At 33.1% G+C, this 72089-nt stretch overlaps 2 protein-coding genes across 2 annotated transcripts; both read right to left on the bottom strand.

Moving 5' to 3' along the window:
• Positions 1-46252: 46252 nt before the first annotated feature.
• Positions 46253-48572, bottom strand: LOC139870203 (GDSL esterase/lipase At4g26790-like). Its single transcript, XM_071858041.1, has 3 exons — positions 48350-48572; positions 46911-47555; positions 46253-46482 (listed from the first exon to the last, which is right to left on the bottom strand). The coding sequence occupies exons 1-3, from the start codon at positions 48570-48572 to the stop codon at positions 46253-46255; spliced, it is 1098 nt and encodes a 365-aa protein (XP_071714142.1).
• A 2019-nt stretch (positions 48573-50591) lies between these two features.
• Positions 50592-53831, bottom strand: LOC139873152 (probable serine/threonine-protein kinase PBL5). The gene is made up of 5 exons (XM_071861082.1): positions 53668-53831; positions 52575-52825; positions 52284-52473; positions 51247-51638; positions 50592-51011 (listed from the first exon to the last, which is right to left on the bottom strand). Exons 1-5 carry the CDS (start codon positions 53753-53755, stop codon positions 50820-50822), a joined length of 1113 nt encoding a protein of 370 aa, XP_071717183.1. The 5' UTR covers positions 53756-53831; the 3' UTR covers positions 50592-50819.
• Positions 53832-72089: the final 18258 nt, after the last annotated feature.

Genomic DNA, 72089 nt, shown 5'->3' with positions numbered 1-72089 from the left:
ACCTTGGTTCATCATCCATCTAAGACTCTTAAATGAGTTGTGTTCTTACTTGGTCTTAACATATTGTGTGTTGATGGTAGAATCTTGGTCAAAGTGATGCTAACCCATCAACGAGTTGTACACTTGAAGCTACAAGCATCAAGGATGAGAACCGTGATGAGCATCAAGCACTAAGAACCCCACCGGAGCACCTTGCTTACTGTTTTAGGGATCTGATCAGACCACCTGGGCTACTGGAAAGTTTATTTTTAGTTATTTCGGTTCGAGTAGATGATTTTCCATTTAGACCTCGTCTTAATCCGAGTTACGGTTTAGGATTTATGGCCTTTCGAAAGTCACTACACCCTATCAACGTTGTGCTGAAATTTCTAACCTACTCGCACTTAAACCGTCGCCACGGTTAAACGAAGACGATTTAGGTTCTGAAAATTGGTCAGCGGTTATGGGACTCATATACGGAGCCATAGCCACTGACTACGCATCTTTTTAATTTACGTAGAGGTCGTAGCAGCTGACCGAAGTCAGCCTATTGTTTCGATCTCTATTCTTATCAAACTTACTTAGCTTTTATGATGATGAACGATGATGATGATGACACTTAAACTTATTTTATGTACTATTCGAACTTATTGGGATAACATACTGACCTAGTAACCTTTGACTTAGGTTGACGACCTTTTGGACCGACTTACTACTTGCATACTTTCATTATCGACTTTATCGCTCTTATCACTGTGAGTTATAGCATCCCTTTTTACTTTAATTATTTTGAGACTGAGAATACATGCGCTTTTTACATTTTACATACTAGGCACGAGTACTTAAACTTTATATATGTGTGGGTTATACAACGGCATAAACTTTCCCCTTAGCTCGGTAACGTTTAGTCATTAGTTTTTGAACCGGTGAACACGAATCTTAGATATGGATCCATAGGGTTTGACATTCCCACTCGGGCTAGTCGCGCTAGCATTTAACGAGTGTTTAATACTTCGTAAACATACGCACTCGCAAAGTGTACTTTTAGGGGGTTTGATGTGGTAGCGTGGGGGTACGTGATAGTACTATATTTTACTACGAAATACGTTACAAATTACACAAGTTTTAATTATTTATTTACAAATGGGATATACCTAAACCTTGCTACAGCACTATAGGCAGTGTACCTAATCGTAGAGTAGTATAGTTTTTAGTAAGTCCGGTTTGTTCCACAGGGAGCTGGCTTATTTCACACTATATTTTAAACAATTATATTCGTACAAAATATATTATATTAATAATATATAAAAGGGGTTTTACCGTTTAATGACTGGTTTGTCGATTTTATATTTTAAGCAAAGCGTAAAGTAAATGACGATATTTAACTAACAATATAAAATAAATAACAATAATTAAAATGACAATAAATAAAAGTACGAGGAAAATGAAATAAAATATATTATGCTTATTTAAACTTCCCTAATCATGATGTTTGACGTGTTGATTTTAGTTTTATGCCCATGGGCTAATTGTCCTTTGTCCTGGATTATTTAATATGTCCGTCTGGTTTTTGTCCATAACAGTCCATCGGTCATAAATTTAAAGTGCGAGTGTCCTCGTCAAATTATCCTAATACCCGAAGTTAAATATTCCAACTAATTGGGGACTTAAACTGTAACAAGATTTTAATACTTTGTTTAATAATTACACCAGGATGTCGACTGAGTGTAACTCAAGGTTTTAATACTTTGTTAACAATTATGCCAAGTGTCCTTGTACATAATTTCACCCCTGTTTTAATAATTCTAGTGGCTATTAATCCATTCCCGTGTCCGGTTAAATGAACGATTATTCGTACATATAAATATCCCGCCCATCGTGTCCGATCGAGTGTATATGGTTATTTATAGGGACGTCCAATTGTAAATCTTTATATTAAAATTAACAAACTATCATTTAGTTAAACAAATATAAAGCCCATTAATAGCCCATAGTCTAATTTCTACAAGTGTCGTTCTTTTGTCCAAACCCCAATTATAGTACAAAGCCCAATTACCCAATTTTAGTAATTAGCCCAACATCATGATTACTTCGTTTTAAATAAGCATAATAATAACTTAGCTACGAGACATTAAATTAAAAAGGTTGAACATAACTTACAATGATTAAAAATAGCGTAGCGTTACACGGACAGAATTTTGACTTACACCCTTACAACATTCGCTAACATACCCTTATTATTAGGATTTAAAATTAAAATTAAAATTAAAATATAAATATAAATATAAATATTACGTATAGATATAGAGAGATTGATATATTGGATGATAAAAATGATCAGAATTCGTTGGGTTTTATAGGGATTTTCGTATTTGGCTGCTCCGCGAGTCGCGGTATTTTTGGCCTCCATACTCCGCAACTCGCGGAGTTCGTAATTCCAGCTCACAAAGGTTTGTCGTTTAATTTGCCGACGTTTTATAAATATATTATAATATATATATTAATTTTAAGAATTAATTATATATTATATTATATTTATATACATAGTTAACTTGTAATTTTTAGTCCGTTGCGTCGAGCGTTGAGAGTTGACTCTGGTCCCAGTCCCGGATTTTTGAATGTCCTTGCGTACAATTTAATATCTTGTACTTTGCGATTTGAATCTTGTACTCTTGTAATTTCGAGACGTTTCTTATCAATAATTGGAACCTCTTTGATTGTATTTTGTACTTTTGAGCTTTTTGGTTGTTTGCGTCTTCAATTCGTCGAATCTGTCTTTTGTCTTCACCTTTTATTATTTAAACGAATATCACTTGTAAATAGAACAATTGCAACTAAAAGCTTGTCTTTCTTGAGGAATAATGCTAAGAAATATATGTTCGTTTTTAGCATTATCAAATATTCCCACACTTGAGCGTTGCTTGTCCTCAAGCAATATAGTCTTGAAATACTAGAATCACTTCTTTATTCTTCACACTTTGTACATCAGTGATTTCTATACGGCGGTATAAACAATGGTAGTAACGATATGGTTTACAGTCCCACGTGACTATAAAATTTAGATCCATTAAGGAAATTGGATCTTTATGAAAACATTTGATCTTTTGAAAATTAAATCTAGTTTTTACCCTAGATAAGTTTTCCGGAATAACCCTTCACCGGTGTTTGCAAATTGTTTTTGTGGGTTTGGTGGGTTTTAGATTTGAAAATTTTGGCTCAAAACTTATGGTTTTGTGTCACCCACTTGCTAACCTTGTATTAGGAAAGCAACACGTCCAGTATACTTGCTCCGTATATTACCTTTCGGTAAACTACCGTCCGGTTGTAAAGGAAAGCGTTGAACAAGCAACTGTTAAGGCAATGTCCCCTGACATGCTTTTAATTATGGTCTATAACGTGTCGGACGCAATTACTATCCTTGGTAGGAGCAATAGTAAAGCTCACCCTTATGATTTTTCGGTCTGGCACAAGGTCCTGTCTTTGACCATGCTATGCAACCACCGTTCTTACGGTTGACACCCGATTTAGTTCAGGTGACCTAATGAATTCCAGGTGAATTCCTAGGATTTTACGTTCAATGGTAATGAACGCATTGAAAATGGGTTTTCAGAAAACAAATCGGTTTGTAATTTTGATCAAAATATTTTCTCGTTCAAGCTCGAGTTTAGATATCATTGAATTCCATGAGTTTGTAATTCTCAATCTTTAAGGTCAATCTCTAGGATTGAGTAATATCAGTCTTAAAAGCTGATTTTTAATCTTTAAGTAGATTATCCTTTCTGGGGATCTGATTCATTAGTCTTATCCAGCTAATTTGCACGGTGCCCCCCCATTTTACGAGATAAATCCTTCTCATGATTAGGATAAATCTGACCACTTGGCGACCCTGTTTTATGCTGAGGTCCGTGGATTTTCTGCTGATTTTAGTGATGACTTTTCTAGATTTTTCGTCAACCTACAGCTGGTCTGGACGACAACTTCTTGACCTAAATCAAGAAGCGCGTTTCTTTTTCGGAAGACTTTACTTCCTTTTAATGATGGAATTGATTCATCGTGTAGATCCATCTCTTCTTTTCTTTTATCGGGTAAAACAGTTTAGTTTAGTCCAAAGCAAAAGTATTTTCAGTTATTTGTTACAGAAATATGTGACATATGTTTAAGATAACTTGGTAATTTTTCCCACACTTGGCTTTTATTTTCCTTTTTATTGTCCTCTATTCCATTTTAAATGAATTCTAATATTTTGATTTGTTTCTCAATTTATGTCCTTTCCGAAGTAACAATAATTTCGGTGTTAAAACCTAGTTTTATCGTTCATAAATATGTATAAACATGATTTTGAGTTCATTTAATTGAAAATTTTGAAAAATTTTACTAGAATTGGGTAGTCAGTATATAAGACTAGGGCTGTTCTTTATTATCAGAGAGCACTAGATTCTAATACAACTACTGCTTTACTAGTATTTTTAATGGTAACCAAGTGTTTAAGATAAAAATTTTAAAAATCCGAAAGAATTTAACCCCTTCCCACACTTAAGATCTTGCATTGCCCTCATTTGCAAGAAATCAGTAACAATTTAAATTATTGAGGGTGATTTGTGTGAAAATGATTAAATTTTACCAAAGTTTCCAAATATATTGGCGTTTGTTTGCTGAATGATAAATGGTGCATATCATTTGTTCATTCCGTCTTGTTGTTATATCACATTTATTTTGCATCTTGTCGTCAAAATTAGTTGCTTTTGCTGAACTTAATGCCAGTCTTTGAAAATGTGTTGTTTTACCCTGTTGTGTACATAAAATAAACTGCAAACATATATACATATTTTTGAAGTTTGGTATATTACCCCACATTCAAAAATTATTAAAATCTAATAATAAAATTTAGAAAATTATAAAAACTAATACAAATCCAACATAAGTATTAAATGTATCAACATTACAAATTATAAAATAAATAAAACTAAGTAGACTAGGGATGATACTGATACTAGTAGGGGTTCCATGCATAACCATATGTGTTATAAAATGCTTCGGCTGGGTTATATGTAGGATACGGTGGTTGGATCTCTATAGACCAGGGAGGGAATATGGGCGATGGAGTAGGAATATAGTTTCTACCTATATGTTGGCAATAAGCTATGATTTGGTTTTAATGAACTTGCCAATCTTCAAATGCTCTATGTCTAGCATTTTCATACTCTTGTGAAGAAATAAACCTTTGCATTTCTGCCATTTCATTTCCCCCTCCTACATTACCTTGTTGTTGGTTTCTCTCAACCTGTGGAAGTCTACCATTATATCGTGCTGCGGAGTTATTTCGCCTCTTCAAAACCTTCGCACCATGGTATACATTTAAACCTATTGTATCTCGGGGTTCTGGTTCTTCGACTAATAATCCCCCCCGACTTATATCCACACCGAGATATTCAGCAATCAAAGTAATAAATATACCACCTCCTATTATGCTATGCGGTCTCATCCCCCTAACCATAGCTGATAAATAATAACCCACACAATAAGGTATACTTACAGCGCTTTGTGGGTCTCGAATACACATGTGGTAAAACAAATCCTGTTCATTTACCTTTTCCTTGTTTTTACCTTGTTGTGTAATCGAATTGGCTAAAAACCTATGAATTACTCTTAATTCAGCTCTATCTATATCCAAATAAGAGTAATTTCCCCCTTTAAATCGGTGATGGCTAGTCATTTGACTCCATACACCATGCATATCAAAATTTTCGTCTATCTTCCTACCGTTCAATATCAACCCTCTACAATCGGCAGATGCTAACTCCTCAGGCGTATATATACGTAAAGCTCGAGCCATGTCTAGTAAAGACATGTGGCGCATCGAACCTCCTAACAAAAATCTAATAAAAGATCGATCGGTTAAACTAGCTACCCGATCATTTAATTCTATACTACACAACAATTCTTCACACCATACTTTATATACAGGTCTACGCATGTTGAATAACCGTACCCAATCGTTAAAAGTAGAATTACCATACCTCTGTGCAAGTAATTCCCTAATTGGCCCGGCCAATTCTACAGCTTCTAATGGTCCCCATTCTATGACCCTAGGTACTTCAACAGCTTTAGAATGAAGAGTATGCAAACCCCTTTGGTATTTTGGATAATCTATCCAAAGTCTGTCAAATCTCAGGTTCGGGTGCAAATCTTCCAAGTGCATATCAGAAAATGTCATGACTGGATGAGGTATATCTTGTTTGTAGTAGTTATCCACCTCCTGTTGTTCCGCATTCTCAGCAGGAGCATTGCGAGCTTGGGATGAAGATTCACCCCTTTCAGTCTGCAAAACACATCAAACACAATTTTTGTGCATCCAAATATGCATTAGTGTCAGCAAAATTATCAATCAAAATAATTACAATGACATGTTTAATTTATATCAAACTTAAGCTCATTTTCATATTTTCATCAAATATACACTTTTTCAAATAAGCATATACGAAAATGTTCGTCAAGTTCATAAGCATTCAACTCAAATAACATGTCAAAATAATCATCACTAGCAATTAAACAAGTTTCAAATGGCATTATCTCTCAAAAATCAAGTTCATGAATTTTAGACTTGAAAAAGTCCACTTTAATTCTCAAAATCATGTTTAGGCTCAAAGTTTGGATTATTTAACTACCTAAACATGTTACACTACTTAATTTAGCAACAATTCATGACAAAAATCGGCCATAACCTGTTTATATCAAAAAGCCCCAAATTGCTCAAGAACACAAACCCTAGATTACTCAAAATTTGAAGTTTAAGGCTCCTAATCATGTTAAATAGCATCAATCTAGGTTATACAAGCATAATACATAAGCAATTTAAACATAATTACACTAAAAAGCATCAAAATCAAATTGGGTATAAAATTGCTCAAGAACACTAATTTTCGGATTAAATGGTGTTTAGGTGTAGAAATTTACCGTTTTTCTTGAGTAATTCCTTGATAGCATCCTTCTCAACATGATTTTAGTAAAAGATTTGATGATTAACGGTCAAAAATTGCGATTTTGGTGTGTATTTTTCGGGTTTTTTCGGGTTATTTTCGCATTTTTTGTGGTGTGGGGATGTTCAACTGATCAGTTTTGGCGTTTTATTTTTTTTCTGTATTTTGGTCCCTCCGCGAGTCGCGGTGTTTGACCCTTCAAACTCCGCGAGTCGCGGAGTTTGTATATATATATATATATATATATTTTTTTAAACATCTTATACTAATTAAAACAATTAAGTAATTAATTTTAAAATTTTGTTTCCCTTGTTATTTAGGATGAGGTCGTTTTGGATCGATGTCCTAGTCCGTCCTTTGACAAAATTTTAAAATTTGTCTTTTTGTAGCGATTGTTTTAAAAGCTAAGATTTTTTTGTTTTTTTTAATGTTTTTGCCATACTTTAATTCAATAAGATTAAAAATAATGATAATAAAAGTTCTCGTCCCTCCCTCGGGTAAAGCAATTTCGGTTCAATGACCTAGTCTTCAACTTACGACGAATTTTAAAAATCATATTTTTAACTTAATGAGATAAAGTAAATTTTTTTTTTTTAAATTCACACCAAACTTAAAATAAAAATACATAAAATTCAAAATTAATATTAAAAATTCACACCAAACTTAAAATTTGAAATGCATAAAATTAAAAATTCTTATTTTAAAAATTAAAAATTCACACCAAACTTAATTTAAAAATTCATATTATAAAATCACACCAAACTTATATTATATTTTTCAAATATTTACAATTTTAAATATATTATTTTTACAAAGTTTACAATATTAATTTAAGATTTATATATTAATTTTAAAAAAAATGGTAAAAATAAAATTAAAAATCTTTTTGGCTTTTTATCCCACTTTAATCAATCAAATATTATCAAAAATATGCGCCCCTCTTTTCGGTAAAGTAATTTCGGTTCCAAAACCTAATTTAACTCATGACGAATTTTTGAAATATTTTGGGTTGATTGATTAAAGATATTTATACCTTAAGAATAAACGTTAAATTTCGCAGTGATGTAATAAATTTTTGAATGATATTAATAATTTCGGTCGCCAAACCTAATTTTATTCAATACCAATTTAATACTTTATAGCGAACAAATTAGTGTTTATTATCAAAAGGTTAAAAATAAAAAAATAAAAAAAAATAAAAAATAAAATAATATAAAAACTGTACAGACTTACCTGTGAGATAGTATTCTTTAGTTATATGATCTATCCCATTCATAAGATAGTCGGTTTAATTGGTTTTCCATGGCTACATAGGCGTAACCTCGAGCATTCAGTGTTTTTTCTTCTAAACATATGAACGGTCCGTCTCTGCATAAAGTAACAAATTCGGTATTTGAATAGGTTTGATTATTTGAACATTTACCTCCATGTGACCATTTTCCGCATTTGTGACATCTTTCAAGGTGTCGTGCTCTTCTTTTCGCTGCGGATTTTGATTTTCCTTTACCAAATTGTAACTTATTATCTTCGCATCTGGATTGTTTTCTTACTCCGTCCAATCTTTCTCTGATTACTGATACTATTTCACTCGGAAGTGTGTCATTATTACATTTAGTGATCAAAGCGTGTAGCATTAGACCATGGTTTAGTTTACAGGCAGTCTTCATTTCCTAAAAAAATAAAAATTCAGAATGGGGGGAGAAGACTAGTTCTTTAGGGTCTGCTAGGGAAAGACCATTCGGGTTCCATTTTCGAGAACTACACGAAAACAGACAATCTAACTCTAACAGAAATACATATTATCCTTTAAAGACTTGATTCTCCCCACACTTAGTTAGCTGTGGTATCGAAATTGTGATTAACTTCATTGTCGAATTCCATCGGACTATCTATGTAGTGTTTAACTCTGTGACCATTAACTTTAAATTCAATCCCATTTGAATTTATTAATTCTATCGTTCCGTATGGGAAAAATCTTTTGACTATGAATGGTCCAGACCATCTTGATTTCAATTTTCCAGGAAATAGCTTGAATCGTGAATTGAAAAGAAGAACTCTGTCTCCTTCTTTAAATTCTTTTAAACTTCTGATTCTTTTATCATGCCATTTCTTCGTTCTTTCTTTATAGATTAACGAATTTTCGTATGCTTCATGTCTTAATTCTTCTAATTCGTTTAGTTGACTTATTCGTAGACGTCCAGCTTCATGTATATCAAGATTACATGTCTTCAAAGCCCAAAATGCTTTGTGTTCAATTTCTACTGGAAGATGACATGCTTTTCCATAAACAAGTCTAAAAGGTGTGGTTCCAATTGGAGTTTTGTAGGCTGTTCTAAAAGCCCAGAGTGCATCCTCCAATTTAATGGACCATTCCTTCGGATTTGATCCTACGGTTTTCTCTAGAATACGTTTTAAAGCTCGGTTGGTATTTTCAACTTGTCCACTTGTTTGTGGATGATATGCGGTGGAGATTTTATGAGTTACTCCATATCTTTTAAGAACTTTCTCAAGTTGATTATTACAGAAATGAGTTCCCCGATCACTTATTAAAGCTTTCGGTGTTCCAAACCTTGCAAAAAGACATTTTAAAAAGTTGACTACAACTCGTGCATCGTTAGTTGGGAGAGCTTGTGCTTCCGCCCATTTAGATACATAATCAATGGCTACGAGAATATAGAGATTATTATGAGATTTTGGAAATGGACCCATAAAGTCAATACCCCAAATGTCAAATACTTCACACTCTTGTATGACATTTTGTGGCATTTCATCACGTTAACTTATTTTTTCGGCCCTTTGACATGCATCACAGGATTTGCAAAGAAGGTGTGCGTCTTTGTAAATTGTAGGCCAATAGAATCCAGCATCGTAAACTTTTCTTGCTGTTAGTTGAGGCCCATAATGCCCTCCTGTTGGTCCTGTGTGACAATGGTTTAAAATTTTACTAGCTTCATCTCCGAATACACATCGGCGTATTATTCCATCTGGACAACTTTTAAACAGATGTGGATCTTCCCAGAAATAGTGTTTTATATCACTGAAGAATTTCTTTCGTTTTTGGTACGATAATCCTTTTTCAAGGAATCCACATACTAAGTAGTTTGCATAGTCTGCAAACCATGGTATTTCATTATAATCTATCTTCAATAGATATTCATCAGGTAAGTTGTCTTGTATGGACGATTCATTTAGAACTTCTAATTCAGGAATTTCAAGACGAAAAAGATGATCAGGGGTGAGATTTTCTGCTCCTCTTTTATCTCGGATTTCAATATCGAATTCTTGTAAGAGTAAGATCCAACGGATTAATCTTGGTTTGGCATCTTGTTTCGAAAATAGGTATCTGAGAGCAGAATGGTCGGTATAGACCACCGTTTTTGCTAGAACGAGATATGAACCAAATTTGTCAAAAGCAAAGACAATAGCAAGGAGTTCTTTTTCAGTAGTTGTATAATTTGTTTGTGCTCCTTATAATGTCTTACTAGCATAATATATAGGTTGAAATCATTTTTTAATCCTTTGTCCTAAAACGGCTCCCATTGCAAAATCACTTGCATCGCACATTAATTCAAACGGTAGATTCCAATTTGGTGTTATCATGATCGGCGCATTAGTGAGTTTCTCTTTAAGAATATTAAAAGATTTGATACATTCATCTGAAAAGATGAATGGACCATCCTTTTCTAGGAGTTTATTCATAGGAGTGGCAATTTTAGAAAAATCTTTTATGAAACGTCGGTAAAAACCGGCATGCCCTAGAAAACTCATAACTCCTCTAACATTGGTGGGATGTGGAAGTTTAGCAATTACATCTACTTTAGCTCTATCCACTTCAATTCCTTCTTTTGAAATTTTATGACCAAGAACGATGCCTTCTTTAACCATAAAATGGCATTTCTCCCAATTAAGAACTAGATTTGATTGTTCGCATCTAATAAGCATTCGTTCAAGATTAGCTAGACATGTTTCAAATGTATCACCGAAGACTGAAAAATTATCCATGAAAAATTCCATGCATTCTTCTATCATGTCGTGAAAAATCGCCATCATACACCTTTGAAAGGTTGCAGGGGCGTTGCAAAGTCCAAATGGCATGCGTTTGTAAGCAAAAGTACCATAAGGGCACGTGAATGTGGTTTTCTCTTGATCTTCGGGTGCTATTGGAATTTAAAAATATCCGGAAAATCCATCTAGAAAACAATAGTAACTATTTCCGGCTAATCTTTCCAACATTTGATCAATGAAAGGTAAGGGAAAGTGATCTTTTCTGGTGGCGTCATTTAATTTTCTATAATCAATACATACACGCCATCCTGTTACAGTCCTAGTAGGAATAAGCTCATTTTTTTCATTTGTAATGACAGTCATGCCACCCTTCTTAGGCACGCATTGAACTGGGCTTACCCATGGACTATCAGAAATTGGATATATTAAACCTGCATCTAGCAGTTTAATAATCTCTTTCTTAACTACATCTTGCATATTAGGATTTAGTCTTCGTTGGCGTTGCACATACGTTTTATGACCTTCTTCCATAAGGATTTTATGTGTGCAATACGAAGGACTTATTCCTTTAATATCATGAATCTTCCATGCAATGGCTGGTTTATGAGCTTTCAACACAGAAATGAGTTGTGATTTCTCATTTTCAGTAAGAGAAGACGATATTATTACAGGTAATTCAGATTCACCATGTAAATAAGCGTATTCCAAATGGTTTGGAAGTGGCTTTAACTCTAATTTCGGAGGTTCTTCTATCGATGATTTATATCGATATCTTTCTTCTTCTTTTAGCATTTGAATTTCTTCTGTTGTTGGTTCATATCCATTAGCCATAAGTATAGCTAACATTTCAGCTTCATCAATTGGTTCAGTTCCTTCTCCTAAAGAACATTCTCCTGTTCCTTGTAATTCTGGAAATTCTTCTAACAATTCTGCATGTGAGTCTATAGTTTGAATATAATAACATGTATCATCTGCAGATTGCGGTTGTTGCATTGCTCTATCAACTGAAAAGGTAACACTCTCATCCTCTATACTTAGGGTCAATTTCTTACCAAACACGTCTATCATTGCTTTAGCCTTGTTTAAGAATGGTCTTCCTAATATGAGAGGAACTTGAGAATCTTTTTCCATGTCCAGAACCACAAAATCTACTGGAAATACTAAAGTACCAACTTTAACTAGCATGTTCTCCATTATCCCTCTAGGATATTTTATTGATCGATCGGCTAGTTGTATGCTTATTCTTGTTGGTTTCAATTCTCCAAGGTCTAGTTTAGCGTATAGTGAATACGGCATTAGATTTATACTAGCACCTAAGTCTGCTAATGCTTCTATTGAACTAAGACTACCCAGAAAACATGGAATTGTGAAACTTCCTGGATCAGATAATTTTTCTGGTATCTTATTCAACAGCACTGCTGAACAATTAGCATTCATAGTAACAGCCGAGAGTTCTTCCATTTTCATTTATTTGAGATTAGATCTTTCAAGAATTTAGCATATCTAGGCATTCCTGAAATCACATCAATGAAAGGAAGATTTACATTTATCTGTTTAAACATATCCAAGAATTTGGATTGCTCGGCTTCAAGTTTCTCTTTCTTCATTTTACTCGGGTAAGGAAGTGGTGGTTGGTATGGTTTAACATAAGGTTTATCCTTAGCTGTGTTATCTTCATTAACCTTCTCAACTACCGGTTCTGTTTCCTTATCTTGTTCAGGTTGTGGTTCTTGTGGAGTAGGAATAGCTTCATCAGAAGTTACAGGTATTTCAGGTGGTTTAAGTGTTGTACTACTTCTTGTGGTAATAGCTTTAGCTGTTTCATTCCGGGGGTTAGCATTTGTATCACTAGGTAAACTTCCCGGTTTTCTTTCACCTATTAACCTTGCTAGGTTACTTACTTCTTGTTCCAAATTTTGAATAGAAGCTTGTTGATTTCTAAATGCTTGAGCATTTTGTTCATTTGTTTGTTTTTGAGATGTGAAAAACTGCGTTTGAGTTTCAACTAGCTTCGTCATCATATCTTCTAAATTCGGCTTTTTATCATCGGTTTGTGGTGGTTTGTTTTGAAAATTAGGTCTTTGCTGATTGTAAGTATTGTTGGATACTTGTTGATTGCTAGGACCTTGTTGGTTGTTGTATGGAATATTTCGATTATAATTCTGGTTTTGATTGTAGATTGGTCTTGGCGGTTGATAATTATTCTGATAATTATTTCCAGGCCTTTGGTTTATGTATGAAATATTCTCTCTTTGTTCCATTGTTAATTCAATAATGAGACAATCTTTTGTCAAATGTGGTCCTCCACACTGCTCACAACTAATTCGTATTGAGTGAATATCCTTAGTCATCTTTTCCGTTCGTCTCTCGACAGCATCTATCTTTGCGGAAATGGAATCTAAGTCATGGCTAGAATCGGCTCTAGCTGCTTTAGATGATCTAACGATATCTTTTTCTTGGTGCCACTCATGTGAGTGGGAAGCAGTGTTATCAATAATTTTATAAGCATCAGTTTCGGTTTTCTTCATAATGGAACCACCAGCTGCTATATCGATGTCTTTTCTTGTAGTGATGTCGCATCCTTGGTAGAATATTTGTACTATTTGACAGGTGTCTAAACCATGTTGCGGACATCCTCTTAATAACTTTCCAAATCTAGTCCACGCCTCATATAGAGTTTCATTTGGCTTCTGTGTGAACGTAACAATTTCTCCTTGAAGTCTTAAGGCTTTAGATGCCGAAAAGAATTGTTTAAGAAATTTTTCAACTAAAACGTCCCATGTATCAATCGCCCCTTCAGGTAACGATTCCAACCAATCTTTGGCTTCTCCCTTTAAAGTCCAGGGAAATAACATGAGATATATCTGTTCATCCTCCACTTCTCGGATTTTAAATAGAGTGCAGATCCTATTAAAGGTACGAAGATGTTCATTTAGATCTTCCTTCGGCGCACCACTAAATTGGCATTGATTAGTCACTATGTGTAGAATTTGTCCTTTGATTTCATAATCTGGCGCATTAATGTCAGGATGAGTAATTGCGTGACCTTGACCAGTGCGTTTAGCTCTCATTCGGTCTTCCATACTTAAAGGTTCCAGATTCTCCATAATTGAATTTGTTGAATCGGAATCACTAGAGGATTCTGATTTAATGGTTCGTTCCTCAACAATCTCTGTTTGAATGATTGGTGGTTCCGGAGGAAAGTTTAGTGGTTCAGGATCTATGAATCGTCCCTGAATATTCTCCGGATTCTCAATTGTGAGGTCGGGTTCAAAAAATGGATTATCGGAAATTTGATTTGGAGTACTTGGTCGACTGGATGACGATTCTAAAGAAAAATCAACGGCGGTAATATTTGCTAAATGTCTTGATCTAGTTACAGGTGGTGAACGTACAAAAGGTGGTGAACGTCTTGCTCGGTGCATTCACTGAATATCCTATTAGTTTTTAAAAAGAAAGAAAAATTATATAAGTTATCCAATTAATAGACTTTTATGATTTTGCCCACGTTTCGAATAGCCAAAAGATGCAGCAGAGGGGCAGGATTCGTTTGGTCTCAATATAATTGAGGACTGTTTGGCTGCAATAACCCGGTCCACGTACAAATCCAACTATTACTACGAACCAGAAAATTTGATGTCTATCAATTTAACCACTTAAAATAAATTTTCGTAATTTTAAGAAATTTAGATAAGAAGTAGAATAAAAATCTATGTCCTAAAACTAGAATAGCGAGAAATAAGAAAGAAAAAGAGCGTGTCGGAAAAGGTCGAAAAATAAAAATAAGAAAGAAAAAGAGTGACTTATAGAACTTAAAAACACTCGACTAACCCAACCTTATTACTATCACTAACTAAAAATTATAATCGCAAATTGAGATTACTAATTGGAATGGTAATTGATACATAGGTAAAAGGTGTCTAAAAATATTAAAGGTTACAAGAAAAACTATATCCCAAATGGCAATAACTTAAAAAAGTACTAAAACTTAAAAAGGCGTCGCAAAATTCTAAAGCACCTAAATCTTAGTCTAAAGAAAAAGCACTTAAGGAATTTTACGGCAAAGTCTAAAAATCTAGAAGTAAAAAAAATAACTATGGCAAAAACTATATCTTAAAACTAAATACGAGCGAAAAATACAATATTACGCTAAAATAATTAAAAAGGGACAAAATATAAAAATATACAAAAAGTTGTAAAAAGTACAATTTTTATAAAAATATTATTTTTATATTATTTATTTTATTAAACTATTAATTTTATATTTTAATTAAACTAATTTAACTAAATATATAAATTAAATAAAAAGAAACTTAAAACTAATTATAATAATAATAAGTAATTAGCGTTAATAATAATAATAATTAATAATTACCCAGTATTTAAAGCCTGATTAGGGTTTCTGTCGGCGTGTCAGATGAAATGTCCCGTTCTTATTGATTAAAAACGTTACATATTAATTGATTTCGTTGCGAGGTTTTGACCTCTATATGAGACGTTTTTCAAAGACTGCATTCATTTTAAAACAAACCATAACCTTTATTTCATCAATAAAGGTTTAAAAAGCTTTACGTAGATTATCAAATAATGATAATCTAAAATATCCTGTTTACACACGACCATTACATAATGGTTTACAATACAAATATGTTACAACAAAATAAGTTTCTTGAATGCAGTTTTTACACAATATCATACAAGCATGGACTCCAAATCTCGTCCTTATTTAAGTATGCGACAGCGGAAGCTCTTAATAATCACCTGAGAATAAACATGCTTAAAATGTCAACAAAAATGTTGGTGAGTTATAGGTTTAACCTATATATATCAAATCATAATAATAGATCACAAGATTTCATATTTCAATACACATCCCATACATAGAGATAAAAGTCATTCATATGGTGAACACCTGTTAACCGACATTAACAAGATGCATATATAAGAATATCCCCATCATTCCGGGACACCCTTCGGATATGATATAAATTTCGAAGTACTAAAGCATCCGGTACTTTGGATGGGGTTTGTTAGGCCCAATAGATCTATCTTTAGGATTCGCGTCAATTAGGGTGTCTGTTCCCTAATTCTTAGATTACCAGACTTAATAAAAAGGGGCATATTCGATTTTGATAATTCAACCATAGAATGTAGTTTCACGTACTTGTGTCTATTTTGTAAATCATTTATAAAACCTGCATGTATTCTCATCCCAAAATATTAGATTTTAAAAGTGGGACTATAACTCACTTTCACAGATTTTTACTTCGTCGAGAAGTAAGACTTGGCCACTGTTGATTCACGAACCTATAACAATATATACATATATATTAAAGTATGTTCAAAATATATTTACAACACTTTTAATATATTTTGATGTTTTAAGTTTATTAAGTCAGCTGTCCTCGTTAGTAACCTACAACTAGTTGTCCACAGTTAGATGTACAGAAATAAATCGATAAATATTATCTTGAATCAATCCACAACCCAGTGTATACGTATCTCAGTATTGATCACAACTCAAACTATATATATTTTGGAATCAACCTCAACCCTGTATAGCTAACTCCAACATTCACATATAGAGTGTCTATGGTTGTTCAGAAATATATATAGATGTGTCGACATGATAGGTCGAAACATTGTATATGTGTCTATGGTATCTCAAGATTACATAATATACAATACAAGTTGATTAAGTTATGGTTGGAATAGATTTGTTACCAATTTTCACGTAGCTAAAATGAGAAAAATTATCCAATCTTGTTTTACCCATAACTTCTTCATTTTAAATCCGTTTTGAGTGAATCAAATTGATATGGTTTCATATTGAACTCTATTTTATGAATCTAAACAGAAAAGGTATAGGTTTATAGTTGGAAAAATAAGTTACAAGTCATTTTTGTAAAGGTAGTCATTTCAGTCGAAAGAACGACGTCTAGATGACCATTTTAGAAAACATACTTCCACTTTGAGTTTAACCATAATTTTTGGATATAGTTTCATGTTCATAATAAAAATCATTTTCTCAGAATAAAAATTTTTAATCAAAGTTTATCATAGTTTTTAATTAACTAACCCAAAACAACCCGCGGTGTTACTACGACGGCGTAAATCCGGTTTTACGGTGTTTTTCGTGTTTCCAGGTTTTAAATCATTAAGTTAGCATATCATATAGATATAGAACATGTGCTTAGTTGATTTTAAAAGTCAAGTTAGAAGGATTAACTTCTGTTTGCGAACAAGTTTAGAATTAACTAAACTATGTTCTAGTGATTACAAGTTTAAACCTTCGAATAAGATAGCTTTATATGTATGAATCGAATGATGTTATGAACATCATTACTACCTTAAGTTCCTTGGATAAACCTACTGGAAAAGAGAAAAATGGATCTAGCTTCAACGGATCCTTGGATGGCTCGAAGTTCTTGAAGCAGAATCATGACACGAAAACAAGTTCAAGTAAGATCATCACTTGAAATAAGATTGTTATAGTTATTGAAATTGAACCAAAGTTTGAATATGATTATTACCTTGTATTAGAATGATAACCTACTGTAAGAAACAAAGATTTCTTGAGGTTGGATGATCACCTTACAAGATTGGAAGTGAGCTAGCAAACTTGAAAGTATTCTTGATTTTATGAAACTAGAACTTTTGGAATTTATGAAGAACACTTAGAACTTGAAGATAGAACTTGAGAGAGATCAATTAGATGAAGAAAATTGAAGAATGAAAGTGTTTTTAGGTGTTTTTGGTCGTTGGTGTATGGATTAGATATAAAGGATATGTAATTTTGTTTTCATGTAAATAAGTCATGAATGATTACTCATATTTTTTGTAATTTTATGAGATATTTCATGCTAGTTGTCAAATGATGGATCCTATATGTGTTAGGTGACTCAAATGGGCTGCTAAGAGCTGATCATTGGAGTGTATATACCAATAGTACATACATCTAAAAGCTGTGTATTGTACGAGTACGAATACGGGTGCATACGAGTAGAATTGTTGATGAAACTGAACGAGGATGTAATTGTAAGCATTTTTGTTAAGTAGAAGTATTTTGATAAGTGTATTGAAGTCTTTCAAAAGTGTATAAATACATATTAAAACACTACATGTATATACATTTTAACTGAGTCGTTAAGTCATCGTTAGTCGTTACATGTAAGTGTTGTTTTGAAACCTTTAGGTTAACGATCTTGTTAAATGTTGTTAACCCAATGTTTATAATATCAAATGAGATTTTAAATTATTATATTATCATGATATTATCATGTATGAATATCTCTTAATATGATATATATACATTTAAATGTCGTTACAATGATAATCGTTACATATATGTCTCGTTTCAAAATCCTTAAGTTAGTAGTCTTGTTTATATGTATATAACTCATTGTTAATATACTTATGGAGATACTTACTTATCATAATCTCATTTTAACCATATGTATATCCATATATATATCGTCATGTGAGACGACCCGACCCAATCCATAGGGACGAATACAATAACATATGATAACATTGCGAGGTACTTGACCTCTATATGATACATTTTACAAACGTTGCATTTATTCTTAAAAGGCAAACTATCATTACATCAATATTTGACATTTTCGTCTAACATTTCATAATATCCAAATGACATAATCTGTCATTTACTTATTAATATTCTCTATTGAACTCCAATGACTCGAATGCAACGTCTTTGTATCATGGCTTAAAAGGTTCCAAGTAGTATCCTTAACATGAGCTAATGCACAGTGGAAGACTTAATTCATACCTGAGAATAACATGCATTAAAACGTCAACATAAAGTTGGTGAGATATATAGGTTTGATGCTAGCAGCGTTATAACAATGGAACACAAGATTTCATTTATAAACATTTTAATAAAAATATTCTAAGTGGTTGAGCACTTGGTAACCATACTTAACATTTAATCACGTCGCATATTCCCTTTATTATGAAATCTTACTACACCGTACCAAGTGTAGTCACGAAACGAAGTACTGTGCAACCGTTGAATACTGGTCGTCCAGTCCGGTTGGGGTTGTCAGGACCGATAGATCTATCAACAGGATTCGCGTTTACAATACCGCTGTAAATAATAGTTACCAAGCTACAGGGAAGTATGCCAGTGGTACAACTCAACGTAGAATATATTTTTCAGTTACTTGTGTCCATAACGTAAAACATAAAATACATGTATTCTCATCCCGAAATACTTAGAGTTTAAAAGTGGGACTATATACTCACTTTTGTCTTGAAGATATGTAATTTCGACTTGGTCTCCGATTGATATCACGAACCTATCCATATATAATATATCAATACCTTTTCTTTTTAAACAATCGTCACATATATATATACTTGTTATACTTTTAATAATTCCTTAGTCCGTAGTTAGCAGTCCGTTGTTAGTAATTCAATTTTAATGGTTCATATTTAGATGTTTAATAAACCCCCAATGAAATAAATAAAACCCCCATCGTATATGTATTGGTCGAGATTAATCTTGACCCACGGTACCGGTGTTGTCAAATGACGTGTTGCGTACATAAAGTACCGGTGTTGTCAAATGACGTGTTGCGTACAATCATGGAATCTTATGATTAATCTTCTCGTATTGTTTACGGGTGATCCTGAACCATATAAAATTAAATTATGAGTACATATATATAAAATATCATGTTATTTTAGAAAGATGTGATTTATTTAATTTTTCTCCAATTATTTTCGTGGCTAAACAAGTTTTGGATATCCGATTTTGTTTCGGTCATAGTTTCTTCGTTACAACTCCGTTTTCGTTGGTTCAACTTGCCACTTCCTTGGATCGAGTCCCTCTTTAAGAATATGAACTGTAAATACCTTAGTTTGTATTCGAAATCACAGGTCATAGGTCAAACTTTGGTGAAACTTATGAAGTTAATCATTTTCCCTTTTGTAAACAACATTAAATAATTATTTTTCTAAAAATACTTATACCTTGAGTTAAATCATGAAATTTTTATGTGTTATCATATTCATAAGAAATATCATTTTTCCAGAATATAAACCTCCAATTCAAAGTTCAAGATGGTTTTTAATTATCCAACCCAAAACAGCCCCCGGTTGCACTCCGACGTCGTAAAAACAGTTTTTAAGGTGTTCTTTGAAAAACCAAGTTATACCTTGTTAAATTAGCATATAGTTATGATATATTACAGGTCTTGAAGTATTTTAAAAGTTAAGTTAGAAGGATCTATTTAGTTTGCAAACAAGTTTGAAAACATTCAAACTATGTTCTTGTTGTTAAAATTTTATACCATAAAATAAGATAGCTATATAAATATGAATCGGATAAAATTATGAACAAGGTTACTACCTCAAGTTACTTGGACAAGGCTACTGGAAAAGATGAGAAATAATCTTAGGATCAAAGAGTGGTGGAGTGGGATTGAAAGGTTGGAAGTAAACTTGTAAGTTTGGAAGGATTTTTGAAGTGTTTTTGAAAAGGTTTTCTTATGAGGTTTAAGTGTTGTTTTTGAAGCTAAATGATGGGGAAAATGCTTGGAGATGATCAAGTATGAAGTTAAGAGTATTTTGAGAGAGAAATGGGAGTGTAAGTATGAGAAAATGGGGTGAAGAAATGGTGTGCATGCATAAAAACGTTTTTAGTATATAAAGAAAAAAAATGATACCTAACTTTGTTTTCTTGCTAAATAATTCATGCTACTTGACAAATGGTTGGTTCCACATGTTTCTTAATCATTTAAGGCTGCTAAGGAGTAGATTTTTATTGGTATATACCAATAGTAAATACATCTAGAAGCTGCGTATGATACGGGTACATATACCCTAAATATACGTGTAGAAATCTTTGAGAAAACGGAACGAGGATTCAAATATAGCTATCTTTTGTAAATATACTTATATTGTTTTATGTATGTAAGCCCTTTAAAAGTGATAAAATATATATCTATACGATGCATGTATAAGTATTATAGGTTATAAGTATTTACGTCGAAAAACATTACGTAGTTATCGTTTTGAAAACTTAAGTTAGTAGTTTCAAAATATACTTATAACTTATTGTTATTAGTACACAATGAGATGTTAAACATCCTTAGATCATGTTAAATATAAATAAATACATATATATATACAAACGTATAATTATCGTATGTTATATAGTTCGTGATATCATCGGTCAAATTGGACGGTCAAACGTTATGTAAAACTCTTTTCAAAATCATAAATCTCAACAATTTAGATTGCTTATCATGTTGGTAAGGTTTAATTTATGTACATATTAATCTTATAAGTGTAAAATTATCGGAAAAATCTGGGTCGTTACAGTACCCACCCGTTAAAGAAATTTCGTCCCGAAATTTGGTAGAGGTTGTCATAAATAACAATAGGAATGTTTTCATGACGAATATGAGGTATTAATAGAGTTTTATCATTATTGGAAGATATGGATAAAACGATTCGATCATGTGAAGCGCACGAGTGAAGCTATCACAAAAGAATGAAATGAGTGAATATGAAATTGTTTTAACCGATGTCAAGATTAGGATTGATTTCCAGAATTTAAGGGATTTAAAGAAAATCTTATGTAATAAGATTTGGTTCTTCGATGATTTAGAAAACAGAATCTCCTTTGATTTAATGCGATAATCTATTTCGATTTCTTTGTCGGATATTTCACTATAAATCCATCTCCTTCCCTTTCTTACTTCCATACCTCACATCTCTTACTCTTCCTCCTCTAATTCATACCTTAAGGTATCCTTTAAAATGCTTCATCCCGTTCTGATTTTTGTTATACTTCTAACTTTCATATCTTTCATTCTTCTCTTTCATCTACCGCTAGAAGAATCTATTCACTTTTATGATTTTCTTAGAATTATAATGTTTCTAATTCTCCCGTGTCTTTACGTCGCCATACGTATTGATATACACGGTTTGTAGTTTCTGGGTGGTTATTGGGTTTGATATCTTTCCTTATATTTCGATGCTCCTGCTTCTGTTTTCCATAATCATTGTCATCCATAGTTAATACTCTCTCCTATTTGCTGTGATCTATACCCCAATTTCTATTTTGGGACTTTGACCCTTCGTTTCTTCTTCCCGTCCTTGAGTCAAGCGATCAATAGTTCGGAATTCGTAGATATAAAATTCGGAATGAACATAGCTAATGCTCTAAGAAAGGAATGGTAATAGCACGATTTTGATTTGTCAAATTACCAGAATATCCAGGAAAATAGAAATATCAAGATGATTTGTTCTTAATACGTTTCGGAATTGGATAGAATGTAAAAGCCGTGTAACATGGCACATGATGACGGTACTGTGAATCATCACATTCCATTAGAAACTTAACATGACTTACTGTAATATAATGAAGTTGATCAAGTTTCATTATATTATACTAATTCATGCATCAGTTCCCAACACTGCTTCAGAACATTCCTATTTTAAACTTGAAAGATTTAGAGACTAACACAGTTTCCTTTATATTGTAACGCAGATATTACAGAGAGATAAATGATTTCAGATAAGGATAGTGGTGAAAATATCTTCAGAAATATTGAGGATATTTATAATGAAAGATATGATAATATCTTGGAATTTCTAATGTCGAAGGATGATGATGAAGATTGACCCGTAAGGGTTTAGATTCAGAAGCAAGGTGTTTGCTACAGAATCGTCATAATTATTTATGTACAAGTTTAGTCCTTGTAACTTGTTCAGAGTCTCCTTCATGGTTTGCTCAATCCGGTTTTCAGTACCAATTTTCTATCGAGCGTTCCTAACACTTCCTTCTTTTATCATCAACTTTTGGTCATTAAGACCTTCTACAACATGCTGCTTCGTCAGTATTTTCAAAGTTATCGGATCTGGGTCATTGGTTATCAAACCAAGATGGTTTAAGGAGAATTGTATTTTTAGATGATTAAACGCTGATGGTAATATGAAGGAATATAAAAGGTTCTCCGGTAACGATGGCGAAAGAACAACATATATATATATCGAGATTGTAATAAGAGTAGTCTTACTGAGATATCGAAGTGGAGCTGTGACAAAATTAGTTAATTGAAAAGGAATCACGTGATTGTTTTTGCTAATGGATGATAAGGAATTCGATGCGGATATGTTTTAACTATAACTTCGAGTTCGAAAATTTTCAGGTGCATAACTGTATGCATAAATCTTTCTTCCGTAGACGAGGTGCAGCTGGTTCAACTTCTCGATCGAGATGTTTTCAAGAATCATGAAAAGTTGTGAATGCGAATTGTAATCGTCAAGATACAAATGAGGTTTAAAATAGAATCAAGTGGCAAACTTGAAGGATTGTTTAGTTTCATATGTAATAATCATCATTTTAACTCATTTTTAATTGTCCAAAGTTAGCAGTCCAATAGTCCGATTGTCCAATGGTTCAATAAATTCATACATGAACTAAATATATAATATTCGAATTACTTAATACGTATCGTGACCCGTGTACCGGTCTCGGTGTCGATCACAACTCAAAGTATATATATATTTTGGAATCAACTCCGACCCTGTATAGCCAACTCCCACCTTCACATATAGAGTGTCTATGGTTTTTCCGAAATATATATATAGATGGGTCAATATGATAAGTCGAAACCTTGTATACGTGTCCCGTTATTTAAAATGCGTAAAATAAATAAATATATATCATGACCCATTATACAACGTGTTGTCTCAGAATTAATCCGACGTGTTGTTGTACATGTGTTCCGATGGTATGTAAAGTACAGAAATTAAAATTGCAAGAATGTAAATTGCGATAAATTAAATATTAATCAGTTAGCTGGGAACAGTTAGCCGGAACAGTTAGCGTGTAATCCTATCACAATTTCAATTAATTAATTCATCTGTTTCTAACAATTTTTATTTTGCCAATGTTTCTTCATTATGCCACTTGTTGGATTCGGATATGTAAAAATCCAAATATGAAATTTAAATGGAAATAGTTAATCTGGGGTGAACGGATAAATATATCGGTAATTGTAAGTAGGATAATAAATGATCGTTGAATCAGATTCGAAGAATGTACAGTGTAACTTGTTAATGTGAATTCTAAATATTCCTTGGGTACTACCCACCCGTTAAAATATTTTCATCATTAACAGTTTGTACGAAAGAAATTTTTAATTACAATCTTTATGAAAATATATTTGCATATATATTTTCTTCGGATGTAACTATGAATTTAATGAGTCAATAAAATATTCAACTCATTTGATTTATCGTTATTACTAGATTACATAATCTCCAAAACATTAGAGATTACATAATCGTCATGTCGAACGAAGAACGATACGTAAAGAAGAGGTAATCGGTGTAGAATGATATGTAGAACAAAGATCATATTCGAAGTTCAGATGATGATGTTGAGGTACGTGGTGCGGATGTGATTGTTGGTCGTGGTAATGATACGGTTGGTGTTGATGCTGATGATGCTGTTGACGTCGATGATGCTACTGGTACTGAAGATTGCGAGGTTGATGTTTTTAACGGTACTGGTTATGCTGCTGGTGCTGCTGCTGGTGTTTGTAACCCTCACACCGTGTTCTCCAAAGCCATCACACGAGCGCGAAGTTCGTTAATTTCTGCTAGTACACCAGGATGATTGGCGGTTGAAGTGAGCGAATGAACAAGATCCGAAATATGGGATAGGATATAATCGTGACGAGATACTCGAGAAATGAGAGAGAAAATGGTTTCTCGAACAGGTTCGCCGGTAAGTGCTTCAGGTTCGTCACCAATGGGGCAATTCGGTGGGTGAAAGGGATCACCTTCTTCCTGTCTCCAATAATTTAGTATACTACGAACCCATCCCCAATTCATCCAGAATAGATGATGAGAAATTGGTTGATCCATTCCAGTGACGCTGCCTTCGGAGCCCGAATGAAAATCCATATCAGCGTAGCTGTCGGAGTCGGAGGAATTCGAACTGGACGCGGAGTTCATCTTGTATAGTCGAGGAAATGAATTTTTGGTTTGGAATAGATTATAGGAGTTGGGTTTGGTATTCTTCAATACATAATTTACATATGTATTTATAATACTCAAAATCCCGTGAATTACGGAGAATCTTTGAAATTCGTCAGGCAATGTCTATAGCAACAGATACGCTAGGATACGAATTTTGTCTATACACTATCGATGCACTAAATGCAGTAAGACGTGTCTAGACTTAAGAATACTAAGCAGGAAATTCCTAAGGATGATAAGCAGATGATTTTCGTCTAGATATGATAAGCAAAACTTTTGACATGTAGACACGGTCAAAGTCCAGACTCACTAATGCATCCTAACAACTACCAGTTAGACACACTAATGCAAGGCCTGGTTCGCTAAGACCAACGCTCTGATACCACATGAGACGACCCGACCCAATCCATAGGGACGAATACAATAACATATGATAACATTGCGAGGTACTTGACCTCTATATGATACATTTTACAAACGTTGCATTTATTCTTAAAAGGCAAACTATCATTACATCAATATTTGACATTTTCGTCTAACATTTCATAATATCCAAATGACATAATCTGTCATTTACTTATTAATATTCTCTATTGAACTCCAATGACTCGAATGCAACGTCTTTGTATCATGGCTTAAAAGGTTCCAAGTAGTATCCTTAACATGAGCTAATGCACAGCGGAAGACTTAATTCATACCTGAGAATAACATGCTTTAAAACGTCAACATAAAGTTGGTGAGATATATAGGTTTGATGCTAGCAACGTTATAACAATGGAACACAAGATTTCATTTATAAACATTTTAATAAAAATATTCTAAGTGGTTGAGCACTTGGTAACCATACTTAACATTTAATCACGTCGCATATTCCCTTTATTATGAAATCTTACTACACCGTACCAAGTGTAGTCACGAAACGAAGTACTGTGCAACCGTTGAATACTGGTCGTCCAGTCCGGTTGGGGTTGTCAGGCCCGATAGATCTATCAACAGGATTCGCGTTTACAATACCGCTGTAAATAATAGTTACCAAGCTACAGGGAAGTATGCCAGTGGTACAACTCAACGTAGAATATATTTTTCAGTTACTTGTGTCCATAACGTAAAACATAAAATACATGTATTCTCATCCCGAAATACTTAGAGTTTAAAAGTGGGACTATATACTCACTTTTGTCTTGAAGATATGTAATTTCGACTTAGTCTCCGATTGATATCACGAACCTATCCATATATAATATATCAATACCTTTTCTTTTTAAACAATCGTCACATATATATACTTGTTATACTTTTAATACTTTTAATAATTCCTTAGTCCGTAGTTAGCAGTCCGTTGTTAGTAATTCAATTTTAATGGTTCATATTTAGATGTTTAATAAACCCCCAATGAAATAAATAAAACCCCCATCGTATATGTATTGGTCGAGATTAATCTTGACCCACGGTACCGGTGTTGTCAAATGACGTGTTGCGTACATAAAGTACCGGTGTTGTCAAATGACGTGTTGCGTACAATCATGGAATCTTATGATTAATCTTCTCGTATTGTTTACGGGTGATCCTGAACCATATAAAATTAAATTATGAGTACATATATATAAAATATCATGTTATTTTAGAAAGATGTGATTTATTTAATTTTTCTCCAATTATTTTCGTGGCTAAACTAGTTTTGGATATCCGATTTTGTTTCGGTCATAGTTTCTTCGTTACAACTCCGTTTTCGTTGGTTCAACTTGCCACTTCCTTGGATCGAGTCCCTCTTTAAGAATATGAACTGTAAATACCTTAGTTTGTATTCGAAATCACAGGTCATAGGTCAAACTTTGGTGAAACTTATGAAGTTAATCATTTTCCCTTTTGTAAACAACATTAAATAATTATTTTTCTAAAAATACTTATACCTTGAGTTAAATCATGAAATTTTTATGTGTTATCATATTCATAATAAATATCATTTTTCTAGAATATAAACCTCCAATTCAAAGTTCAAGATGGTTTTTAATTATCCAACCCAAAACAGCCCCCGGTTGCACTCCGACGTCGTAAAAACAGTTTTTAAGGTGTTCTTTGAAAAACCAAGTTATACCTTGTTAAATTAGCATATAGTTATGATATATTACAGGTCTTGAAGTATTTTAAAAGTTAAGTTAGAAGGATCTATTTAGTTTGCAAACAAGTTTGAAAACATTCAAACTATGTTCTTGTTGTTAAAATTTTATACCATAAAATAAGATAGCTATATAAATATGAATCGAATAAAATTATGAACAAGGTTACTACCTCAAGTTACTTGGACAAGGCTACTGGAAAAGATGAGAAATAATCTTAGGATCAAAGAGTGGTGGAGTGGGATTGAAAGGTTGGAAGTAAACTTGTAAGTTTGGAAGGATTTTTGAAGTGTTTTTGAAAAGGTTTTCTTATGAGGTTTAAGTGTTGTTTTTGAAGCTAAATGATGGGGAAAATGCTTGGAGATGATCAAGTATGAAGTTAAGAGTATTTTGAGAGAGAAATGGGAGTGTAAGTATGAGAAAATGGGGTGAAGAAATGGTGTGCATGCATAAAAACGTTTTTAGTATATAAAGAAAAAAAATGATACCTAACTTTGTTTTCTTGCTAAATAATTCATGCTACTTGACAAATGGTTGGTTCCACATGTTTCTTAATCATTTAAGGCTGCTAAGGAGTAGATTTTTATTGGTATATACCAATAGTAAATACATCTAGAAGCTGCGTATGATACGGGTACATATACCCTAAATATACGTGTAGAAATCTTTGAGAAAACGGAACGAGGATTCAAATATAGCTATCTTTTGTAAATATACTTATATTGTTTTATGTATGTAAGCCCTTTAAAAGTGATAAAATATATATCTATACGATGCATGTATAAGTATTATAGGTTATAAGTATTTACGTCGAAAAACATTACGTAGTTATCGTTTTGAAAACTTAAGTTAGTAGTTTCAAAATATACTTATAACTTATTGTTATTAGTACACAATGAGATGTTAAACATCCTTAGATCATGTTAAATATAAATAAATACATATATATATATATACAAACGTATAATTATCGTATGTTATATAGTTCGTGATATCATCGGTCAAATTGGACGGTCAAACGTTATGTAAAACTCTTTTCAAAATCATAAATCTCAACAATTTAGATTGCTTATCATGTTGGTAAGGTTTAATTTATGTACATATTAATCTTATAAGTGTAAAATGATCGGAAAAATCTGGGTCGTTACATCATGTCATTTTTACAAGTTTTAACGTTCGTGAATCGCCGGTCAACTTGGGTGGTCAATTGTCTATATGAAACATATTTCAATTAATCAAGTCTTAACAAGTTTGATTTCTTAACATGTTGGAAACATTTAATCATGTAAATATCAATCTCAATTAATATATATAAACATGGAAAAGTTCGGGTCACTACAGTACCTACCCGTTAAATAAATTTCGTCCCGAAATTTTAAGCTGTTGAAGGTGTTGACGAATCTTCTGGAAATAGATGCGGGTATTTCTTCTTCATCTGATCTTCACGCTCCCAGGTGAACTCAGGTCCTCTACGAGTATTCCATCGAACCTTAACAATTGGTATCTTGTTTTTCTTAAGTCTTTTAACCTCACGATCCATTATTTCGACGGGTTCTTCGATGAATTGGAGTTTTTCGTTGATTGGGATTTCATCTAACGGAATAGTGAGATCTTCTTTAGCAAAACATTTCTTCAAATTCGAGACGTGGAAAGTGTTATGTACAACCGCGAGTTGTTGAGGTAACTCAAGTCGGTAAGCTACTGGTCCGACACGATCAATAATCTTGAATGGTCCAATATACTTTGGATTTAATTTCCCTCGTTTACCAAATCGAACAACGCCTTTCCAAGGTGCAACTTTAAGCATGACCATCTCTCCAATTTCAAATTCTATATCTTTTCTTTTAATGTCAGCGTAGCTCTTTTGTCGACTTTGGGCGGTTTTCAATCGTTGTTGAATTTGGATGATCTTCTCGGTAGTTTCTTGTATAATCTCCGGACCCATAATCTGTCTATCCCCCACTTCACTCCAACAAATCGGAGACCTGCACTTTCTACCATAAAGTGCTTCAAACGGCGCCATCTCAATGCTTGAATGGTAGCTGTTGTTGTAGGAAAATTCTGCTAACGGTAGATGTCGATCCCAACTATTTCCGAAATCAATAACACATACTCGTAGCATGTCTTCAAGCGTTTGTATCGTCCTTTCGCTCTGCCCATCAGTTTATGGATGATAGGCAGTACTCATGTCTAGACGAGTTCCTAATGCTTGCTGTAATATCTGCCAGAATCTTGAAATAAATCTGCCATCCCTATCAGAGATAATAGAGATTGGTATTCCATGTCTGGAGACGACTTCCTTCAAATACAGTCGTGCTAACTTCTCCATCTTGTCATCTTCTCTTATTGGTAGGAAGTGTGCTGATTTGGTGAGACGATCAACTATTACCCAAATAGTATCAAAACCACTTGCAGTCCTTGGCAATTTAGTGATGAAATCCATGGTAATGTTTTCCCATTTCCATTCCGGGATTTCGGGTTGTTGAAGTAGACCTGATGGTTTCTGATGCTCAGCTTTGACCTTAGAACACGTCAAACATTCTCCTACATATTTAGCAACATCGGCTTTCATACCTGGCCACCAAAAATGTTTCTTGAGATCCTTGTACATCTTCCCCGTTCCAGGATGTATTGAGTATCTGGTTTTATGAGCTTCTCTAAGTACCATTTCTCTCATATCTCCAAATTTTGGTACCCAAATCCTTTCAGCCCTATACCGGGTTCCGTCTTCCCGAATATTAAGATGCTTCTCCGATCCCTTGGGTATTTCATCCTTTAAATTTCCCTCTTATAAAACTCCTTGTCGCGCCTCCTTTATTTGAGTAGTAAGGTTATTATGAATCATTATATTCATAGATTTTACTCGAATGGGTTCTCTGTCCTTCCTGCTCAAGGCATCGGCTACCACATTTGCCTTCCCCGGGTGGTAACGAATCTCAAAGTCGTAATCATTCAACAATTCAATCCACCTACGCTGCCTCATATTCAGTTGTTTCTGATTAAATATGTGTTGAAGACTTTTGTGGTCGGTATATATAATACTTTTGACCCCATATAAGTAGTGCCTCCAAGTCTTTAATGCAAAAACAACCGCTCCTAATTCCAAATCATGCGTCGTATAATTTTGTTCGTGAATCTTCAATTGTCTAGACGCATAAGCAATCACCTTCGTTCTTTACATTAATACACAACCGAGACCTTGCTTTGATGCGTCACAATAAATCACAAAATCATCATTCCCTTCAGGCAATGACAATATAGGTGCCGTAGTTAGCTTTTTCTTCAATAACTGAAACGCTTTCTCTTGTTCATCATTCCATTCAAATTTCTTCCCTTTATGCGTTAATGCAGTCAAGGGTTTTGCTATTCTGGAAAAATCTTGGATGAACCTTCTGTAGTAACCAGCTAGTCCTAAAAACTGGCGTATGTGTTTCGGAGTTTTCGGGGTTTCCCACTTTTCAACAGTTTCTATCTTTGCCGGATCCACCTTAATACCTTCTTTGTTCACTATGTGACCGAGGAATTGAACTTCTTCCAACCAAAATGCACACTTTGAAAACTTAGCGTACAATTCTTCCTTCCTCAATACTTCTAACACCTTTCTCAAATGTTCACCGTGTTCTTGGTCATTCTTTGAGTAAATAAGTATGTCGTCAATGAAAACAATGACAAACTTGTCAAGGTATGGTCCACACACTCGGTTCATAAGGTCCATGAACACAGCTGGTACATTAGTTAAACCAAACGGCATGACCATAAACTCGTAATGACCGTAACGTGTTCTGAAAGCAGTCTTTGGAATATCATCTTCTTTCACCCGCATTTGATGATACCCGGAACGTAAATCAATCTTTGAATAAACAGACGAGCCTTGTAGTTGATCAAATAAGTCGTCGATTCTCGGTAGTGGGTAGCGGTTCTTGATGGTAAGTTTGTTCAACTCTCGGTAGTCGATACACAACCTGAATGTACCATCTTTCTTCTTGACAAACAAAACAGGAGCTCCCCACGGTGATGTGCTTGGTCGAATGAAAACACGCTCTAAAAGTTCTTGTAATTGGCTTTGCAGTTCTTTCATCTCGCTGGGTGCGAGTCTATAAGGAGCACGAGCTATTGGTGCAGCTCCTGGTACAAGATCTATTTGAAATTCAACGGATCGATGTGGGGGTAATCCCGGTAATTCTTTCGGAAATACATCGGGAAATTCTTTTGCAATGGGAACATCATTGATGCTCTTTTCTTCAGTTTGTACTTTCTCAACGTGTGCTAGAACAGCATAGCAACCTTTTCTTATTAGTTTTTGTGCCTTCAAATTACTAATAAGATGTAGCTTCGTGTTGCCCTTTTCTCCGTACACCATTAAGGGTTTTCCTTTTTCTCGTATAATGCGAATTGCATTTTTGTAACAGACGATCTCTGCTTTCACTTCTTTCAACCAGTCCATACCGATTATCACATCAAAACTCCCTAACTCTACTGGTATCAAATCAATCTTAAATGTTTCGCTAACCAGTTTAATTTCTCGATTCCGACATATATTATCTGCTGAAATTAATTTACCATTTGCTAATTCGAGTAAAAATTTACTATCCAAAGGCGTCAATGGACAACTTAATTTAGCACAAAAATCTCTACTCATATAGCTTCTATCCGCACCTGAATCAAATAAAACGTAAGCAGATTTATTGTCAATAAGAAACGTACCCGTAACAAGCTCTGGGTCTTCCTGTGCCTCTGCCGCATTAATATTGAAAACTCTTCCGCGGCCTTGTCCATTCGTGTTCTCCTGGTTCGGGCAATTTCTAATAATGTGGCCCGGTTTTCCACATTTATAACAAACTACATTGGCAAAACTTGCTCCGACACTACTTGCTCCTCCATTACTCGTTCCGACACCATTTATTCCTTTCGTTCTATTAACCCCTGGTCCGTAGACCTCACACTTCGCCGCGCTATGACCATTTCTTTTACACTTGTTGCAAAATTTGGTGCAGAACCCTGAGTGATACTTTTCACACCTTTGGCATAGCTGCTTCTGATTATTGTTGTTGTTGCGGTTATTATTGTTGTTGGGATGATTGTTGTAGTTGCCGTTGTTGTTGTTGTTGTTGTTGTTGTTCGGCCGTTTGTTGTAGTTGCGATTGATGTTGCGATTGTTGGGATAATTGTTGCGATTATTGTTGTAATTGCTGTTGTTGTTGTATTGGTGATTCTTATCACCGTTTTCCTCCCACTTTCTTTTGACTTGCTTCACATTGGCCTCTTCAGCAGTCTGTTCTTTAATTCTTTCTTCAATCTGATTCACTAGTTTATGAGCCATTCTACATGCCTGTTGTATAGAGGCGGGCTCGTGTGAACTTATATCTTCTTGGATTCTTTCCGGTAATCCTTTCACAAACGCGTCGATCTTCTCTTCCTCATCTTCGAATGCTCCCGGACACAATAGGCACAATTCCGTGAATCGTCTTTCGTACGTGGTAATATCAAATCCTTGGGTTCGTAACCCTCTAAGTTCTGTCTTGAGCTTATTGACCTCGGTTCTGGGACGGTACTTCTCGTTCATCAAGTGCTTGAATGCTGACCACGGTAGTGCGTACTCATCGTCTTGTCCCACTTGCTCTAGATAGGTATTCCACCATGTTAACGCAGAACCTGTGAAGGTATGCGTAGCGTACTTCACTTTGTCCTCTTTAGTACACTTATTTATGGCAAACACCGATTCGACCTTCTCGGTCCACCGTTTCAATCCGATCGGTCCTTCGGTTCCATCAAATTCCAAAGGTTTGCAGGCAGTGAATTCTTTGTAGGTGCATCCTACACGATTTCCTGTACTGCTAGATCCAAGGTTATTGTTGGTATGTAGTGCAGCCTGTACTGCGGCTATGTTTGAAGCTAGAAAAGTACGGAATTCTTCTTCATTCATATTCACGGTGTGTCGAGTAGTCGGTGCCATTTCCTTCAAAATAGTCAAATGGAACAAGTTAATCATACAGAATATTAAGAGTAGTTAATAGTATTTCGTAGCATAATATAAACTCATTTATAAAAGCTTTTTCTTCATATTAGCATTTTATAAGTTTAAATTCGGGTAGTACCTACCCGTTAAGTTCATACTTAGTAGCTAATATACAATTCAACTACTACAATTCTATATGAAAAACTGATTATAATAATATTTCGTGTTCAAACTTTTATACAATATTTTACAAACTTACAATACCGCTTATTTTACATAAAGCATGAAATATAGCACACAATAACTTTGATACAAGATAGTTGTGAAGATAATTCTAGCTAGTACACAAGTCGTTCAGCAAAGGCAATAAAGACACGTAATTCATACGTCCAGAAACAAGTCATGCATTCTGGTTTTACTAGGATTACTTCCCATCCTTGGTCTTGTGGAACATAACCGTTATGGCCGTTGATAAGACAGCGTGTTGTAACGTCGTCAAAGGGACGAGGGTTACGTAATGTCCAACAGTCCCGTAACAATCTAAAAACCTCATTTCTTACCCCAATTACCGACTCCGTCACTTGTGGAAACGTTTTGTTTAATAGTTGTAGCCCGATGTTCTTGTTCTCACTTTGGTGAGAAGCGAACATTACTAATCCGTAAGCATAACATGCTTCTTTATGTTGCATGTTAGCCGCTTTTTCTAAATCACGAAGTCCAATATTCGGATATATTGAGTCAAAATAATTTCTTAACCCGTTGCGTAAAATAGCATTTGGGTTCCCCGCAATATATGTGTCAAAGTAAACACATCGTAACTTATGGGTTTCCCAATGTGATATCCCCCATCTTTCAAACGAAAGTCTCTTATAAACCAAGACATTTTTGGAACGTTCTTCGAATGTATTACAAACTGATCTCGCCTTAAATAGTTGTGCCGAGGAATTCTGACCGACTCTAGACAAGATTTCATCAATCATGTCTCCGGGTAGGTCTCTTAAAATATTGGGTTGTCTATCCATTTTGTGTTTTTAAACTGTAAAATAGACAAGAGTTAGATTCATAAAAAAAAAAATACTTATTAATACAAGCAATTTTTACATATATCATAAAGCATAAGCACACTATATTACATATATTACACCACACGAATACAACTATCTTATTCCGACTCGCTCGTTTCTTCTTCTTCTTCGGTTTTGGTTCGTTTTGCCAAGTTTCTAGGGATATATGATGTTCCCCTAATACGAGCCGTCGTTATCCACATTGGTTTAGAAAAACCTGGTGGTTTAGAGGTTCCCGGGTCATTGTTACAACTTAAGGACTTCGGGGGTTAACGATACATATAAAGTTCATCGGGATTGAAATTAGAATTCTCTATTTTTATGCCCTTTCCATTATTATTTTCTTTTGCCTTTTTAAATTCAGTTGGGGTAATTTCTATAACATCATCGGAATTCTCGTCGGAATCCGATTCATCGGAGAATTTGTAATCCTCCCAATATTTTGCTTCCTTGGCGGAAACACCATTGACCATAATTAACCTTGGTCGGTTGGTTGAGGATTTTCTTTTACTTAACCGTTTTATTATTTCCCCCACCGGTTCTATTTCTTCATCCGGTTCCGATTCTTCTTCCGGTTCCGACTCTTCTTCCGGTTCCTCTTCGGGAACTTGTGAATCAGTCCACGAATCATTCCAATTTACATTTAACTCTTCATTATTATTAGGTGAGTCAATGGGACTTCTTCTAGAGGTAGACATCTATCACATAATATCAAACGAGTTAAGAGATTAATATATCACATAATATTCACATTTTAAAAATATATAGTTTCCAACAAAATTTGTTAAGCAATCATTTTTCAAGTAAACACGATCGAAGTCCAGACTCACTAATGCATCCTAACAAACTCGATAAGACACACTAATGCAAAATTCTGGTTCTCTAAGACCAACGCTCGGATACCAACTGAAATGTCCCGTTCTTATTGATTAAAAACGTTACATATTAATTGATTTCGTTGCGAGGTTTTGACCTCTATATGAGACGTTTTTCAAAGACTGCATTCATTTTAAAACAAACCATAACCTTTATTTCATCAATAAAGGTTTAAAAAGCTTTACGTAGATTATCAAATAATGATAATCTAAAATATCCTGTTTACACACGACCATTACATAATGGTTTACAATACAAATATGTTACAACAAAATAAGTTTCTTGAATGCAGTTTTTACACAATATCATACAAGCATGGACTCCAAATCTCGTCCTTATTTAAGTATGCGACAGCGGAAGCTCTTAATAATCACCTGAGAATAAACATGCTTAAAATGTCAACAAAAATGTTGGTGAGTTATAGGTTTAACCTATATATATCAAATCATAATAATAGACCACAAGATTTCATATTTCAATACACATCCCATACATAGAGATAAAAGTCATTCATATGGTGAACACCTGGTAACCGACATTAACAAGATGCATATATAAGAATATCCCCATCATTCCGGGACACCCTTCGGATATGATATAAATTTCGAAGTACTAAAGCATCCGGTACTTTGGATGGGGTTTGTTAGGCCCAATAGATCTATCTTTAGGATTCGCGTCAATTAGGGTGTCTGTTCCCTAATTCTTAGATTACCAGACTTAATAAAAAGGGGCATATTCGATTTTGATAATTCAACCATAGAATGTAGTTTCACGTACTTGTGTCTATTTTGTAAATCATTTATAAAACCTGCATGTATTCTCATCCCAAAATATTAGATTTTAAAAGTGGGACTATAACTCACTTTCACAGATTTTTACTTCGTCGAGAAGTAAGACTTGGCCACTGTTGATTCACGAACCTATAACAATATATACATATATATTAAAGTATGTTCAAAATATATTTACAACACTTTTAATATATTTTGATGTTTTAAGTTTATTAAGTCAGCTGTCCTCGTTAGTAACCTACAACTAGTTGTCCACAGTTAGATGTACAGAAATAAATTGATAAATATTATCTTGAATCAATCCACAACCCAGTGTATACGTATCTCAGTATTGATCACAACTCAAACTATATATATTTTGGAATCAACCTCAACCCTGTATAGCTAACTCCAACATTCACATATAGAGTGTCTATGGTTGTTCCGAAATATATATAGATGTGTCGACATGATAGGTCGAAACATTGTATACGTGTCTATGGTATCTCAAGATTACATAATATACAATACAAGTTGATTAAGTTATGGTTGGAATAGATTTGTTACCAATTTTCACGTAGCTAAAATGAGAAAAATTATCCAATCTTGTTTTACCCATAACTTCTTCATTTTAAATCCGTTTTGAGTGAATCAAATTGATATGGTTTCATATTGAACTCTATTTTATGAATCTAAACAGAAAAGGTATAGGTTTATAGTTGGAAAAATAAGTTACAAGTCATTTTTGTAAAGGTAGTCATTTCAGTCGAAAGAACGACGTCTAGATGACCATTTTAGAAAACATACTTCCACTTTGAGTTTAACCATAATTTTTGGATATAGTTTCATGTTCATAATAAAAATCATTTTCTCAGAATAAAAACTTTTAAATCAAAGTTTATCATAGTTTTTAATTAACTAACCCAAAACAGCCCGCGGTGTTACTACGACGGCGTAAATCCGGTTTTACGGTGTTTTTCGTGTTTCCAGGTTTTAAATCATTAAGTTAGCATATCATATAGATATAGAACATGTGTTTAGTTAATTTTAAAAGTCAAGTTAGAAGGATTAACTTCTGTTTGCGAACAAGTTTAGAATTAACTAAACTATGTTCTAGTGATTACAAGTTTAAACCTTCGAATAAGATAGCTTTATATGTATGAATCGAATGATGTTATGAACATCATTACTACCTTAAGTTCCTTGGATAAACCTACTGGAAAATAGAAAAATGGATCTAGCTTCAACGGATCCTTGGATGGCTCGAAGTTCTTGAAGCAGAATCATGACACGAAAACAAGTTCAAGTAAGATCATCACTTGAAATAAGATTGTTATAGTTATAGAAATTGAACCAAAGTTTGAATATGATTATTACCTTGTATTAGAATGATAACCTACTGTAAGAAACAAAGATTTCTTGAGGTTGGATGATCACCTTACAAGATTGGAAGTGAGCTAGCAAACTTGAAAGTATTCTTGATTTTATGAAACTAGAACTTTTAGAATTTATGAAGAACACTTAGAACTTGAAGATAGAACTTGAGAGAGATCAATTAGATGAAGAAAATTGAAGAATGAAAGTGTTTGTAGGTGTTTTTGGTCGTTGGTGTATGGATTAGATATAAAGGATATGTAATTTTGTTTTCATGTAAATAAGTCATGAATGATTACTCATATTTTTTGTAATTTTATGAGATATTTCATGCTAGTTGTCAAATGATGGATCCCACATGTGTTAGGTGACTCACATGGGCTGCTAAGAGCTGATCATTGGAGTGTATATACCAATAGTACATACATCTAAAAGCTGTGTATTGTACGAGTACGAATACGGGTGCATACGAGTAGAATTGTTGATGAAACTGAACGAGGATGTAATTGTAAGCATTTTTGTTAAGTAGAAGTATTTTTATAAGTGTATTGAAGTCTTTCAAAAGTGTATAAATACATATTAAAACACTACATGTATATACATTTTAACTAAGTCGTTAAGTCATCGTTAGTCGTTACATGTAAGTGTTGTTTTGAAACCTTTAGGTTAACGATCTTGTTAAATGTTGTTAACCCAATGTTTATAATATCAAATGAGATTTTAAATTATTATATTATCATGATATTATCATGTATGAATATCTCTTAATATGATATATATACATTTAAATGTCGTTACAACGATAATCGTTACATATATGTCTCGTTTCGAAATCCTTAAGTTAGTAGTCTTGTTTATATGTATATAACTCATTGTTAATATACTTATGGAGATACTTACTTATCATAATCTCATTTTAACCATATGTATATCCATATATATATCGTCATGTCATTTTTACAAGTTTTAACGTTCGTGAATCGCCGGTCAACTTGGGTGGTCAATTGTCTATATGAAACATATTTCAATTAATCAAGTCTTAACAAGTTTGATTGCTTAACATGTTGGAAACATTTAATCATGTAAATATCAATCTCAATTAATATATATAAACATGGAAAAGTTCGGGTCACTACATCAGAGTGTCTCCGCGAGTCGCGGTATTCGAAGCTGCAAACTCCGCGAGTCGCGGGGTTTCAATTTTCAGATGACAGGTTGATTAAAATTTGACGCGTTTTTTTTTTTTATATTCTGTTTTATATTTTCTGTTTAAATAAAAATATTTATATAATAAAAACTTATATTTAAAAACTAAAATAAAAATAGAACTACTTTATAATTTTAAAAATATCTTAAAAATAGATTTATATATATATATATATATTAAATTTTTTTTTCGGTTTTTTTTATGTTTTAAATAAAAATATTTAAATAAAACTTATATTTTTATAAAATAAAAATAAAGAAACTTTATAAAACTTAAATATTTAACAAAATCTTAAAAAATATATAAATTTTTATTTTCTTTTTATATTTTCGAATAATTAAAAACGTATTTTTACAAAAGTGAATTTTAATAAAAGTAAACTAAAAATAAAAATCTTTTTTTTTTATTTTATATTATTTTTCTAAAATGATATATAAATATATTTATACAAAAATAAATTAAAAATCTAGCGTTTCGTCAAGTTCTCCGGCAGCGGCGCCAAAAATATACTTGATGTCGTGCGAGGTGTATATAAAATAGCTTTATATTTTACAAGGAAATACTATTAAATACGATACAATTTTACACAAGATATTTATTTATTTATAGAATGGATATACCTAAACCTTGCTACAACACTTATAGGCAGTGTACCTAATCGTACAGTAGTGTAGTTTTTAGTAAGTCCGGTTCGTTCCACAGGGAAAATCTTTAAACAAAGCTTAACGCTATATTAGTTTACTTTTATAAAAATACAAATATATATATAAGTAATATTATTATTATAAAGGGGGTTTTTTACCGTTTAATGACCGGTTTGTCGATTTTAAAACTTTAGTCGCAGTTAAAACCAAATGTAAAATAATAAATAAATACAAGACTTAATTTAAAGCGTAAAGTAAATAACGATAATGAAATTGCGATAAATGAAAGTGCGATAAAATAAACTTGCGATAATTAAAAAGTATGATAATTAAAAGTGCAATTAAATACAATAACAATAAAAATGCTATAATTAGAAGTGCAATTAAATATAAAATAAAGGAAATTAAATATGAAATAAAAGAATTATGCTTATTTAAACTTCCGTAATCATGATGTTTGACATGTTGATTTTGGTTTTATGCCCATGGGCTAATTGTCCTTTGTCCTGGATTATTTAATATGTCCGTCTGGTTTTTGTCCATAACAGTCCATCGGTCATAAATTTAAAGTGCGAGTGTCCTCGTCAAATTATCCTAATACCCGAAGTTAAATATTCCAACTAATTGGGGACTTAAACTGTAACAAGATTTTAATACTTTGTTTAATAATTACACCAGGATGTCGACTGAGTGTAACTCAAGGTTTTAATACTTTGTTAACAATTATGCCAAGTGTCCTTGTACATAATTTCATCCCTGTTTTAATAATTCTAGTGGCTATTAATCCATTCCCGTGTCCGGTTAAATGAACGATTATTCGTACATATAAATATCCCGCCCATCGTGTCCGATCGAGTGTATATGGTTATTTATAGGGACGTCCAATTGTAAATCTTTATATTAAAATTAACAAACTATCATTTAGTTAAACAAATATAAAGCCCATTAATAGCCCATAGTCTAATTACCACAAGTGTCGTTCTTTTGTCCAAACCCCAATTATGGTACAAAGCCCAATTACCCAATTTTAGTAATTAGCCCAACATCATGATTACTTCGTTTTAAATAAGCATAATAATAACTTAGCTACGAGACATTAAATTAAAAAGGTTGAACATAACTTACAATGATTAAAAATAGCGTAGCGTTACACGGACAGAATTTTGACTTACACCCTTACAACATTCGCTAACATACCCTTATTATTAGGATTTAAAATTAAAATTAAAATTAAAATATAAATATAAATATAAATATTACGTATAGATATAGAGAGATTGATATATTGGATGATAAAAATGATCAGAATTCGTTGGGTTTTATAGGGATTTTCGTATTTGGCTGCTCTGCGAGTCGCGGTATTTTTGGCCTCCATACTCCGCAACTCGCGGAGTTCGTAATTCCAGCTCACAAAGGTTTGTCTTTTAATTTGCCGACGTTTTATAAATATATTATAATATATATATTAATTTTAAGAATTAATTATATATTATATTATATTTATATACATAGTTAACTTGTAATTTTTAGTCCGTTGCGTCGAGCGTTGAGAGTTGACTCTGGTCCCGGTCCCGGATTTTCGAACGTCCTTGCGTACAATTTAATATCTTGTACTTTGCGATTTGAATCTTGTACTCTTGTAATTTCGAGACGTTTCTTATCAATAATTGGAACCTATTTGATTGTATTTTGTACTTTTGAGCTTTTTGGTTGTTTGAGTCTTCAATTCGTCGAATCTGTCTTTTGTCTTCACCTTTTATTATTTAAACGAATATCACTTGTAAATAGAACAATTACAACTAAAAGCTTGTCTTTCTTGAGGAATAATGCTATGAAATATATGTTCGTTTTTAGCATTATCAGGGTTATAAACGTTAAGTTAGTTACCAAGTGCCCACGGTTAAACATATACTTTTCATACTGTTTTGGAACACTGAAATCTCGTGGCCTACCTTACATTACTGTTACAACTTAAACTATAGCTCACCAACATTATTGTTGACATTTTTTAAGCATGTTTTCTCAGGTGCTTAGAGGTTTGTTGCTTCCGCTGTTTAGACTTGCTGTCTTGGTGTTTAAACTTGCTGTTAAGGACCTGCTGTACTAGAATTCCGCTGCATAATCTTAGAGATGTCTCAATCATGGAACTTTTCTTTTGCATTCGTAATTTATGTTATATTTAAATAATGACTTTGTAACGACCTTTGTGTCACGTTATCTTTTGTAAACGCTATCTTTTATGAATGCAAAACTGGTTTTCAAATAGCATGTAGTACTTGACCGTGTAAAGATCCTGTTGTTGACGAATCGTACACGATGGTTTTGTACGGGGCGTCACAGAAAAGTATGTAAAAACTGGACTATAACTCACCTTAAAGCAAAAGTAGTAACCACACAAAATGCGAACAGCGAACGAAGTAAGTGATCAAGAATGATCACAACGCCGACCTATAAACAAAGCAGGTCGATATAAATAACTAACTTAGGTCAAGTCTTAGTATGATAGCTATTGTACTTGTTGCAAATAAACATAGAACAACACTCAACATGCTTCGGTTTGATCAGTACAACGTAAGGACACGTACTTTCTATTTTTAGAAAGTTTCTATTTTTAGCAGGTTTCCATTTTTGGAAAGTTTCTATTTTAGGAAAGTTTCTATTTTAGGAAAGTTTCTATATTTGGAAAGTTTCTATTAGAATTTGGAAAGTTTTCATATTTAGAAAGTTGCTATTTTAGGAAAATATATAAGTTAGGAAAGTTTCCTTAATTAGAAAGTCAACAAAAGTCAACTGAAAGTCAAAGTCAACCGAAAGTCAACTCAAAAGTCAACCTTGATCAAACATAGTCAACATTGAATTTTAAAGTATAAGTTATATTAATAATATAAGTTATAATGTTATTTAAAGTCATATATGTATAATTATGTCATAACATAAGTTTAATTAAATTAAAATAAATTATTAAGGTTAACATAAGTTTAAATGATATAATTAATATAACATAAGTAATTAATTAATTAATTAAATAATAATAAAAAACATAAGTATTATTAATTAATAATGAATTATTAATCATATCATAAGTATTATATTATAATTATTAAATCATAAGTATTTAATAATTTAATTATAATTAAATAATAACTAAGCCTTATAATAATTAAATAATTAATTAATTCTTATTATAAGTCTTATTTCATAATATAAGTTTAATACTTACCATAAGTATTTTTCATTAATAATAAAAGTATTATTAATCATAAGTTTAATTAAATGTTTAATTAAATCATAATTAATTAATAAATGATATAATAAATATGTATATCATAAGTCTTAAATTAAAATAATTACTTTTAATATCATAAGTAATTTATTAATAATGAAAGTCATTATTTATGTCATAAGTCTTATTTAATAACCATAAGTTTTATTTAAAAGTTCATCGCGTCATAACTTGAGCCCCGGGAATCAGTTTTCGGCGAGTCTTATATATATCTTCACCTAACCAACCCACCCGACACATTAGTGTACTTAAGAACACCCAAAGAACAGCCACCAAGTCGTGACCTACAGCCATTAATCAACTTGGAGCATTAATCCGCTCAAAAACATGTTTTAGTCATAACGGGTGATCCGTGGCTCGGATTTCGATGACCCGAACATGAAAGTTTATCCAATCATTAATCCTAACACACTAGTACACCCTAAATACTCCAAAATTGGTCACAAATTCACAACATACCTGAAACAATTCGTTTTCACATTTTAATTTCAATTAAACACCATTTTAATCATATCTAGAGCTCCGGGAATCGAAATAACATGAATCCAGAGTCTAAAATTAATGTCTCGATGAGATGAACTTATCTAAACACTTTAATTTCACTTTTATATCAGTTATGTTCACAGAAATGATCAAACAAACTGCTGTCCCAAAACAATCAAACCGAAAACATATATAATCGAGCATTTCTACGCATACTATCAACAATACAATAACATATAATCATCATACAACCAATATAACATACAAAATCAGTAAAATATAAGAAAAATTAAAAAACTAGGGTTAGGGTTTATACCCTAATCGAGAATCAAGAGATATGGTTGCGTAGAGAATGATGAGAGGAACACGTTTATGTAATTGATTTGATGATCCAAGCAATATTTGATGAAGATGATGATGACTAGTGGTGGTGGTGGCGACAGCCAAATGGGAGAGGAGAGGGAGAAGGAGAGCAAAAATAAAAGGTTTAGGTTTAGTGAGAAATATGATGAAATGAATTATGAAATTGCAAAAATGAAAAGCAAGGGAGTATACCCCATGCCTATTTCGGCCAAATGGGTTATGAGGGTGGGCCCCATGGCCTAATTTTGTTAATTGATAATTTCCTTGTGGCCCGAAAGCTCGAACGAAACCCGAAACGCGAAAACACGACTACGCGATTGAAAAATCGGAGAGATAACAAATACGCGACGAAAACTATATATAAACACTATATATAAATATATGACTTTAAAATATCATATTTAAAATAATTAGGATTTAAAAATCCCAAAAGCTCGACCGTTGGTTTGAAAACCGAAAAGATTCGCCGGATAGAAATCCACGATACGTAGAAACGTACGGTTTAAAATATGAATACAAATATTCACATAACACATAATATATTATTAATAAAATAATAATATAGGTCATAGAAATGACGTGGCACGAAAAAAATTAACGGGCGTTAAATAATAAACGGTAAAAGATAACGGAAAAAGTAGGGTCGTGACAGAGTGGGTGTCATGGAACCAAATGGGAAGCATGTCTCATCAAAGGTGACATGTCGAGAGAGGATGATTTTTTTGGTGGTAAGATCCAGACAACGGTAACCCCGATGATTGGAGGGGTACCCAAGAAAAATACATGGAGTGGACCGAGGAGCAAGTTTGTGTGTGGTGGGAAGGTGACGGTAGCAGAGGCAACCGAAGACTTGGAGAGTGGCGTAGTTAGGTTTTTGTTTGTAGAGACGGAAGTACGGGATGTCATGATTGATGACGGGGGAGGGAAGAATGTTAAGAAGGTAGGCTGCCATGTTGAGCGCTTCCACCCAGTAAGTGGGCGAGAGATGAGCTTGAAAAAGCAGGGTGCGAATTAGATTGTTAATGGTGCGGAGCATGCGTTCGGACTTTCCGTTTTGCTGAGAGGTGTGAGGGCAGGAGAATCGGAATTGAATACCATTAGTTTGAAGAAGTTGATGAAAAGCAGCGTTGTCGAATTCACCCCCATTATCACATTGAAAAGCTTTGATTTCTTTATTAAATTGAGTGCGAACAAATATACGAAAATGTATGAATGTGGCAAGTGCGTCAGATTTATTGCATAACGGAAAAACCCATACATAATGCGAAAAATGATCAAGAAAGATAATATAATATTTTAAACCACTAAGACTAGAAATAGGAGATGTCCATAAATCCTAATGGATAATATCAAAAGTAGCATGAACATTAGAACTATAAACAGAAAAAGGGAGTCGCACATGTTTACCAAGCTGACAGGCATGACAAAGAGCAGGGGACGGTGATTTATTACAAATAATATCGTTATTAGAAAGGAGTCTTCGGAAAACATCATGTCCGGGATGTCCGAGACACTGATGACATGTCGTCGGACTAGTGAGAAGAGCTTGTTGAGAAGAGTGAGAGGTGGGTGATGTAAGTGGGTAGAGATCCCCGGTGCTATCACATCGGAGAAGCAGACGACGCGTCAAATAATCGTTCACAGAAAAACCAAAAGGATCAAATTCAACGGAAACTAGATTATCACGAGTAAATTGACGAACATATATAAGGTTTTTAACGATGTTAGGGGTTACAAGTAAATTATTTAGATGTAATGGTCAGTGGACATTAGGTAACAAGCTATGGCCAGTATTAGTGACGGGAATGGTGTTCCCGTTACCAACGGCTACTGATGAATATTTGCAATTATTAAGAACAGTACTAAGATTATTAATACAGGAGGTAAGATGTGAAGACGCACCCGTGTCCATGTGCCACCCGGCGTCACCGTAATCAGGCTGAGCTGTGATAAAACATTGGGCTTGCTGTTGGACCTGCTGTTGAGCTTGAATTATTTGCAGAAGCTAATTTTGGGTGTTGAACATTTTATTATTATTATTTTAAATCAAAAGTTTATTACTGCCCAATATTTAGGCAAAGGGCAAGATACGGCCTTTAATAAAAAAAAAAAAAAGGTGCAACTATCCACTATATCAAAGTGGGCCACTTGTTTCAAAAGTCATCCCCTTTCCAAATCAATTTAACTCGTGCAGCTCTTTTCTTTCTGTCTTTTTATTCTTTTTTTTCTCTCAAGAAAGAATTTCAGAAACAGATGCAGATATTGTATATATCAAAAACTGTATTACTCCGTATGTGAAATCAAAATCAGTATTACTTCGTATGTGAAATCAAAATCAGTATTACTTCGTATGTGAAATCAAAATCAGTATAGATATTTGTATAGTTTGTATCATATCTATGGCGGAGGAAGTGAGAATCACTAGTTACGACGTCGGTGCCGGTGACAACGGCGGTGGCGGCGGTGACCAAAGTGATCGAAATTCCAATTGAAGATGATTGGAGGTGTCGGTGATATATCAACCCCCGAAAATACACAGTTTTCCGGCTAAACAGGAATTTTTAGGTAGCAGCAAGCGGCGGTCAACGGTGGAATCACTAACGTGGATGGCAGAAAGATAGTATATATATATATATATATATATATATATATATATATATATATATATATATATATATATATATATATATATATATATATATTGGGTTGATGTTGCAGCAGGAAGGTGAAGAGCAGCGGTGTATTACGAGTTGAAGGTCGATGTTTTTTTTTTTTTTTTTTTGGGTTATGCTAATAAGGCATCTGATACCATGTTGAATTGTGTGTATAATGAAGATGATCTTATTTCTTGAATAGTGATATGAGAGGCTTTATAAAGCCAAAACCCTAGCAATGGCAAGTGGGCTAAGCCCAACAAACATAATATATGAGATAAAGAACTATGCATAAATAATATATCTAACATTATACACCATAACTTGATCTTAATATATAGACTCTGATCAAAAAATATTTCATGTCACATTTAAATGGCATTAAAATTAAAACAGAAGACCAAATCTAGCTGCATAATCATAAACCGATTAAACTGAAAACTGAGACAGACAGATTAATTTGTACGTGTCTAAATCAAGAAAGAGATAAGAATTTTTGGACAGTGGTAGGGCGACAAATGTCAGACAATTGTTCGCCAGACCACGCCGAATCTGCAATCAGCGAGCTAACTCGACGTCCTGGATTAAACAGATCCCACCACACATAGGTTGAAGGGTCTTCACAAGCCATGTTCAAAGACATGCATCCACGAATCGCAGTTTCAGTACCCGTGCCACAACATGCACTCTTTACATTCTCGATACCTACAAAATTCATCAAAAATATATGCTTCAATAATAGAACCATCCAAGTTGAGAAAAATAGAACAAAAATATTCTAGGCTTTTTATTTATTTATTTTATTGTTATTACTTTTTTATTTTTTGCAAAAATTGTGTAGATCGGCAGAAACACTCAAACCTCGTGTTTCCTATCGAAAACCACCAAACTCACACCGTAAGAGACCATTGTTTGTAAAATACCTCCACATAATACCAGTATGTGACGGGAACAAGACTAGTCCAAAAGTGGCAACAGGTGTAAATTCTTGACACAAATGGGGCCTGCACCTACGCCCACATTTGCAAAGAACTTCCACATAACAGGTCCCATTTACGGAGTATAACTTAAGGATTAAGTATTAATCAAGATTAGTGCAAACGAGAAATATAATTTCAAGTTTTAAATCATACCGTAAAGGTAAGGATTATTTATAATCTCCCTAATTGCGCGATAAGTGTCACAAAAGATCAACTGAGCGTCAACCAATTCCATATTTAGGCGTACAATGCGTTGCTCAAGAAAGGCATTGTACTCCAAAACATAGTTGTTGATGTCATCTGCGCAAATAACTCCATCTCCACCACGATCATCATCACGTATTGAATCATTTGTCGAATGCATAAACCTTGGAGTACATCCTAAAGGGGGTACCCCCATAAGTAAAAACTTCCTCACATTTGAGCCATAAAGATATTGAATAGCATTAGTCATTTGATCTACCAAAAGTTGAGATAAGTTTTCTGCGTTTGTTTTTCTAGTTTTGGTAGGATTGCTATGGAAGAGATCAATGTAATCATCTTTACCAAATGAGATGTAGAAGATTGTAGACGATTTGATGAAATCGTTGGCGGTTTCTTGGCCAAGTTCTAGTTGTAATAGTTGAAAAATCTCGTACGCTTGGCGTAGTTGTTGGTTAAGGGATTGGAGAACGGGGTTCGTAGGGCTACTAAGAATCGTGGCTCCCGTTGAACCTAGGTTTACGCCACGTAGAAGCACCTTGGCGGATCCGTTTTGGCTGTAGAATGGTATTGGATATGGCAATCCAATTTTTTTAGCTACATTAACAACAACAAATAGAGCACAAAAATATGTCAACTAGCAGTTTTTCTCTTTTTTAAAATAAACGACCGTAAACTTACATATTAACCATAGGAGTTAATTTCGAAAACGAAAACACCAAGATAGTCGAAAGTGATGTTATCAATCACCCCGGACATTTTTGACAGGACCCAATTTTCGCCCAACAATATGTCCAACATAGGTTCACTCTAATATCAATTGGTGATGAGTGTTAAATATTTGGTTTTAACCCGTTTAATCGGAAAACCGAATTTAATGAAAGTGAAAAAATAAAACCCAATATGAATTTTATGTTCTTTTCGGTTTATATATAAAAATTCGGTTTCCGGTTCCTAAAATTTCAATATTGAAAAAATAGAACCAATGAAAATGGGCGAGTTTGTATGCACACAGGGGTTGATATATTCACCATGATTTTTACTTCTTCCACCATAACTGTGCATTAACAGATTGTACGGTACAACCTGTTAATGCATAAGTTATTGTGGACGAAGTAAAAATCATGGTGGATATATCCTCACCCATGCAGAAATACCAAGATACGGTTCATAAGACCGATTCTTTGTCCAAATTATAACCGATATATAAATCACTAAGATTACACTCTACAACACGATGGTTGAAAAGTAGCCCATGAACTTATATGTACACATTTAATTCTTTCGGTTTTCGAAGTGAGACATAGATTTGCACCGACATTTTGATTTTGAAGATAAAAGAAAATGGTTGACATAGAAATAAATAATGATAATTAGGTTAAGAAAATTACCAAGAAGGTGAGGAAGAATGGAAGACGGAGGACCATCGCAAGGATGTAAAGAGAGGTTATGAAGGAGAAATGGGAAAAATAGTGTGTTTTCCCCACAATCAACAGTTGAATCTCCTAACACATACATTGCCTTAATCTTATTTACTACCGTTGAGTTGCTATCCACATTTTTGATCAATAATGTTGGGATAACAATATGAAGTAGAAGAATAACAAACTTCATTCTACCTTTCATCATTAATTGCTTTCTCTTGTTTTTTATGTTAACTAATAACTCCTAAATAGTATTTCTAAACCAAAGAGATAGCTCAAATGTAGTTCGAATATTGTTAACCATTATTATATTTTTACATAAATAATGAATTGATGTGTGTTTTACTTGGAATTTTTTTTTTACGTGGTATCCCCACACCTTGTGTTTGGAGCTTTGGTTTAGGTCATGGGTTCGAACCTCAATCTGTCCATCCTATTAATAAATCAGACTGAAATATGGAGCTCCAGATTGACTCCAGGGGAGTTTCTCCCGGATTCATTCAGGATTCAAACCCCGTCCGTCAGTCCCTCAGGATGATTTAAAGATTGGGTTCCTGAATGCCATTCGGGTTTCTTCCCGAAAGCGCGTGTGTGCGTGGCATATGATCGCGAAGGTGATTAAGTCCCCTCTAAGTGATGCCGACAACTCGCCTTTAAAAAAAAGTAGACAAGAAAGTATTCAACACAGGTAAGAACATCTAAGATTAGATGTTATTATCTTTACATGGCCGACGGATTCTGTTAGCGAAAAGGGTTATTTAAACTTGATCCGATTAGAAGATGGTAGGTGAAAGAAGATGAAAGAGAACTAAAAAGATCACCAAAAATTTGTGTGGAGAATGTTAAACGTAGCCCTTATAACTACGTTAAAACATATCATATTTAAGTTTTACATTATGTTGAATTAATTGCAAAGTATGAATATTCCTTTTTTAATATCTACTTTTCTTATATAATTTTGGTATTAGTGGTATTCATGGCAACGTTTGGTTATAAATATGAAATTAATTTTTATATGGAATGATTAAACGGGCTACGTTTATCATTTTTCTTTTAAATATACTGAGACATTTTTAGGAGAAGTACCATTTAAACTTAATTCTATAACTATTTAGGGTGTGTTTGTTTACCTAATAATGGAATGGTTCAACGCTGAATGTTGAACCATTCAACATTCAGTTGGTTTGTTTCTGACATCTGAATGACAAATGCTGTTGTGGTTTAGATATTCAGTGTTGAACCATTCAGAGCTGGGATAGTTTCTTAACCATTAAACGCATAAATTTATGTAAGGTCCTTTTTAAATTATTCAAAAACACTTATTAAACAACTATATTCTAGTTATTATTCATATAAATGTTAATAAGGTAAATTTACATCATTAACATTGTTCCTTTAAAATGATTATCAAACAGCTTATAGTCATTCGAAAGCAAACTCATTCAGAACCTTAAAATCATTCAGCGCTTAACCATTCAATTTATCAAACACACCCTTAGTCTATAATGTAGACTCGATGTGCATGTATCAATCTAATTAGGTTCATCATGAAATATATAGGTTGTACTAGTGAAATGACCCATGAAACCACGGGTTTGTTTAAACGAAAACGTTTAATGATATGTCTTAGGTATTAAGTGAACATAAATGCTAAAATCATTTAGTTTAATGACCCGTGGAACCAAATAGTCCGACTAAGAAACTCGTCAGCTGAACATTTCATCAAACACCTAAAATGCATATTAAACAATCTACATCCAATCATAAGAGATAATATTGGTTGTTATTTTATTTTAAAATTGTAAATTAAAATATAAATTTAGAATTGATTTCGTTCTGCCTAGCTTTTATACCTTCGCGTACTCAATTCAAAATAATTAATTAAAATAATTCAAAATTATTTAATTTTAATAGTTAAAATAATTATTAATAAGATTTAATAATAATAATTAATTAATAAGATTTAATTTTTATTTAAAATTATTTAAATTAATGACATCACCCACCATGCTTAAATTTTTTTCTTTTTATTTTTGAATTTTTTTAACAAAGGAATTAGCCTAATATTTACATCATCATTTTAGAGATTTAATAGAAATAGATAGATAGATATTGAACGCTACACGAAGCATTATCGGATATTTTTGAACTTGATAGATTTTTAAATTAAACGATTATCTTCACTTGTATCATATAATCTCCTATTCTATTCCACCATGTATTCCTACCACCATGTATTTCTAGTTTCCTACAAAGATCACTATGTATAATTGTAATATGCCACAATGGTTGTCACTTACACCTAAAAGAAGCCGCAAAAACAACATCCGAGAAGTTTCTCCTTGTGTATTATGTACCTAATAACCTTAGCATTCGAAAACAAATGTACCACCTAATACGAAAAACTACCTTCACTATGATCATTATATCACGATCTTCACTTTTGGAGAGCAAGATAGTCTAAAGCATCAACAATATCTGCCACACGTGGTCTCATGTTAGGCAGTTCTTGAAGACACATTGCAGCAATTGCTAGAGCTTGATATAGCCCTCTTACTGGGTACTCACCCTCAAGAACGGGGTCCACCATCTGAGAGAACTTCTTTCGGTCTTTGAATAAGGGCCGTGCCTGAAATAATAAATGGTCAATAAGTTATTGTCCCACAAAAGAAGTCAACCGTCACTAAAATGATGTTTTAAAACATCCATTCCATTATATAAATATAATAGAGGTGACAAAATGGGCAGGTGAAAAAACGTCTGCCTTTTACGAACCAAAGTTAGTTACAACAGAATGAACGTTAGTTAATTTTATTAGCATTCGAACTATAAATAACGATGAAAGAAAAAACAATAAAACATACCCAAGAAACAAGATTTTGCTCTGTTGCAGGCTTTGAATTATCAAATGCTTTTCTCCCACTAATAAGCTCTAGAAGTACAACCCCGAAGCTATAGATATCGGATTTGAAAGTAAGTTGACCAGTCATTGCATAATCGGGAGCACAATAACCATAGGTACCCATCACTCGTGTCGATACATGTGTATTCTCACCCTGTGGGCCCACCTTTGCCAACCCAAAATCTGACAGCTTGGCATGATAGTCTTCGTCTAGTAAAATATTGGAGCACTTTAAGTCCCTATATATAACATGTGGGTTCATCTTGTCATGCAAATAGGCTAATCCCCTTGCTGCACCAGCTGCTATCTTCATCCTTATGTTCCAATCAAGCCGTTTTCTATTGGGACGTAAACCTGGCACAAGAAATATGATTTGTTAGTCATACTAATATTATGAAAAATTCTTTTTTTGAAGTAATTTACAATCTGAAAATTTTTCATTTTATATACTTATACGATTTTCCCAGCCCATAAAAACTTATAATTTTCGTGTATATTCAGTCGTATATGAGGGGCGGCCTGTTTGTCCTTAACGAGCAGGCGCAGGTTCGATTCCAAGGGCCGGGACTTAATTGGTACTGCCAGCAATTAGCTTCTCGGACGGGATTTTTTCAACCTTCAACCGTACTGCCAGGGTTGTCGCGATATAGGTTCCTCCTAACGCGTGTGTGGGTGGCATATGAACGCGAAGGTGATTAAGTTCCCTCTGGGTGATGTCGATTATGCCGTTCAAAAAAAAAAAAAAAAACAATAAGATTACTCATTGAACATCCCCAAAATGGCAAAAGAAAATCTGCCATCAAAATGGTACGGGGAAGTAACCATTACGATTTTATAGGATTATAGGGATGTTCGGGCGTGCATTTACTCGTTACTGCAGCGTGAACTAAACTCGATTATGCAAAATTCAGGTAATGGAACACACCAAGAATAATGGTTATTAATATGTGTGAAATCACTTAATTATTTGATTGATTATTTGATTATCATATAACATACAGTGTAGATGGTCCTCCAAAGAACCTAACGGCATGTATTCATAGACTAATATTCTTTGCTCTTCTTCAGCACAAAAACCAATCAGTTTCACCAAATTCGGGTGATCGGCTAAACCTAATGTCATCACTTCAACCACGAATTCTCTAAGCCCTTGACACCCATTCGGATCCAATTTCTTAATAGCAACAATCTGCAACCAAAATTTCAAGACTAATACTTTAATACAATTTCTCATTAATAACGTTTAATCGTTTCTTATTAAATTTTCTTCATTAATCAAAGATTACAAACCTGATCAGTGTCTTTTAGTTTCCCTTTAAACACTTTGCCATATCCACCTTCACCCAAGAAATTATCATCCTTAAAATTGTTGGTAGCTACGACTAATTGCGCATATGGGAATGCTCGTGCGTTGTTTTTAGTACTTTCTTGCTTATTTGGCGGATTACTTTCATCATTAGGCTCGTTAGCACTCGATATTTGATTAGTTTCCTTACCAATTTCTTTTTTTACTTGGCTACATGGAGCCAACTTGGACTTATCTAAGTAATGTACATAATGATATTAAAATAACTAATTAGTCCATATTATAGTACACAAAACACCATAAACTGTACGGAGTATGTTGGTGTGAATGTAGAAGGCAAACACAATAGAAAACAATAAAACATCAACATCATTAACTAGAAAAGGAGGAAAGACAAATTTCTTATTAAAAAGAAAAAGACAATCATCATAAGTAACACCATAGACGGAACAATTAATAACCTAAATTAGAAACAAAAACCAGATTAACAATTCAAATTTACCATGATCAATACTTTTTCAGGTTAACAATTACATAGCACAAATCGAGAAAAAAAAAAAAGAATAAAAAAAAAGTAAGGGCATTACAATAAACAGGTTAAGGGCATGCAAGTTTTAGAACCAAAACAAAAGTTGTTCAAAATATTGATAGAATATTTTATATTTTCCGTATATATGAAACTAAACATAGCAATTGATTGATTTGTATAAGGAAAAAAAAAATAGAATTTTTAGAATGTATTACTACACGGAGGAAGACGATGATGAAGTCGATTGTTGCTCGTGTTGCTCGTGCGGCTCATCCTCAGATTCAGAAACATAGATTTCTTTGTTTAGTTGTGGTGTTTTAATGTTTCGGGGTGTTTATGTTTTGAGATCTTCGTGTATGGTTATTCATGTTTCGCTTGTTTGTTAGGTTTGTTCGTGTTTTGGCTGTTTGTGCGTTCGTGTGTGGTTTCGTGTGTTGTCTAGCTTCTTGCTAGGTGTGTTTCTTTTGTTCTATATAATAATAATAATAATATCCTTGCTTTTCAAAAAAAAAAAAAAAAAAGAATGTATTACTACATTATAAACGTACCAGAAGATGAGTATGATTGATGGTTGTTTTTTTTATTAATTTTTGGTGTTGAATCTTTTTCTCCACCTGAGCAAAAGAAACAACCCATTGCCTCCTGTTTCTTCTCTCACACACACCTTTACTTTCTCTGTATCTATCTATCTATGTATTTTATATTTTGTAATTTTTTTATAGTAATATTAAAGATATATATACGGAGTATTTGTTAATATCAATTTTCGGAAGAAGTTGTTGTCAAGGGGTTTATATTTTTCTAATATTAATGTTTGGGTCGATCTTTAGAAAAAGGAGTTTTTTGAGGAGTTTCAAAAGCATGGTTTTAATTCCTAGGGTAACACCGGAGATGGGACCGGAAATGGATCAACTTTTTCGTTCTAGGCTTGTGTGAAAGATGGAATTGTTTCTAACAATACTGAAAAGGAGGAAAACGATGTCGTTTAATGGGTTTGTGTTATAAAAGTCAGAAAAAGCGTCTGCCAATTTTCAATACTTATCTCGTGACCATTTTACATTCACATGGATTTGATGTAGACACCATACCAAACTTCTCATTGTTATTTGCTATAAATAAGCATACTACTAGCAGATGAATGTATTCGAAATATACTAAGTTTTAATATATCACTTCATCTCATTATTCTTAGAGTATGAGAAGATATGATAAATAATAGACTACTAAAGGTAGTTGTAAAATCACGATATTATAACACGTTATCAGCATGAAGTGCTCCGTATAATCAAGGTTTATATAAGCAAGCACAAGTCACTAATCAAGGTAAGAAATTCTTTAACGATACCTTCTATTATTTATTAGTAAGGTAAATATTATTATCATCACATGTAAAATTATATTTCTGTAATCTAACTTTATTAACTTCACTAACATTTATATTTATGTTATTTAAGTTATATATGGTCGATTATACCGCCTGAATTATATTTATGTAATCTAACTTTTATTAACTTCACTAACATTTATTTTTATGTTATTTAAGTTATATATGGTCGGTTATACCGCCTGAATTATATTTCTGTAATCTAACTTTTATTAAATTCACTAACATTTATATTTATGTTATCTAACATTTATGATTACTTATGCAATTAATCATTATTTATTTCATGCATACTAATACAACAACAACAACAACAACAACAACAACAACAACAACAACAACAACAACAACAAAACCCAATACCACATAAGTGGTGTATGGGGGAGGTGAGATGTAGACAATCCTTCCCCTAATCGAGAATAAAGACAACTCATTTCTCCACCCAGAGTGAAAACACTCTCAAAAGTAAAGGAAGTCATCCCTCTCTCTATTCGACGGATAAATAGATTGCTTCCGAGTGGACCTTCGGCCAATAAGTAGGAAAAAGTTTTTTATAAAATAAAATAAATTGAGACGTCATGAAAATGGTAAAATTAAATTTCCATGGGTTTTAAATCCTACCTGAAATTTAATTTAGGCTCTAAAGTCAGTCAAGTTGCCAATAAATCGACGCTTGCTGTCGACTCAATAACTAGAGCCGACTCATGCATACTAATGTTTATTCTTAAAATTTATGCATAATATGTTTATTCTCTTAATCTTCGTATTTATACTAAATGTATGTATAGTAATCGTATTTATACTAATAAAATTGTTTTATTAAAATTATTATTAATACAACGAGTACATAACAGTTGTAATAACCCGTAAATTTACGGCAAAATTTAAACAAAAAATCTTTATATGATTTCATTTAACCTCGACTAATTCCGACGATTCACGAAAAATTATTTGTAAATAATTACGCATTAATTTGATATATTAATATTATTATTATTATTATTATCCTTTTTAAACAAGATATCAATAATTAATATCTTTATTATCAGTATTGTTATTATGAATAAAAAAAATATTGACAAATATTCTTGGAAAAGTAGTAAATCAATTTGTTTAATTTAAAAAAAATATAAAAAAATCCTTAAAATAAATGATTTTTTAATAAAATAAATAAATAAATTACTTTTTAATTAAAAATTATAATGGAAAACTACTTTTATTATTTTATTTTATGCATTATCCCATAACCTAACATTTAATACTTTTGAATTTTAAAATCCCATTAAAAATTAAAATATTTCTTTTTCTTTTAATTATTTTATTCTTTTTACCTAATTTTTTCAAGTATAAATACCCCTCATTTCTCATTCAAACTCACACCAAAATTTCTCTCATTCTCTCTTTGAAGAATTACTACTAGTAAGTATTCTTTTCTTACTTTTTACTTTTTACTTTTTATTTTTTACTTTTTACTTTTTACTTTTTACTATTTACTTCGGTTTATTATTTTTTTTACCGAAACATGTAAATAATGTTATAAATTATATGCAATTAAAATTAAAATAAATAACATGTTATAATTAGTAATATATGTTACTAAAAATTATAAAAGTATTTTTATGAATTAATATATAGGAGTTATAATTAAAATCGAATTAATGAATATATATGTATATACGCACCTAACGTGAAGGTTATAATTAAAGATAGCGTACAAAGACTACAAACATCACCGCTACTTGTGGCCTAGGGTGATCCTTGTTACCATTATGGGACGCTTGTGGATCTCGAATGCCAAGACTTAGATTCTGGTCAAGAGATCCTGGGCCGCTCGGTAACAATAGATCATTCGAGTGACTTGCATGTTAGCAACAAAGTTTGGGCGAGATTGTACAACATCTTTGTTAAGAATTATAACCCGAACATTATTAAACTAGAAGCTTACTATAAGTGGAAGTTTTTCATAAATAGTAGGTTTCCAAAAATAGAAACTTTTGAGAAATAGGAACTTTTCTCGAAAACCGTCACTGTCAATATAGTTGCTATATTAATAAACATACTTTATATCAAGTTAGACATTAACTAATCAAACGTTATACCTCAAGGTTGATATCCAGATCACTTACTTGCTTTACTTTCCTTCTTGCGTGGAATACTTCAACTGCTATTTAATGTGAGTTTCATATGATCCCTTTTACTCTTTACATTTTTGGGCTGAGTGTAACGACCCTGGATTTTCCAACGTTTATTTATTAATAATTGTTATTATTAATACTTGTGATTAAACGAATGTATGTTATTACATTTACATGTTGTCATGAATGCCCGTACTTGATTTTAATTGCCCGAAACGTCTTTGTGACACACGAAACTTGCACGAATAATATTTTCAAGTATTATTTACATTCATGATTAGTTTTATTAATCATTTTAATTAACTATGGTTATTAGTTAGTTACTTGGGCTTTAATTGGACTTATTTGTTAATTAATGGAACTTGGGCTTGTTAAATGTTAATGGACTCATGAATATAGACTTATAAGCCCACCCTACACCTTATTGGATTGACTATCCCATTTTTACTACTTGTAAGTATTATTTAGATGGAAACTAGTTAGTTATTTACATAAAGAATCTAGTTACCATGTAATTTCCATGCAAACACATCTTATATCCACACTTTTAAGACTTTACATGCTTGTAACCATTGAACACATCCCTCCCCCCTTTTGCTACTGCAGGCCGTGGCCTTTATGGCCTTGGTAGTGCATTTTTTTGTTTCAAATTTTGATCACATATTGCTAGCATTTTGCTCTCTTTTTCTCACACACAAAACACCTCAAACTTGCAACTTACTTTCTCTCTTTTCTTGTAAGTATTTTGAGCAACTTCTTCCTCTTTTCTCTTTTGTAAAACTGAACCACATACATGCACATTCATCATCATTTGCTTGTTGTTACTTGTTCATGTTTATGATTTACTTACTTACTTGTTGTTTGTTATTTACTTACTAGTTTCAAGAATCAACTCTTTAGTTTGATTCTTCATAATATCTTGTACTTTCAAGAACACAAGAACATAAACTTACTAGTTTATGATTCTACTTTTGCTGTTTTAAGATTGTAAGATTCATGGTTGTAAAAAGCATACTTGTAATTCATGTTAGTAAACTTTAAAGTTTACTTTCTTAAAGATCAAACTTTGGTTTGAATCTTTAAAGTATGAACAACCCATGAATTATTTACTTGTTTACTTAGTTTATGTCTTCATTTTATGCACTTTAATTTCATGTATGTTGGTTAAAATTGGTCAAATGTTACTAGTTAACTTTGATCTCATTAATCTTGAACTAAAGTTAACTTTAAAAGTTCAAGAACATGTAAGTAAGCTTTCTATAATTATAACTTTATACACTTATGTTAGATCTAGACTTTTGAGTCTTGGATCTTCAAGATCAAACTAAGAACTATGTTCTACAACTTAAGATCTTGATTTCATGAGTTTAGTTTCAAGTTTGTAACTTATTATTAGTTTTAAAGTTCATGTATGTGTTAGATCTAAGACTTTGATGTAACTTTGGTTCATCAAACTTCATACAACTCTTAAGTGAGTTGTGCTTCATATCTTAGACTTGCACTTGGGTTATGATGGTCAAACCTTGGTTAAAATGATGCAAACACATCAACGAGTTGTACACTTGAAGCTATATGCATCAAGGATGAGAACCGTGATAAGCATCGAGCACCAAGACCACCAGAACCCACTATTTTTCAGTTTTCTGTCTTCTGCCTACTGTTTTCTGGGTTATGTAACAGAAAAGTACACCTGGGCTACTGTAACCTTTATTTTCAGATATATATTTTCGAGTAGATAATTTTTCATATAGGACTCATCTTAATCCGAGTTACGGTTTAGGATTTATGGCCCTCCGATCGTCACTATGTCCTTTTAACGTTGTGCAGAAATTTCTGACCTACTCTCACTTAGACCATCGCCACAGTCAAAAAAAGACGATTTTGCTTCTGTAAATTTTACCACACTTAAAGGACTCATATACGGAGCCATAGCCACTGGTCTCACCTTATTTCAGTAAGGGTAGAGGCCGTGGTGACTGACTGAAGTCAGCCTTTGTTTTAAACTACTTTCATGAACGAAATTTACTTTACGCCTTTTGTTTGATGATAAATGATGATGACCCTTAAGACCTTATTTACATACTTTTAAACCTATTCGGACGATTTACTGACTTAGTACTATTTGACTTAGGTTGAGGACCCGTTTGGACAACCTTCATTACTTGCTTACTTTCCGAGTCATACTTTACCGCTACTTTATCATTGTGAGTTATAGCATTCCCTTTTTACTTTAACTTATTTTGGGAACTGAGAATACATGCGGATTTTATGTTTTACATACTAGGAACGAGTACTTAAACTTTATATGTGTGGGTTATATAACGACAGAAACATTCCCTTTAGCTCGGTAACGTTTAGTCATTCGTTTTTGAACCGGTGAACGCGAATCTTAGATATGGATCCATAGGGTTTGACATCCCCACTCGGGCTAGTAGCACTAGCATTTAACGAGTGTTTAATACTCCGTAGACATACGCACTTGCCAAGTGTACTTTCAGGGGGTATAAACGTTAAGTTAGTTACCAAGTGCCCACGGTTAACATATACTTTATCATACTATTTTGAAACGCTCTTTGTAGCACTGAAATCTCGTGGCCTACCTTACATACTGTTATACTTAAACTATAGCTCACCAACCTTTGTGTTGACATTTTTAAGCATGTTTTTCTCAGGTGCTTAAGGTTATTTGCTTCCGCTGTCGTGCTAGTCTTGCCGTAGACACCCGCTGCTCTAGTGTTATCACCGCATGAACTGTTTATCTTGCATTCAAACTTTAATACATTTGAAACTATGTTTTGTAACGACCTAAGGGTCACATACATTTATTCATGCTTGCTATTCGTAGAAGCATACTGTTGGTGTAAAATATTTGATATCGGTTATGACGTCACCTTTTTATCGTGAATGCAACTTCTTTTATTACAGCATATAGTACTTAACCTTGTAATGATCCTGTTGTTGATGATTCGTACACGATGGTTTTGTACGGGGCATCACACTGAGAATACATGCGCAACTTTTATAACTGTTTTACACGTATCAACTATTACACTGTGATATGTTAGGCTATGACCAGCAATTCCCCAACCGACAAGTATAAACGATAACTTGTTAAGGGGCAAACTTGAAAGTCTAGTCTAAATACAAGTACCAACTATTAAACTGTGATATGTTGGGCTATGACCAGCAACTCCCCAACTGACAAGTATAAACGATAACTTGTTACGGGACAAACTTGAAAGTCTAGTCTAAATATCAGTACCAACTGTTAAACTATGCTATACTCGGCTATGTCCGACTAAGTCCCTACCGTGATATTTTTAATTGCTGCGGCATTCTTAATTATTGGGGATAGGCCTATCGGGAGTAATGTCCCCGATACATTTGACTAAGTCTTTGTATTACTTAATAATGAAATTAAAACGACAAGGACAGAACAACTTGTCACGGGGCAAACAACGTTTAGTCTAAATATCACGCACTGGCATAACTTTTGATCCTGCGGGAGATCAACTTTTGGATCTGCGAGATCTACTTTATTAAATCTTGTGGTCTAACACTATTACTGAAATCATTATTTATGACAAACCTATGAACTCACTCAACCTTGTGTTGACTTTTTAAGCATGTTTATTCTCAGGTACTTAAATATTGCTTCCGCTGTATATCTACTGCTTTGATGATGATTGCTTGCTATGCTTGGAGTCTTCATTACATATCATATCAATTAAAGACATATTTATCTTCCGCTGCAAAACTCAACAAAACGTCTCATGTAGAGTCGTTCTCTTTTATACAACTGTGATTTGATATAATTAGTCACAAATACCCCATGCCCTATTTGGGGGTGTGACAGATTGGTATCAGAGCAGGTTGTTGTAGAGAACCAAGATTGCATTTTATTTGTGCCTTATACAATTAGGTACCTTAGCAATGTAGTACTACAACTTTCCTTGACCGTAGTGCCTTTACTTGTTGCCTTTAACTGTTAAATGCTACACTATGCTTTAGAAACTTTACTTATCTTAGAATGCCGAGCCAACCTAAGAACTCTGCTCACTTTCCTAAGTATTATCCAATTACGCCACCTCATTTAAATGCGACACCATGATTTCTGAAATTCTTGACATTCCTATGTCATCTATCATGGTTTTGTGTATTACATATGTATTACATGAAATATTATCCATGATTTTTGAAACTCCTATAATTGTTACTATTCATACTCAAACGTATATAACTCTCTGTTATATCATGTACCTATATGCCTTATACCTTTATGCATCGGTTTACGAACCGAAAAATGTCATTGGGTTATCACAGTATACGAATTGAAAGTCTTTAATCGAAAGATTATTAGATTACATACTTATCATTTTATAATCTCGACACGTCATACTGCCATTATTGGAGTATAGACAAATCATATCTTATCATATCTATCCCAATAAACTTTGTCTAACACTTTTTCTAAATTTCCTCCGTAAATTATGAAAATCTTTTTGCTATATATATGTATTCAAGGAGATAAATATATCATTCAGTATTCATTTCATAACAAACCCTATTCCAAACACATAATATGGATTTCTCACCCGATTCTTCAAATTCCTCTAGTTCCGAAGACAGCATGACGAGGACCCACCAACCAATCAACTACCTTGATTTCTTCAGAAGATGGGGATGGGTTTGTGAAATACTCATCCTATGGAGAAACGAAGAAGGTACTCCTTATCATGAGCCAAACTTACCACCAAACGCCGGAGTACTCGATCCGCTTACCGGCGAACCTGTTCGTAATACCATTTACACTCTTTTCACAAGGATTTTCCGCCTCGAAGGTCGACTCGATGTAGCCCAAGACAGTATTCGTCCTCTACTCCCAAATTCTAATCAGATAGGATTACTAGAAGAAGTTAGAAGACTTCGAACTAAATATCAAGAATTGACAAACCTTACGGAGGAATGGGTAGAACAAATCCATAGACTCGAACGTAAAGTAGAAACCCTGGAGGAAACGGTGCACGATTTGGAAGCTAGGCTCACACCTACTACCCAAGTACCACAAGCAACACCAGCAACACCACTAGTACCATCAGTACCACCAACATTACCAACACCACAAGAATTGTAAGCACCATCAGCATCACCACCAACAGCATCAGCTTCATCAACAACAACATCCGCATCCCACGCCTCAACATCACACTCAGTACCTCAAACATCAACATCATACGCCCATAGATACCAAGGAATATTAGTAATAATGAGTTAAGATGTATTGACTCATTCTTCGCAAAGAATTATATATGTATACATTATATATATATATATGATTTGGAACAATAATAAATCTTGTCGTACTAAGCAATTACGTGTGAATCTCAACTAGTATGTACTACTTGGTTAATTCATATCACTAATATGCTATGATGTACACCCTTCGTTAATGACTTAACAATTGTTAATCACTGCTTCAACACAATAAACTCCATTTCATAATAAATCAAGTGTAACGATGAATGTATTGATTCATAACTTCATTAGTGAAATATTTCACGACAATTATGAAATCTCTAAAGGTTTTGGAGATTATTCATTCTCGTTTCAACCGTAAATCAAATGAGTTTAATATTATATTAAATCCATGATTACATCTGAAGGAAAATATATATGTATGTATATTTTCATAAAGACTGTAATTAAAACTCTTATGTACAAACTGTTAATTGTGAAAATATTTTAACGGGTAGGTAATACCCTAGAAATATTTATATCTCACATTAATATATTACATTGTACATTTTTCAATTCTGATTCTCATGAATTGTATTCATTCATATTCTATGATGAATTATCATATTAAACCAATGAAATTATCATTCATTACTTTTAAAATCAATAACGCCTATTCGTTAACCATTAGATCCGTTGACGATTACAATCAGCGTTTAATCATCTAAAAATAAAATTTCTTGAAACCATTGATAACCGAAGATTCAAATATGACTGCATTAAATGCAGAGGAAACAGCAAAATTGTAGAAGGTCTTAAGGGCCAAAAGTTTGATGATAAAGAATGGTATAAGCTCAGATTTGGAACTGAAAAACGGATTGAGCAAACTATGAAGGAGGCTGTGGACAAATCACAAAGATTAAATCTGCCTTCAAAGAATCCAAATGATTCAGTATCTGCTGAAGTCATCAACGAATACCTTGCCCCTGACTCTAAACCTTTACGGACAAATCTTCTTTATCATCCTTCGATCTTAGAAATTCTAAGATATCACCGTATCTTTCGTTATAAATATCCTCTATATTTCTGAAAATATCTTTATAACGATTCTTGTCCGCAATTAATTATCTCTTTGCGATAAATTTATCACATCATAAAGGAAACTATTTTAGTTTCTATATTCAAGTTTAAATTATAAATGTTTTGAAGAAGTGTTGGGAATTGAAGCATGAGTTAGTATAATATAATGACGTCAGGCCAACGTGATTATATTACAGTAAGTCGTGCAAAATTTTTAATGGAAGATGATGATTCATAGACTTTATAATCATCATTTGCCATGTTACATGACTCTTACATTCTATTTAAACTCTAAACATATCAAGAAAATATTTTTCTTGATGATTCGGTCTTTTTCGGATATTCTGGTAATTCGACAAATCAAATTGTGCTATTACCTTTCCTTTTGCTTTGTATATTATGAACATTCGAAACTTCCTACCTACAAATTCTGGACCATTACTCGCTTTACTTAGAGTCGAGAGGAGAATAAAAAGGCAAAGAGCTCCGACATATAAGGGAAAATATAAAGCCCGATAACAACACCGAAATTACAAACCGTGTATATCAATGTGTATAGCAATATAAAGACACGGGAGAACTAAAAACACAATAAATCCTAGAGCATAATAGAAGTAAACAGACTCCTCTGGTGGGAGTTGGAAAAGAAGGAAGATTGTGGCAATAACCAATATAAGGTCAAGAACAAGTACTGGATTGAGCATATTAACAAATCTTTTGGAAGTATGGATTGAGGAAGAAAGTATAGAAGTGGTGAAGATAATGAAACGGAAGAAGCTAATTTATAGCGAAAATCCAGACACAACAATCGAGGCAATTCACCGCATTTAATTAAAGAAAATCCTAATTTCCTTAATTACCGGAGAATCAAATCTTATAAAGATTATGAAGATTTCTTTAAAACCCTTAAATTCCGGAAATCAACTTTAGCTATGTCAAAAGTTAAGACGAACATTTAATGTCCTCATTTCAATCTTTTACGATAGCTTCGTTTATACTCTTTCTATAATCGAATTACTTTATCCATATTATTAAATGTCGATAAAACTCTAATTTTCAACTCATATTCATCATTCTTGTTGTAAAGAATGACGATCTCTATCAAATTTCATGACTATGATTTTCATGAACTCTTCTCTGTTTTATCTACCCTAATATTGTGGCATAAACGCTCAAGGTTTAAATAAGCTCACTATTATTCATCACACATTTCATGTATATTGAAATGCTTGTATAACGTCATCATCTCTTTCTGAGGAAAACCTAATCAATGACACTCTTGTTAAATCCTTTAGATAACCTCCGCATTAATAATAAAATGCACTTCGTAGAATTTATGGATCGTAAGATTTAAAAGCTAGAAACAAAACAATATCCTATTAGTTGGAATTCACGAAAGGCCCCGAGCATACCTAGGAACGTGAAGACCAAATAAAACGAAAATATCCTCACCTGTTTACAAACAACGCCGACTGATGGCAACAACTAAATTTCGGGACGAAATTTCTATTAACAGGGGGATACTGTGACAACCCGTAAATTTTCGGCAAAATTTAAACAAAAAATCTTTATATGATTTCATTTAACCTCGACTAATTTCGCCGATTCATGAAAAATTATTTGTAAATAATTACGCATTAATTTGATATATTAATATTATTATTATTAATATCCTTTTTAAACAAGATATCAATAATTAATATCTTTATTATCAGTATTGTTATTATGAATAAAAAAAATATTGAAAAATATTCTTGAAAAAGTAGTAAATCAATTTGTTTATTTTAAAAAAAAATATAAAAAAAATCCTTAAAATAAATGATTTTTTTAATAAAATAAATAAATAAATAAACAAATTACTTTTTAATTAAAAATTATAATGGAAAACTACTTTTATTATTTTATTTTTTGCATTATCCCATAACCTAACATTTAATACTTTTGAATTTTAAAATCCCATTAAAAATTAAAATATTTCTTTTTCTTTTAATTATTTTATTCTTTTTACCTAATTTTTTCAAGTATAAATACCCCTCATTTCTCATTCAAACTCACACCAAAATTTCTCTCATTCTCTCTTTGAAGAATTACTACTAGTAAGTATTCTTTTCTTACTTTTTACTTTTTACTTTTTACTTTTTACTATTTACTATTTACTTCGATTTCTTTTTTTTTTACCGAAACATGTAAATAATGTTATAAATTATATGCAATTAAAATTAAAATAAATAACATGTTATAATTAGTAATATATGTTACTAAAAATTATAAAAGTATTTTTATGAATTAATATATAGGAGTTATAATTAAAATCGAATTAATGAATATATATGTATATACGCACCTAACGTGAAGGTTATAATTAAAGATAGCGTACAAAGACTACAAACATCACCGCTACTTGTGGCTTAGGGTGATCCTTGTTATCATTATGGGACGCTTGTGGATCTCGAATGCCAAGACTTAGATTCTGGTCAAGAGATCCTGGGCCGCTCGGTAACAATAGATCATTCGAGTGACTTGCATGTTAGCGATGAAGTTTGGGCGAGATTGTACAACATCTTTGTTAAGAATTATAACCCGAACATTATTAAACTAGAAGCTTACTATAAGTGGAAGTTTTTCATAAATAGTAGATTTCCAAAAATAGAAACTTTTGAGAAATAGGAACTTTTCTCGAAAACCGTCACTGTCAATATAGTTGCTATATTAATAAACGTACTTTATGTCAAGTTAGACATTAACTAATCAAACGTTATACCTCAAGGTTGATATCCAGATCACTTACTTGCTTTACTTTCCTTCTTGCGTGGAATACTTCAACTGCTATTTAATGTGAGTTTCATATGATCCCTTTTACTCTTTACATTTTTGGGCTGAGAATACATGCGCAACTTTTATAACTGTTTTACACGTATCAACTATTAAACTGTGATATGTTGGGCTATGACCAGCAAGTCCCCAACCGACAAGTATAAACGATAACTTGTTACGGGGCAAACTTGAAAGTCTAGTCTAAATACAAGCACCAACTAATAAACTATGATATGTTGGGCTATGACCAGCAAGTCCCCAACCGACAACAATTGTTAACGTCATGCACTATTTGGGGGTGTGACAACAATTGTTAACGTCAACTAACGACGTTACAACGGCCATATATATATAACGGTTATTAACGTCAACTGACGACGTTACAACGACTATATTTTTCAAATATAAAATAAACATCTCCGTTTTCACATTTTCACAAATCAATCTTCATTTTCTCAGATTACCACTCTCAAAAAGTTTTTTTTAAAGATGATTCACACAAGGATGATTTTTCCTATTGTATTGGTCATACTAACTATCATCATTGTGTAAATCATATACCACGGGGTGAACCTATATTCTATCCTGCTCTTGTGGTTTTATCATTTGTAATCATGCCATTATTCTGTTGTTTGTTACTTATGAATTTAAAATGATTCTAATTTCATTTTATTATTTGTCTATGAATAGAAGTTGATTATGATTATGATTTATGTTGTTCATCTTTTTGATAATAGAAAATGTCGAATTTGAAAAGGCTTAAATTTGCTCCTTTAGAATCAAGTGGGAACAACTACTTAACATGGGTTATGAATGTATAAAAACATCTCGAATCAATCGGTATTTTAGAAACCCTGAATGAAAATAACAATTGTTCCGAACAAGAGAAAGCAATAGCAAGTATTTTTCTTAGCAAACATATTGACGAATCCTTAGAATCTACATATTATATGATGAAGATCCAAGTGTATTATGGAAAATACTCAAAGATAGATACGATATTAATTATCAAGAAATAACGGTGATCCATGAAAGAATAAAATTGAAGATGTTAGTAGACGCTCTTATAAGAATCCCGGAGATTCTTATTAATGATCTGGTAACGTGAATCAACAGTCTAGTATTTCTTGTATACATGAACATCTTGTTTAGCTCTACAAATAAGTCTTAAAAGAAAAGAAAACAAGAGTGAATCTGTTGAAAAATCTTGATTAAATAAACTCTGAGCTACCTTGAGACTTGAATGGTTTGAATTTTCTAAAATGCCTAGCTTGTTATGTATCACTCATAAATAAATGGTTTTAGACCATAACGTATATGTTTATTAAGTGTTATCTTTTATGTACTTCAGAATGTAACTTGTTTGCAGGTAATATAATTTGATTATCTTGCTGAAATATAACTCATTATTTACTTATCTTATTTGAAGTTTAATTATGAATCCTGCTGAAATACAACATCAATTAAATGGTAAAGACCTATGTATTGCAGATAGTAGTAACATACACACTATGATCAAATCTAAGAAATATTTCATTGATTTAAATCAAATGAAGAAATTATAAATACTATATCAGGTCTTGCAAACTTGATATAAGGAACGGAAAAGGCAAAAAATTCATATTACCAAATGGTACGAATTTTCTAATAAGCAATGCCTTGTTTTCTCCCAAATCAAAGAGAAATTTGATAAGTTTCTCTAATATATATCATAATGGATATGATTATCAGTCAATGATAACCGGAAATGAGAAATATCTATGTAGCAACGAAAAGCGCATATGATGAAAAGCGCAGCGCTTATGATTAAAAGCACATATGATAAAAAGTGCATATGATGAAAAGCGCATATAATGAAAAGTGCAGCGCATATGATTAAAAGCGCATATGATGAAAAATTCATATGATGAAAAGCACAGCGCATATGATTAAAAGCGCATATGGTGAAAAGGATATATGATGAAAAGCGCATATGGTGATTAATGAAAAAGCACATATGGTGATTAATGAAAAGCACATATGGTGATTAATGAAAATATGTGCTTAATGAAAAGAATATTGAGAAAGAATAACCAATGTTTCTTGAAAGAATTCAAGGTTATATATATGGACCAATTCATCCATCATGTGGACCATTTTGAAATTTCATGGTTCTAATAGACGCATCTAGCGGATGATCTCATGTTTGTGTGTTATCAAGCCGTAATATGGCATTTGCAAAGTTTCTTGCACAAATTATTAATTTGAGAACACATTATTCTGATTACACCATTAAGGATGAGACTTGATAATGCTGGTGAGTTAACATCTCAAGCATTTAATGATTATTATATATCTATAGGGATTGTTGTTGAACATCCAGTTGCTCATGTGCATACACAAAGTTAGTTTAGCCGAATAAATAGATAAACGCTTGCAGCTAATAACTAGACAATTGGTAATGGGTACAAAACTCTCAATATTTATATGGGGACATGTAAATTTACATGATGCGATATTAATTCGCATTAAACCAAGTGCAAGTAATAAATATTCTCCATTACCAACTTAATTTTGGTCGAGAGCCAAATATTTTTCATCTTAGAACATTTGGTTGTGCAGTGTATTTTTAATTGCACCACCACAACAAATGGTTCCTCAAAGAAGGATTGGAATATATGTTGAATATGAAACATCTTCAATCATAAGATATATTGAATCCATGACGGGTGATATTTTTACAGCACATTTTTGCTGATTGTCATTTTAATGAAAAATTGTTCCCTAGATTAGGAATATATGTTGGATATGAAACACCTTCAATCATAAGATATATTGAATCCATGACGGATGATGTTTTTACAGCACGTTTTTGCTGATTGTCATTTTAATGAAAAATTGTTCCCTAGATTAGGGGGAGAAATGAAAAAATAAATAAAATGATATTTCATAATGTGAACATCAATTAAGGTATCCTGATACTCGCACAAAAGAATGCGAAACAAAAAAAATTCAAAAAAATAATAATGCATATGCAAGAACTTACGAATAAATTGCCCGATGCATTTACAGATGCAAAAAGAGTGACTAAATCATATATATCAGCAGTAAATGCTCTAGCAAGAATTAAAATTCAAAAAGCTGGCAATAATGTCACTCATGAGTCTTTTGTCACGTCTGAAACGTGGAAGACAAATTAGTTCCAAAGATAAAAATCCTCGAATACTAATTGGTGTAAATATGATGCAATCCCACTGGCCAAAAGTGTGACGCCCCGTACAAAACCATCATGTATGAATCGTCAACAAAAGGTCCATTACACGGTATAATACTACATGCTGTTTTAAAACAAGTTTTGCATTCATGAAAAGATAACGTTTTACAAAAGATAACGTGCCACAGAGGTCGTTACAAAGCCATTATTTAAAATAACATAAGTTGCGAATGCAAAATAAAAGTTCCATGATTGAGACATCCCTAAGTAATACAGCGGAAGTCTAACACAGCGAGTCTGTAACAGCAAGTCTATAACACCAAGACTATAACAGCAAGTCTAACAGCGAAAGCAACAACGTCTAAGCACATGAGAAATACACGCTTAAAAAGTCAACACGAATGTTGGTGAGCTAAAGTTTGTTTGTAATCAGTAATGTAATGCAGACCACGAGATTTTAGTGCTTCAACCAGCAAGTTAAGTCAGTAATTCAAATCAGTATGATAAAGTATATGCTTATCCGTGGGCACCCGGTAACTAACTTAACGTAAAATAAATATCACCCCTAAAAGTACACTTTGCGAGTGCGTATGTTCTCAAAGTATTAAACACCCGTTAAATGCTAGCGCGACTAGCCCGAGTGGGGATGTCAAACCCTATGGATCCATATCTAATATTCGCGTTCACCGGTTCAAAAACCAATGATTAAACGTTACCGTGCTAAGGGGAATCTTTGTGCCGTTATATCACCCACACATATATAAAGTTTAAGTACTCGTGTCAAGTAAGTAAAACATAAAAAGCGCATGTATTCTCATTCCCAAAAATAGTGAAGTAAAAAGGGAAGCTATAACTCACAGTGAATGTGCGGTAAAATCGATACGAAAATATAAGCAAGTAGTAAGTCGGTCCAAACAAGTAAGTTGGTCGATCCAAAATGTCCTCAACCTAAGTCAAAGATTACTAAGTCAGTAAATTGTCCCCAAGAGTTTAAAAGTGATATAATTTTAGTTTTAAGTATCATCATCATCATCATCATCATCATTCATAAAAGATAAAGTAAGTTTTCAACAAGTATAGATATTGAAACAAAAAGCTGAAATTGGATAGCTGCTACAATCTCTATACAAAATTAAAAGACGCGTGGTCAGTGGCCAAGGATCCGTATGTGAGTCCTCTAACCGATGTCCAATTTTCAGATCCTAACTCGATGTCGTTTGACCGTGGCGACAGTTCAAGCGCGAGTAGGTTATAATTTTTAGCACGTCGTTACAAAGGCGTAGTGACTTTCAGAAGGCTATAAATCCTAAACTGTATACCGGATTTAAGCGAGTCTTGAACAAAAAGTCATCTAATCGAACTGAACTATTTGAAAATCAATTTTCCAGAAGTCCTAGGAGTCAGATCAGACCCCAAAAAATAGCAAACAAGTGCTCTGGTGGGTTTCTTGGTGCTTGATGCTCATCACGGTTCTCATCCTTGATGCGTGTAAGCTTCAAGTGTACAACTCTTTGATGTTTTAGCATCACTTTGACCAAGTTTCAACCATCAACACACAACTAAGAGTAAAAGCTAACATTCTACAAGTTTTGAACATCAAGGTTGCCTCTTTATTGCATAAACACAATAAAGCTTCAACCTTTGTCCTTTTGACACAAGTTTATGCATCTCCATCATATGAGATGATGAAGACTTGATCTTTATCATCACAACAATCACAAAAAGGTTCTAAGTAAGTGAGATCTATAATGATAACTTAGATCTCAAGTATTAAGAAAACCCTAAGCTAGAAAGCTTGGATCTTTACAAGATAAATGAGATCATGAGCTAGAAAGCTAAGATCTAATTAAAGTAATGAGACCATAAGCTAAAAAGCTAAGATCTTTAACAAAATAATGAAACCCTAAGCTAGAAAGCTTGGATCTTTAATGTTCTTGAAGATCCTTAAAGAAAAAGGCTAGATCTTCAAGTTACATGAAGATCATAAACACAAGTTTTGATCTTTTTAGCAAAATAAAGGGATCATAAGCTAGAAAACTTAGATCCAACAAAGTAATGAAGATTCAAAGCTAGAAAACTTAAATCTTTCATGTTCTTGAAGAATTCAAATCAAAGTTTAAATCTTCAAGATATAACAAGATCAAGAAGCTAAAAAGCTTGATCCTTGCATAATGATGATGATGTCGATGCTATGAAGAAGAAAAGAAGAAGAAAATTTAAAACTTACACTTTTTAGAGTGAGAAAGACTAGAGAGAGAATTAGAGAGTAAGTGTGTGTAAAATGAGAAAGAGATCAAGTGTGAAATAGGTGAATGAGGCTTGGTATTTATAGTGGTGGAGGTGATGCTTGTGTCTCCAAAATTGTTGCCAGGGGGGGGACAAGGGGACAACTTTTTGCTTTTTGGTTAGTGGTGGTCTAAAGGTGGTGCTTATGTTAGGATCCCATGCAACATGTATGGTAATGGTGAACAAAAATGCTAGTATGTTGGCTCTTATAAATGGGTTTTTGTCTTACATTTATATGGGTCATAAACTTATTAAAATTGAGCTAATTAAATAGTCCATTAGCTAGAGTAGGGTGGACTAAAGTCCAATAAGGTAGAAAGTCCAACAAGACTAACTAGTGAGCATAAGTAAATTACTAAGAGTAATTAAGCAACCAAAAACCCAAGTAATTGTTATTAGAAAATAACAATTAAGTAGTCATAATATTCCAATTATGAAAAAAGTTAATCGTGTACCAATTACGTAGCTCGTTTCAAACGACAAGTGACACTAACGGTCGTAAAAGCATCCGGAGATCAAGTTAAGTGATTACACACTTAATAGCACATTGTAAGATATTAACGAGAGTAATTAATCATGAATAAATATCCCAGAGCATAAACTAGCTCAGTACGCACGTATACGCAGATTCGTGAAAGTATAGAGCACAAAAATATAAGTTGAAAAAGTCGGGTCGTTACATTACCCACCTGTAAAGAAAATTTCGTCCCGAAATTTTGAGGAGTGACTAACAACGGTACCTAATTTGAAGAAGAATGAGCGTATCTAAGTTTCGAGGGACTCGTGGGCTCAGAAGTGAGCTATTTACCTTGAAAGGTACTTGGGCGTATAAAAGTAAGAATA

This window comes from Rutidosis leptorrhynchoides, chromosome 10 (assembly GCF_046630445.1).
Source record: "Rutidosis leptorrhynchoides isolate AG116_Rl617_1_P2 chromosome 10, CSIRO_AGI_Rlap_v1, whole genome shotgun sequence".
Classification (NCBI taxonomy): Eukaryota; Viridiplantae; Streptophyta; class Magnoliopsida; order Asterales; family Asteraceae; genus Rutidosis; species Rutidosis leptorrhynchoides.
The sequence above is the reverse complement of the archived record's forward strand: the minus strand, read 5'-3'. Positions and strand labels throughout refer to the sequence as shown.

Coding starts and splice junctions, on each gene's coding strand:
- LOC139873152 (XM_071861082.1), bottom strand. CDS start 53,755: ATGGGTTGTTTCTTTTGCTCAGGTGGAGAAAAAGATTCAACACCAAAA. Junction 51,639..52,283: donor TTTGGAGGACCATCTACACT/GTATGTTATATG, acceptor TTCTTGTGCCAG/GTTTACGTCCCAATAGAAAA. Junction 51,012..51,246: donor AGCAAAATCTTGTTTCTTGG/GTATGTTTTATT, acceptor TTATTATTTCAG/GCACGGCCCTTATTCAAAGA.
- LOC139870203 (XM_071858041.1), bottom strand. CDS start 48,572: ATGAAGTTTGTTATTCTTCTACTTCATATTGTTATCCCAACATTATTG. Junction 47,556..48,349: donor CATTCTTCCTCACCTTCTTG/GTAATTTTCTTA, acceptor TTGTTAATGTAG/CTAAAAAAATTGGATTGCCA. Junction 46,483..46,910: donor AAATAATCCTTACCTTTACG/GTATGATTTAAA, acceptor TGAATTTTGTAG/GTATCGAGAATGTAAAGAGT.